General features: G+C 44.6%; 1 protein-coding gene across 5 annotated transcripts; it reads left to right on the plus strand.

Annotated features, from left to right (window-relative positions):
• The first annotated feature begins 25989 nt into the window (after positions 1 to 25989).
• pfkpa (phosphofructokinase, platelet a) lies at positions 25990 to 51226 on the plus strand. Of its 5 annotated transcripts, XM_080489391.1 has the most exons (23): positions 26008 to 26246; positions 30253 to 30326; positions 31016 to 31093; positions 31768 to 31957; positions 32067 to 32232; positions 33516 to 33560; positions 33672 to 33780; positions 33944 to 34039; positions 35059 to 35151; positions 37908 to 38033; positions 38623 to 38687; positions 40220 to 40289; positions 40815 to 40961; positions 42015 to 42085; positions 42642 to 42729; positions 44077 to 44229; positions 45526 to 45678; positions 46994 to 47158; positions 47899 to 47960; positions 48043 to 48154; positions 48295 to 48394; positions 49119 to 49224; positions 50431 to 51226. In XM_080489391.1, the coding sequence occupies exons 1-23, from the start codon at positions 26153 to 26155 to the stop codon at positions 50585 to 50587; spliced, it is 2520 nt and encodes an 839-aa protein (XP_080345517.1). In that variant the 5' UTR covers positions 26008 to 26152; the 3' UTR covers positions 50588 to 51226. The 5 variants fall into 5 exon arrangements, with proteins under 5 accessions (XP_080345513.1, XP_080345517.1, XP_080345515.1 ...); XM_080489387.1 differs by lacking the exon at positions 44077 to 44229 and having other exon boundaries at positions 25990 to 26246; XM_080489389.1 differs by lacking the exon at positions 45526 to 45678.
• The last annotated feature ends 20863 nt before the right edge of the window (positions 51227 to 72089 follow it).

A 72089-nucleotide genomic window follows, 5' to 3' on the forward strand; every position in this document is an offset into this window, starting at 1 on the left:
TCTTGTATTGTTTTGTTTTTGCGTGCTTATACACTGTTACAGCTAAATTGTAAGAGAGGGCCCAGTGATATCTGACCTGTGTCGGTGTGTCGTGAGGCAGCGAAAAAAACTGACCGGCACTTTGCTCGAAATACTATGGTAGTTTGTGTCATTTAGTGTTTTAATTAGGCCTCACGGGTGGAGCCGCTGCCCTCACAAACAGAAGGAGCTAATTAATGCTAAAGCGAGTTAATGCTAAAAGTTTTATCGAACGTTATTTCATGTCAGAAGTCATAATTTCATGCGGAGTGAAACCTTAAACTTAACTTATGCTGACTGATGTTGATGAGTCAAGGCGAGCGGTCGCGGCGGTCGGTGTGTGTGTGAGTGTGTGTGTGTGTGTGTGTGTATGGTGTCGTGGTGGCTGCAGCCAGACTTTGACTTCTGGTTCAAGGTTAATGCCTGTTGGCTCACCTCTGGACACACACAGCTGTGATTGATGCATGCTCAGTCGCCATGCCCGGGGGATTAGCACTACCCGAGTAACAGCGGCGTTTACATCCACTGACCTCTTGCATCACCTTCCCGCTCCGCCATGGATTACTGTCACAACCGTTGTTGTCCGCGTTCCTTGTCTGCTTTTGTTTTTCCATCCAGAATACTGATTTTTCTTTTCTCTTTTTAAGAAGATGAAGGAGATTTATCAGGGATTTGACTCCGTGAGAGCTGCGAACCGGAGATTGTTTTTAAGGACAAAAACATACCAAAAATGTGCGTCATTCTCCTTTAAACTGATGGAAACTCAACAATCCTGGTCACAAGTTCACCAACTCGATCTATTAAGGAAAACATGTTGACACCATGCACTCCCCTCACCTTATTCCACGTGTTAAAAGTAAGGCGGATCCCGAGGCGGTGGACGCGCCGCGTGTGTGTGCGTTGCACCACCATCGAGAGTCGATCAAAGGCCATCTGGTCAGGCCCGGAACCAGCTCCGCCCGAGGCGAGCTGCACAAGCAAGTCGTTTATAAGTGTCGCGGGTGGTCCCCCGCGTCCTCAAACACTGTAATGAGTAATGAGGACCGGCCCGCGGAGGATCCGTCTTCCAGCCGGGGGCCGCGAAACGCAAGGACGCCAAAATTCAGCGGCAGGTAGCAGTTTGATAATGTGTGAATATGACCAGCAGGCTACGCATTAATGGACACGCTGACCTTCATTTATGTGATTTATAGGGCATGTCCCCGCGGTCGTTTCTTATTTTATTGACAGTGAAAATGTAATATGAGAGTAATCAGCTGCGGCATTGCACTGAGATCAGAGTTTATCTCTGCAACTTTCAGCGAGATTTTTCGAATAACTCATATTTTGGAGAAAAGCAACTCGTGAGAAAGACTTTTTCTTTGCATTCAGTGTGTAAAAACAAACTATACTTTTAAAGGTCCAATATTATACAGGTATATTAACAATTTCACAGAGTCACACAGCTCATGCGAAGTTTACTTCTCCAAATCCAGCCTTGGTCCTGAATTTCAATCAATCTAAAAGTCCCTCTTGAGAGTTCTACTGAGAACAGGCTGCTTCCGTGTCTGTACCTTTAAATGCTAATGAGCTGTGTCTGTCCATGCTGACTCCACATGCTAATGTTTATGGTGGATTCATCACTACGGCAATTAGAAACGCTGAATTTCAACCGTGAAAAAGAGTGAAACCCACACGGTAAAGTACCTGTTACACTGCCTCTGCTCGAATACACCCACAATGCAAATAGTTCATAATCTAATCACATGGCAGCAACTCCATGGATTTAGACATGTAGGCATGGTGACGATGACCTGCTGAAGTTCAACCTCAGCCTGGGAATGATGAAGAAATGTGATTTTGAGTGACTTTGAACATTTAAACAGGTATGGTTGTTTGGTCTGAGTGTCTGAGAAGCTGCTGATCTTCTGGGACTTTCACATCGTTTTCAGAGAATTGTCCGTAAAAAAGGGAAGAATATCCAATGAGCAGCAGTTTTCCGGGACTTTGTTGATGCCAGAGCTGAGAGGAGAATGGACAGACGGGTTGGAGATGATGGAAAAGTCGACATGAACCATGGTTTTCGGCAGCGAGTCGTCCAGCCGTCATTTGGACGGTCAATGATCGTGAAAGACGGCCAATGAAATAGCGGATGGGTTGCTGAAAGCCGTCTAAAATATGTAATATGTAGTGTCCATCACAACTTGTCACCGTCGATTTTTATCTAAATCCATCTTTTTTTTGGCCGTAATATAGCCAATTGTTGGCTCGAGTGCACACCTCGCAACTCACTTCCAGTTCTGTATTACGCTCAGTAACGAGCAACGCGATTGGTCAATTGATACCATGTGGTCTATACCTTTTGAAAGGCAGCCTCTGATTGGTTCATAATCCTCTGACTCGTCCTGGTTCAAATGCTGAAGCAGAGAGGACGAATTTCCTTTCCGAGATACTGAGGAATTCTGTCTGCAGAATCCACACAGGTGGTTTTAATTCTACGGCCACGTGATCTATTTTTTCATCTTCATAATGTTGACACGTTTTGATATCTGTACATCTTTCACGTATTGACAACATTTTGGACACCCAGACTTTTTTGGATGGACACCCAAAGCACCAATTTCTGCCTACAACCATGACACGAACTCAAATAACCAGTGGTTCTCACCTGCATGGTGACGAAGAGCATCGCTGAGCTTTCCAAATGGGGTGAAGCTTGAAGCTGATGAAGACCACACCGAGTGTCCCTGCTGTCTGAATATATATATAAACAGAAAACTGAGGCTACAGTTCACACAGCACCACCGAGACTGGACAATAGAAGGTCTAATGAGTCTCCATTCCCGTTGCCACATTGAGAATTGGGTGTAAACACCATGAAAGCTTGGATCTATTCTGCCTGTACGGGCCGGGAGCCATTTAATAATAATACTACACTTTGGGTCACGTCAGCTTCATTTTAACACCACAGTCTTCCTGAATATTGCTGCCGACCATGTTTATCCATTTATGGACACAGTGTTCCATCTTCTGATGGACATGTCCAGCAGGACAAAGCACCAGGTCATCTTTTCTTGAACTCAGTGAGCTCACCGGATTATAAAAGCCTCAACAGTCATCAGATTTCAAACCAAAAGACCGAATTTGAAATGTAGCCGTAGAATACACTAGTTTCAAATCTGCAGAAAGTACGCAATTCTTGATATTAATTTTTATCACCTGTGACACCAAAAAAGAAGGTAAAAGAGGTCCGACCTGCTACTAGCAACATGTACTTAATATGTATGTGTGGAAAGCAAAGTCTAACAAATAAACACAACAAGAAAATAAAATAATGCACAAGTTTAGTAACCGCATTTATGATATAAATGGTCACATTTATGTGTCATATTGAAGATGTTTAAATGCATTTAGTTTTTACAGTATTTAAAAACGACTTGTATTTCATATGTTGATAATCGACCCTTTTCCTTGCATCAGACCAGACAGATTAGTTGCACCAGTTTTCAATGTTTGATTGATATAAATCAACTTTTATACTAGTTGTTGTTGTTTTTGTCTGTTTCTCCTGTAACATCTGGGCATACCGTGAGCTCACAAAGTGTAAGAATGACATCATTTCATGATATATTCACTGCTTCAGGAACATGAGAGGACCTAAATATCATATACTGTCTGAGAGGTCAGAGATACAGAAGTGAATTTTACTTCCACAAGGTGAACTTGTTGACAATTTAACAGCTGCAGAAATCATCTATTTCCACTGTGGAGTTCACATTTTCAAGTTATTTCCTGCTATTTTGGAAATTCAATCATAAAATACACATCGCAAATAGAGGACGTGATTATTTTTTAGTAATTTGCACCAGGAAGCATTATTTAAAAAAAAATAAATAAAACACAAAACAAAAATGCAGAATGTTGAAAATGCACTTCTTTTTCTTTAATTTAACATATTTAAGTTTTGTAAGAACATGTTCAGTTAAAAGCACATTTAAACCATGGTGTACTTCAGAATGAACAAAGGAAAATGTTATTTAAAGATTGCTATACTCTCATTTTTAAACTCATTGCATCAATTTTACTTTGTTGGATGAATCAATAGATTAGGACTAATATTAGTCATAATGTTCTAATTAAAATCTTTGGAGGGGGGTTTATGGAATATAACAACCACCCAAACATTTTAAATGAAAACACATAAGAAACTGGACTGTACAGTGAAACTATACTATAAGCTGCAAATCACTTAATACACGTATTTAAGTTAATCAAAAATTATTGATTATATCTACTCAATAGGCAAGAAAATGGACAAAAACAACATTAATTCAAAAGATTTAAATAAGTAGAAATGTTACATTCATTTATGTTCGCAGTAATTCATTCATTTAATTATTTTGCCCATTCAGGTTAAAATTTTTTTGCAGTTAATCTCATATTTTTGACATGACGTGAATTTAGGTTCAAGTGAAAACGCATCGTTTTAGAAAAGTTTCACGTTCACACAGCAACGTTTTGAAACCCATAAAGTTAGCATGCCAGGCCACCAGTTGGCACTGTTGGCTGTTTTTGTAATGAAAACCCACACACACATGCGCAGAGAACAATACTCTATAAACATTCACAATGAGAGTACACATACATTTGTATGGACAGACAACCAGGTGTTTCGATAACTCTCTAATCTAAATCTATTATTATTATTTTTTTAACGGGTTCCAGAGGGCAGAAATTTGAAAACGCTGTCTCGGATGATGCACATTTGCTGAATAGGACGATGTCATCGCCCTTCCTCTTGATCCGATAAAACCCGCGACCCTCTCCGTGACACCAACAATGGTGGACGTTCTGCAGAAGCCACCGATGCTATTTGGTTTAATACGATGATGTCAAATTGATCGATTTCTCCATTTTTGGTGCATTTCTGTGGCGGCGTCACAGCGCCACCTATAGGCCTGGCATGTGCATTACACCATTTTGAGTCATTTTCATGGTGTCGCGTGGACACAGATGTTTCCTGGGACAGGAAACTTTTTCAGAACATCAGGGAGAAACGAGATGGCTTTTTCTCGTGTGGACAGGGCCTGGCATTACAGCGCTGACTCGGCGAGAGGTGCAGCTCGCCGCATGTACTCGTTTTGTTTGTTTCATTACCTTAACGCCACAAAATCACACGCAACGCAGTTTTAAACGTGTGAGAGACAGTAACCCGGCGTGACATCCTGCGAATATTCCGCGCCAAGCTTTTTGCAAGTTGGAAACTTTCCGAATAAAGTGGCGGCAGAAACAGCAGAAAAAGAAAGAAGAAAAAAAACACAATGAATGAACTTACAAAGAGAAAAAGGTGCCAATTAATAGAAGCTGAGGGAAAAAAGAGGTCACGGAGCCACCCACACTGCGAGTGACGGCGGATCTCAGAGCAGAAACAACCGCCGCGTCCTCGGCTGCTCCGCTCCCGACACGTGGCGGGGGGGAATAAAAAGAGAGAAGGGAATACAACTCCTTCGCGACAAAACCACTGCTGTGACAGTGTGAGGAAAGTTCTGCAGCACAGACCCGAGTGGAGTATATAACCGGAGCGAGTGTCCTTCCCTCCTCTCCCACTCTGCTATATCTGAGGGGGCTAAAGACTGCTGTCCCTGGCTAATAATTGCTGACACACCAAAGCCAACATAGCCCAGCGAGCCTTTAATAGTTTTCATTTTTCTTCCTTACAGGATGGCCTCTAAGGTGCCATCATGAATGATCAGCACGCAGCCGCCACTGCAGCTCCCTGTGCAGGCTGCAGCACACACACACACACACACACACACACACACACACACACACACACACACACACACACACACACACACACACACACACACACACAGCCCTCCTTTTCCCTCTGATCCTATAGCCATTGCAGGCTTCTCCTCTCAGCTCTCCGGCCATTACTCCCTCTGTGTCTTCCTCACCTCACCTCTCATCTCCGGCCCGTACAGACAATTTATATAAAAGATTCCCCTGCCCACACCTTTCATCACGGGGCCTATTTTCATCACAGAGCCTATTTCACAACATTAAGGCTCTCCCTCCTCTTACCAAAAAACCATCAAAACATTAAATCATAAACTATTTGCGGGGTGCGATTTATCAGGTCTCGGCGGGGGGGAGGGAGGGGAGCTTTCCTGCCCGAACATCGAGAGCACGGCGGTGCTGCCGCGCGACGCCGACCCGAAATTCGGACTCTTGAAATCGTGGCGGCGCCTGTGAGGCGATTGTGGACTCTCTCGTGTTGGAGCTTGCGCGTCATTAGCGGAGCGGCACGCGTGAGCGGAGCGCGGAGGGTGGTTGTTCCCACTCTTTCTGCAGGTAGGGGGCGATGCGGAGGCCTCCTGACGATCAAACGGGTGTTACTCCAACTCCACTGTTGTTTGCATCGTCACCAGCAGATGAAACAACCGTTTAATGCACTTTTTAAATTCTCACTATTCACTCTGATGACACCGTTTTCTGTTGCAGAAGACAAAAAAAAAAAGAAGAAGATTTCTTTGGTTTTAATCTCTTCTGGCCCAACGAGGCCAAAACAACAATCCCGTTGGAGTCAGACAAACAGAAGACGCTTCACGTTGTGACTTTTCCATCATGAGCAGTCGCAGACTAAAAAACCAATCATGGATCATCCAGGATATAAAACGTGACCTGGAGTATAAAAAACAAACAAACACTTTATTCATTAGCGTTGCTCTTCTGTCGTCACTCTAATCAAAAAGAAAAAAAAAAAAAAAGTTGCCCGCTTGCAGCGCCGAAAACCTCGATCGTGTTCTGATACTTCGCGATCGCTATCAATCAAACTGTCAGCCGCGCCAACCCTTTGATTGTTTATGATGACAATTTGCATCTTGTTTGTCATGATTGCTCTGCATCAACATTCCCAACAACCCGTCCCTGAGCTCCGTCGCTGACATGCTGCCCCAACCCCGACGCTCCATCCCTCCCATCAGCCCCGGCTCCTGCTTCGCCGCTCGGTGCTTCCTGATCCGGTACTGTTGCCGCTCTCGGCTGGTCTGCTCGCGCTCGGGGGGGTTTTCATGCTGTCACACCAAGAGGTGGTGGTGGTGGTGGTGGGGGGAGGGGGGGGTAAAATGCCAATGTTGTTTAGCACTGGATGTTTGTTGTGTTTGTTGTCGGTAGACTTTATATCCGACTGGCCACAAAAGGATGTTGTGTAAATAAGAGACAACACTGATGTTTGCTTCGGGGGATGATGTGTCAGAATCCTTCTCGCCTCGTCGTGAGATACTGTACGTAACTGCTGGTGTCACAGCTTCAAAATAACCAGAGTGGCGGCACGCGAAGCTTCTCGGCCTTTGTTGTCTGTCTGGTGAGCCACACTGGGGACTGTGCTCCGTCTGGATCTTCCATAATTGCTCGGCTGCAGCTCTACGTCACTCCACAGTCTCGCGTCTCGCAGAGTAAGCGGGGCGTTTCAGGCCAGGGCGCACACTCCGCCGTGATTGATCACTCTGCTTATAATTTCCTAATTTCCAATCCACATGGGGGACTTGACTGGAAGTGGCCATTTTTCCTGAGCACCGACCAGCTTCCTTTTATTTCCGTGCAGGGCTAAATGGGAAGAATCTTCCAGGCCATTAAGCAGACTTTCAGCGTCGTAAAAGTTTGGTGGCAGAGTCTCTCTCTCTCCCTCTCTCTCTCTCTCTCTCAGCAGCAGCAGCAGCAGCAGCATGGAACAGTCTGTTTGATCTGCAGGCTGCGGGTTAATAGAAATCAGCCTGCTCATCAGCAATAGTGGATTGAACTTAACCACCCACCTCCGCCCTGTCAATTCAGATTTGGAAAAAACCCACTAACACTGGCCGCAGTCTCATTTCCCTCTGTCAGGTAATCAGTAGCTCCCTATAATCCCTTTCGGGGGCACATTTACGATGACCTCTCCTCGGTTGCAGAGCCGGGGCGGGAAGCCGGGTTTTAGGGAAACACCAGCCAGGTGCTGCAAGAACCCCTGAAAGCCCGGAGGGGTAGAAGACGTGCTGCGACGCTAATGTACAGATATTAGCCGACCATAATCACTCTCACTTTAGAAAACCCAATGAGGTGTCTAATTAAACAAGTGCAGCAGTTTCTATATATGAAGGCAGGTGGAGCCAGATCCATTTTTACCGCTTTAATTCCTCCACTTTAGAAGTTCTTTTCCCTCTTCTCTGTGTGTGTGTGTGTGTGTGTGTGTGTGTGTGTGTGTGTGTGTGTGTGTGTGTGTGTGTGTGTGTGTGTGTGTGTGTGTGTGTGTGTGTGTGTGTGTGTGTGTGTGTGTGTGTGCTTTTAAGGTGTCACAGTTACTTCGTTTCATGGCTTAACTGGAATCCAACTACGCCCATCAGTTCCTTTGTTTTATTCAGGAGAGAGGCTCATAGTGGAAGTCGACCTCTGGCAAATATAAATAAACTGTACGCAAATGTGAAACGTTCCAGTCAAGAATTCATCATTGATGAGAGACTATGAGCTTCAACTCTTGACTCGTCTAAGAACGGCTTCTTTTGTTGTTGATCCAGAGAACCAGGGGTGCAGATCGGGGTGGAAAGTTGCAGCGGAAGCAAAAATCAGTTGTCGAGGGGGATGCCTTTTCCTAAATAGGAGGTTTTTTCTGTCCGGATTTGTGAGGAAACATGACGTGAATAAGTCAATGAACTATAAAAATATTAATTGTTTTATTAGAACACAGAACTTGTATTATCAAAATAGGCTTCAGCTTTGAAAATGGCCGCAGAATATAGAAATAAAACAAAATGTCAACTTGCAATCATCTAAGCATGCTGCTGTGAACGTTGACAAATGATGAGACAAATGACTCCACGCTATATTAATTGCTGGACTCACTTTCATTGCTTTTCGAGCGTGCTCAGAGCCACTGAAAACACAACTTTTTGAAAACGGCTCCCAAGGTTGAACTTTTTGAAAACGCTCGGGCTCCGTTTTTGTGATGTTTTTCCAAATGATGCTTCAATCTGTTTCCGTGAGCAACGGGTGGAACGTGCAGGAATATCTGAGTCTATCTTCCCGGCATTGATTAAAAAGACGTCTTTTTGTCGATTCTGAATTCCGGTGTTATTTTTCGGGAGATGTAAGACCCAACTATCACACGTAACCAAAAACCAAAAAGGCAGCGCATTTGTTTTTGTACCTACGCCTCTCCTGCTCCTTTCAAGACTTTTCAATCACGCTTTGTGCTCCCAAACTCCGACTGAACTCGGGCGCCTTTCTAAGCACCGGTTGGATCTTCTACTTTCCTTTGTGAGATTAAACGCAAATCTGATGTCAGTCATTTGCCCCCCCCCATCCCCCACCCCCCCCCCCCCCGAATCGGATTTAGCAGCGCAGAGCCACGCTGCAGCTTTCTTCCTCGTTCCAAACAGGGACACGGCAGCCGAGGCAGATATGAGCAAACTTTTCAGACACTGTCTTGTCTGTGCCGTCAATTTATCTGGAAGCCGAGCGGCTCGCCGTGTCTCCCCCCACCCACCCACCCCATCCGACTGGTCAATCAATCACACGGGAGAGCGTGAAGCCCCAGATTATCAGCTTCAAACCTGCTGTAATGTCTTGGTTGATGGAGCGACGCCGGTTCGTTCAGGCTGCAGAGAAAGAAAGTGGGTAAAAAAAACAACAACAGACTAAACAAAGGGGGGATTTGATGATTAGCTCAGTTACTGACCTTAATACTATTAAATGATTAATTGAAATAAATGGAGAGATTATTTTTGATGGGGGGGGTGGCGGGGGGATGCTGTGTGTATGTTTGCATGTTAAAATCAGGTGTTGATTACAGACCTGGCTGCTGATTGAGAGACTTCAATCAGGAGACTAAATACATCTCCATAAGCAGTCAGGTGAGGGAACTTTCAATCATCATTTAATCATTAATTAATAGTGATGAGGGCGAGAAGCGAGGACGCCGAAATCTGCTTTAGACACTGGAAGAAAGGACAGCGTTTGCTTAGCTGTGTGAACTTGTGAAAATAACAGAAGAAGGTGGGATCAATTACTCAGAGAAGTTCTTGGCAGCGTTGCCAGGTGGGAAATATAATATCATGGTATCAGACACTTAAAATGATCCTATATTTAGAGAAATTATCATATATTGGTCATTAATGAAACAACAATTTGACTGTTGCAATAGTCAAAAAAGACTATAATATGTAATGTCACATTTATTTTCAAAATCAAAATCCATCCACCAGTTTTTGAGTTGTCTTGTTAACTAACCAACCAACCAACTAGGTAAACAACAAACCAGCAAGCAAGCAAGCAACAAAACAAACAACCACGCAACCAACTGTGCAACCATACGGGCAACAAACCAACCAGGCAACCCACCAACAAACTAATAAACCACCTACTCGGGCAAACAACCAACCTCCCTTCATTAGCCTTATTTTGTTGTAAAACTAACTCATTCAATCTCAGTTCAGGCAACAGCAAGTTTCACATGACAAATAGTAGTTTTATATTTTTTCAGAATTTCTTGCATGGCCGAAATGAAAACAAAACAAAAACCAAACAAACCACAGGCGGCTGTTAGACCACAAGCCACGGTTTGGATTCCTCTGTCCCATTTTTAAAGCTTATTTCATTACGTTACACCCACAACTAATTAATTTAAGAAAAAATATTTATTATCATTATTATTAGTTTGACCCTGCAATTGGTGGTGGTGCGACTGCAGCCACAGGATCACAACATGGTCAGGATATCATACATTTAAACACTTTAGGTTTATTAATTGTTTTTCATACGGGGACACATTATCATATTAACACAACAGTTGTCCTCCACCTGGTCTGGCTGTGTTTGTTGGAGGCGGGTGGAGTAGATCTGGGCTGGTCTTAGTTCTTGGTTTTGATCAATTACTGACTTAAGAACTATAAAAAGGTTTATGAGTGAAACGACCACATTGAAAGTAACACCAAGTACATACAGTAACCAAGCTGGTGCTTTTATTTGCGTATGAGAGAACATTTACTTTGAAGGGAATGGAAAGCACAGTTTCCACCTCTGGTCTTTTCTGATTCATCACCTTTCCTTCGCTCTCGGGTGTTTCAGACCAGCCGTGGAAGAGAAAGACTGAAGGGAGGGCTGCTTTCTCAGAGGTGAGGTAACACCTTGTAATTGCGTTCCTGCACAATGGAAGCAATTAATAATTCAAAACCGGGATGTTTCATTCACTCCGACCAGAGTAAAGCTCCCTGACAGCAACAGGTCTGCTGGGACACAAAAGAAATCTGGAAAGGGGATGATAGTGAGCAAGGCCGTTTAAAAAAAGGCTTCAATTAAACTCGGTTACACGCTGGAAATTCTTCTTGCCGAACTTTGTCTTTAGCTTCATTTCACAGTTTTTCCACTGATATTCACACGTCGCATCAATGTACCGGCACTTTTCTTTTTATTTAAAAGAAGCTACACATCAAATGATGTTTACAGGTACGTGTTTCTAGAGGAAATTCAACTTCAGACAACTTTGGGGTTTGCTGCTTGGTTAGTTGGTTTATTAGTTGCTTGGTTGCTTAGTTGTCGCTTGGTTGCCTAGTTGACTGCCGAGTTGGTTTGTTGGTTTGTTGTTCTCCTAATTGATTGCCTAGTCAGTTGCTGGTTGGTTGTTTGCCTGGTTAGTTGCTTGCTTGGTTGTTGCTTGGTTGCATGGTTGGTTTGTTGCTCGGTTGGTGCTCTGTTGGTTGCTTGGTTGTTTGCCTTGCTGGTTTGTTGTTTATCTGGTCGGTTGGTTGGTTGGTTGTTGCTTGCTTGCTTGCTTGGTTTTTGCTTGATTGCTTGGTTGGTTGCGCTGTTGGTTGCTTGGTTGTTTGCCTTGCTGGTTTGTTGTTTACCTGGTTGGTTGGTTGCTTGCTTGGTTTTTGCTCGGTTGGTTGGTTGGTTGGTTGCCTAGTTGACTGCCTAGTTGGATGATTGGTTTGTTGTTTTCCTAAATGATTGCCTTGTCAGTTGCTGGTTGGTTGTTTGCCTGGTTAGTTGGTTGGTTGGTCGCTTGGTTGTCGCTTGGTTGCATGGTTGGTTTGTTGCTCAGTTGGTTGCTCAGGTGCTTGCTTTCTGATTTGTTGTTTACCTGGTTGGTTGGTCGGTTGGTTGGTTGGTTGGTTGATTGGTTGGTTGCCTGGTTGGTTTTAGCTCACATTTGGGAGATCACAATCCGTCCTCCACCGTTGCGCTGTGAAAGGAATCACGACGCCACTGATTGCACACGGTTATTTCTGGGCCGATCCGACATGCCCGCGATTTGTTTACGTAGGGATGTTCCCTGGATGTTCTCTGAAATGTCACTTGAAAACAATAAGAAATGACCTCCATGTAAGCCTGCGCTATTTGTTTGCAGGAGCCGAGGCAGCAGATGGTTTAATGTAGGCAGAAGTGAAAGAGGCTTAGTTCCAACCCCCATGAAGCACACGAGTATCGCTGCAGTATTGATAAATGTTCCCTGTGTTTTCTGGGTCACTGTGGAAAAACCCAAAGCAGATGGTTATAGATGCCGTTTTTTTAATATTCTCTGAGCTGGATTGCGTTTTAGGAAATGAAGTTAACCCTTTGCGAAGAAGCCGTTCGCGGATGAGACTCCTACTAAGATCAGAGCTTTAAGATTTTCGGAGTCGCCAGTGAGCAGCTGTGGAAAGCAGCTTCACTAATTGCAAGAGAGGTGAGTGGATTCTACAGAAATGATGGGCGGCCTGGTTGTGTGTGTGTGTGTGTGTGTGTGTGTGTGTGTGTGTGTGTGTGTGTGTGTGTGTGTGTGTGTGTGTGTGTGTGTGTGTGTGTGTGTGTGTGTGTGTGTGTGTGAGTGGCATGTTGTGGGGAGGCCGACAGGAACACCAGGTGCTGACAAGCAGAAGAACTGTGATTGTTCCAGAAGCTTCTCCGACGAGAAGTCACGGCAGATGCCGGCGATGACAGAGCGGTCCTGGAGCGCCGTGACAGGCTTCAGCGCGCGTCAGGACCCAGATGCAGCACACAGCACCCGACGTGGCGTCTGCAAGCTGTGCTGCTCAGCGCCACGCAAGCACAAATCTGTGCTCGTCCACCCAGCACACTCCTCAAACTGTTTCCACTCACAGACGTATCACGGAGAGGCTGTTTTGTAGGGGAAATGAGTCCTAGAAACAGAGAAAATAGTAGAAAAGGATCAAATTAGCCTTTTTTTTTTTTTTCTTTGCTCTGAACATACAAACATCCTGTTTGCTGCCTGTACGCTGTAAAGCATTGACAAGCTGGCTGGATTTGAAATAAATTGTTGGCCTCGATATCTTTAACTCTCGTTTGTTAGTAAATAAAGCTGCTTTTTTTTCTATAACTATCTTCCTCACTGGATTAACTTTAAAGTCATCATTTGCTTCACAGCAAATAGTACATTTTTTTGGGAAAGTCCAGATTTCCTTTTGTGTGCTTTACTTCATTACATCCATCACATGCAGCCGTCACTTCCTCCATCCTCCCTTTTGCTACTTTCATCACAATGTGCATCCCTGCATTCCCTTTACAGGAAGTTAACGTGAAAAAAAATGTTGTTTTAACCTATTTTTGAGTCTAAATTTTGCCTTTATAAAGCCCGTTCACTTTTTTTTTTTAGGATGAATTTGTCTCCTGAGTTCAACACAGAAATCCAAGTCCAGGCAACACTTCTAGACAAACAAACAAACAAACAAACAGTTGAAATCACTAAAGACGTAAAAATGTCAATTTCTTTATTATCAAGTTTTCCCTTTATGTATTTATTTATTTAATGTTTTCAGAAAGGGCCCATTAAAGTAATAGATCAATACACTAAAAGTCAAATATATTTCAGAGCTATTTCTATTCTTTCTACAATTAATTTCTGATAGTTTCAACGTGTGGGTTGTATGCACATGTGAAACACACGCACACACACACACACACACACACACACACACACACACACACACACACACACACACACACACACACACACACACACACACACGGCATCTAAAAAAATGAATACAATGGAAAAGATTTTTAAAAATAGAATTTTTTCCTTTTACACACAACTTTAACTAAGACCTTGAAACGTGGTAAGTTAAGAAAATATAACACTGTAAAACAATATCTTAAAATATTACACACATTGAATTAGGTTCGTGATTTTCACAGTTAAAATACGAGTATAAAAATAACTGAAAAAAATACAAACTTTATGTTGAATATACATTTTATGAGATGTACCTGTCATTATTATTATTGTAATACAGTATGAGAGATTACAATTCAGCTTTATACTGTAGATAGGGAAACTAAAAACTAAAAAAGTACAGATGCTTAAACCGTCTAAGTGCCTCAAAATAACCTGATAAAGTTCTTAAAAGCCAGCACAGAAGTATAAAATAATGTTTTGTATCGTTTTATGCAGAAAATAAGATTAAAACGAATCAAAAGCTTCTGTTAATTTTAGCGAGTCTGTACTCCCCTCTAGTGGTTAACCAGCATCATTGCAGTCACACAGACAAAAGCGTTTAAAGGTACCTCAAACCTGTTTTATTATGTTTCTTCCCTCCACGCATTCCTCTCATACCAACATTATATGTTTATCATAAACAAACCGCCATGAAATCGGCTTTTCTTGCTTGCAAAATGGGAACCTTTAGATTATTTCCCCCGCTAAATACGTCCAATACGGAATTCCTAGTAGAGATTTCTGAGTTTCTGCTTTCATCTGAGGCAAAGAAGTGGAGGCTCCATCCAGCGCCAGGCTGCTCTCTGCCCATTATCATGTCCTAATAGCTTGCTCAATGGTGCGGCGGGTTCTGCGGGTTCACCGGTCAACCAAGACACACGCCATTAGCCCGAGCAAACGTCGCCTTGCAATGCTACACAAAGCATACCTTATTTGTATCACATTAGCTCTGCGATGTGGCATGGCATATTACATCAACAGCGGCCATTCATCAAGCAATTCCGGACGCTGATTTGCTTCACTACCAATGGCGGCGGCGGCGGCGGCGGCACTGCCACCGTCAGCCATCTTCACTTCTCTCCTCCACTCCTGCACGAGAAGCTGCGGCGGCAAATAAATTAAACATGTGTCATTGAGCATGCTAAATGGCTTGCAACACATAATCATCTAAATAATTATGAGGCTGCCATTAAAGTGAGCTAGATGGATGGCGGCGCGTGAGGCGTTATGGAAAAACTGGAGGTAATGGTGCAGGATTTGATACGGGAGAGAAGTGGGATGAAAAAAAAATAAAATAAAAAAATGGAGGAAATGTTGTTTTTTTTTTCCCTTTCTCTGTTTGTGTGATTCCTTCAGTCTTTTCTTTCTCGCTGTTAAAGACTCAAAAGTGCCACGGGACAATGGGGTGATTAGCCCAATCAGAAAAAGAAGTGAGGGATTGTGGGTAGGCTGTGGCGCCGCTTGCATCCGTCTTTTTGTCCTCCCACATTTCATTAATCAGCAACCTGAGCCCCCCCCCCCCCCCCCAAAAAAAATCAGCTCGGCAGATTGGCAGCTCGCTCATTTGTTCCCACGTGGCAATCAGAGGGGGGAAAAGAAATCAGTTCACAACCTTCGTGGCATCACCTGACATCATAATCCGACTCTTTGTGTTCCCTTTTGTCAATTTTCTCATCATTTCTTCCGCCGCTTTGTGATATGCCGCCGCAAATATACTGCCCCCCCCCCCATGCGACCCCTATTAACCTTTTTCTACCTATGCAGGAAACAATGATCCTCAATTCAAGCTTATTTCTAATAATCCATGCATTAAATACCGCTCGTACGTGTGTGTGTGTGTGTGTGTGTGTGTGTGTGTGTGTGTGTGTGTGTGTGTGTGTGTGTGTGTGTGTGTGTGTGTGTGTGTGTGTGTGTGTGTGTGTGTGTGTGTGTTTCTTGTGTCTTGAGAGAGTCGGCCATTAGGCTTGTGAGTACAATACTTTAATGAGTCTTGTGGACCGGCCTAAATGATGCAGCACGTCACCAGACACGGACGACAAGCACAATAATATTCTCTCCGTTTGTGCTTTTACACGTCATTACCTCACAATGTCCGTCCGGTGTGTGTGTGTGTGTGTGTGTGTGTGTGTGTGTGTGTGTGTGTGTGTGTGTGTGTGTGTGTGTGTGTGTGTGTGTGTGTGTGTGTGTGTGTGTGTGTGTGTGTGTGTGTGTGTGTGCGTGCGTGCGCTTTACATGATCCTGCACTGAAGACGATTGCAGGAACAAACCAGAAGCAAACTGTGTGAGGAGACGCGAACGCGACCAGCGTCCGCTTGAGCGTTCGCCACTTCGTCTTTGTTTGGGTCTTAATGCGGCAGCACACAAGCAATCCGTGCGTGACCGCTTTATATAGGACGCAATAACTTTTATTTATCTGCGGCCTAATTTATTTTTAGTGTTTCCAGATTTTAGGTTCCATTAAACCCCAGTGAAATTATATAATGCGTCACATTAGGTTCACAACACACAGTCTGGTACACAATGTAAGAGGCACCGGAGATCAATGGGTTCGACTGAAGGCTTTAGGAAGTCATCTGAAAGATCTGAAACAGTAGATTTCCATACGTCAAAGGTTGCTGGTTGGTTGCTAGGTTGGTTTTTTTGTTGGTGTTTTAGGTTTGGTTTGTTTGGTAGTTGGTTAACTTATTGGTTTGTTGGTTGTTTTTAATGTCCGGGTTTTTTGTCTGGTTCATTGGGTTGGCTGGCTGGCTGGCTGGCTGGCTGGCTGGCTGGCTGGCTGGCTGGCTGGCTGGCTGGCTGGCTGGCTGGCTGGTTGGTTGGTTGGTTGGTTGGTTGGTTGGTTGGTTGGTTGGTTGGTTGGTTGGCTGGCTGGCTGGCTGGCTGGCTGGCTGGCTGGCTGGCTGGCTGGCTGGCTGGCTGGCTGGCTGGCTGGCTGGCTGGCTGGCTGGTTGGTTGGTTGGTTGGTTGGTTGGTTGGTTGGTTGGTTGGTTGGTTGGCTGGCTGGCTGGCTGGCTGGCTGGCTGGCTGGCTGGCTGGCTGGCTGGCTGGCTGGCTGGTTGGTTGGTTGGTTGGTTGGTTGGTTGGTTGGCTGGCTGGCTGGCTGGCTGGCTGGCTGGCTGGCTGGCTGGTTGGTTGGTTGGTTGGCTGGTTAATTTAAACTTACATCTACTCAAAACAAGATTGGACTCCCTGAGCCACAGTGAGGATACAATACGATTTATATATCAGCAGCCTAATTTATCTTTACTGTTCCCATATTTGAGATTCCATTAAATCCCAGTAGCATTACTGACGGTGTCATACGAGGTGGAGGCTCCCAGCATAAGGTGGGACAGCTCAGTTCGTTCAGAGGGTGGGACTGAAGGCTTCACCTGCTCTGACGTTGGCAAAATCCGATTTCCGCATGTCACAGAATGTCAAAATGATACAGCGATTGGTCGGCTGGTTGGTTTTCTAAAACTTGCTTTCACAATAACTCCCTGCCTTAAAATGTTGTGTAGCATGCCAAGCTAACTTCAGAATCTTAAAAAGGTTTGCAGACGTGTTGGAGTTCCTGAAACTCAGAAAGGTCAAGTTGATAAAATCGACTGACAAACAAGTTATTTTTCAAGACACGCGGAAGAAAACTACACAGTTTAAAATGACTTTTTAAATCACCAAACCTGCCTTTATCAGCAAAATATAAAAAGTGAAGTCATCTTATGTTAACATCTTTTATATTTACCCATTATTATATATACTTATTATGCAAAGTCCTTTGCTAACTTACATGTCCTTTCAAGCAGAGTGTACCGTATGGTGCCTTGGCTTGGCTCATAGATTGAATATTATTTTGTTTCATCACTTATTGTCATGTCTTTGGCAACTTATGATCTATTAGTCATGTTGTTACGTCAGCCTTGTGTCGTGGCTAATTAGCCGACTTCTTCAGCCGGAGATAGCGATTCCAAAAAGCATTTTTCCGCGTCATAAACTCCTCACAATTCACCACGCAGACGGCTATTAACAGGAACATACAAGAACCAGACAACAGCAATATTGGAAGTCTTTCTTTTAACCCCGATTACTTTTTTTTCTTCTTTTTTTTAATGGCTACTTTTTTAAAGATGAAGTTGGGATTGAGGTTAAAGTCAAGGAAATGAGTAGACCTGTGTGAATACTGCAAATAAATGAGGTAGATTTTTCTAAATGGGTTTTACTCTGACTGATGTTTTGTATGAGTTTGTTTCGTACTTCGCAGCTTCTGGGATGGACGAAGATTGAGCGCCGTCCCTTTGGGTCACTGCATCTACTAAACCCATACACACACACACACACACACACACACACACACACACACACACACACACACACACACACACACACACACACACACACACACACACACACACACACACACACACACACACACACACACACACACACACACGCACAAAAGAGGTCCAATCTAAATGACAACCTGCAGCCAATAAGCAAACAAATCAATGTGAGCCTGTATTGCAGAAACCGGTCCAAAATTGGCACATTGGATTTCCCCCGGGGATCCAAGCAGCAATGAGCGAGGCAATAAGGGACGAAGTCTGCGGTGTAAAATTACAAGCAGGAAATGTAATTTGACAGGGAGTGAGCTCTCCTTAAGCGGCAGATGTTCCACTGGGATGGGGAGATGGGTGTCATGAGTGACCTCTGCTGGGAGGGGAGGGGGACAATCGGCCTCGGACTGAGTCCCGCGTTCAGGTTACATAACACATTAATAAACATTTTAATTCAAAATTATAATGTAAAGTGACCTTCACGATTCTTAATCATTATTTTTAGACGGACCACTGTGATTAGGATGAGCTCGCCAGGCCACATTTTGGAAACATATTTTTTCTTTTGTGGAAATCAGAGTTGTGCCAATTAATGCCAAAAATATTGATGCATCCAACACCGCCATGTCTGCTTTCGCCTCACAGCGAGAAGACCCGAGCTCAAATACCGGCCAGGGACTTTTTGTGTGGAATTTGCCTATTTTCCTCAGGATACTTTACCATGTGGGCGGATGTGGGAATCGAACCTGCCACCGTCCGATTGAGAGAAACAAAATAACTCCAACTCACTGTCCGAATTGAACGCGTTCATAATGACTACTACTCAAGTCAATTTGTCCTCCTCATTAACGTAACTTCCATAATTCTCCTTGATCTTTGGCTGTGTGGTGGTGAGGATGGAATGTTTGCAGTTGCTTCCGAAAATAACTCACATGACCCACCACACTACTGAAAAGGTTCTGACTTATAGTCTGGGAATTACGGTAAAGTGCTGCAATAATTCCACAGGTTGTTGTAAAGCAACTACCATATTTCACAGTATATAAGTCATACTTGTCAAAAATAAATAATAATAAAGCGCCACGAAGAGGAAAAACTCATCCGGCTATAACTGCAGTGTTGATAATCCTGATCCAGCAGCGTTTGTTCCTCTTTCTTTTCTTCATCACGGAAACAGCTCCTCTGCTTTGCTCTGCAACTTTCTCACACTATCCCAACAGTTTCTTCTCCTCTGTTTCTGCTTTCATTTTTAGCTGAAATTCGACCGTGTGTTTTTTTTTATTTTATTTTCCACATTTTGCCCGTTAGGCTCAAATACAGAAGTGATGGAGGTTTTCCTGAGGTACTGTCGCAGTGTTCTGTCGCCCTGCCTACAGTGACACCTGGGAGGTTTATAAGTCACTTCTGAATATATTTTACAACACCGCCCAGGCAATTAAATAAAAGTACATACAGTTAAATACTTGATACGTAGATATAGATATTGTGTTAGCCCATCATCAACTTACACAGTTGTGTTGTTGTTTTTTAATCAGATTTTGGGCTGAAAAAACCCAGAAAGCGTATCAAATAACCAACATGAACACTTTTTAAGAGGTCTGATTGAAGGTTCAAGCTCCTACAGCAGAACAGTTGTTCAAACTACATCTTGATCGAACTGAAAACTTCTTGTTGTTGTAAAGACGCACTTTCTCGCTCGCTACTTCCAGGAAGTAAATAACACGTCTGCACATAAGAGGTGCTGTGCTTTACAAGTTCCGTACAGAACAAACAAGAAGAAAAATAAGGAGTAAGAAGTGCAAAGCCCAGAGGAACGACACTTCAGAGCAGAAACATCTCAGCAGTGGCTGCTTAGCAACACCGATGGAGACTTGAAGGAAAGGTTTTTGCTGCCATATAGAGAGACTTTTTTGGAAGCAGCTTTTTCTCTTTGTCTTCTTCTTCTTCTTCCTCACGCCTGCAGCAGCTCGACCGAGGGCGTTCATTTCCCTCCAATTCAGTTTATTCAGCCATTCTCCTCTCGTCAGCTATCATTTCCATTACATGCTTGCAGGGTGAAGTTAACAGAGTGTAACAGAGCCACTGAGTTGCCTTTCAAATGCACACATTCTTCTTTTTTTTTTTTTTTTACCGTACCGGTACTGTCTGCCAGTCACAGAAACTCCTTCTTATTTTTTACATTTTTTAATTTTAAAGCTGTTTGCATGCTTACACAAGAGAGGTAATTGAGGCGTTTCTCACACCTTTCAAAGTGATCAGTTTAATTGGAAGCTGGGAAACAGCCCGTCACGCGGCGCTTCCACGTTGGGCTGGAACCCGTGCCGTGTTGCAGGCAGCCGCGCTTTAAGTCGCATTCATTTGTCACCTTTTTCCTCGCGTTCACGTGTCACACTCGACACGGCCCCCCGACAGCTCTCCGAGGCCACGTGTTCACCCAGCTGAAGGCAAAAAAAAAAAGAAAAAAAGAAAAAAGAAGTGATGAGAGCAGATAAGAGACATTTGAAGAGGAGCTTCCAGCTGGCGGCTTCGCCGCTGCAGCTTCTTCTCAGCAGCCACGTGGAGCGAGACGCCTGAGGCCAGCCGGGCCGCGCTCATGTGAAGCAAGCAGCAATTCCTGTCCCAAACGCGATCAAGAGCAACTCCCATTTGGGCTGTTTCTGTGACTCAGAGTTATTTGAGTTATTAATATCTCCTTCTTTTCTTTTGCCATTTACACGAGGAACAGATCACATTAAAATGACATTAATGAATCATTTCTATTCGGGAGCGTCCCAGAGAATCCGTGCGAAATGTCCCATTTAAACACTTTTATTAATAACAGAGCTGTTGATCAAAATTGGTCAGCGCTGGAGGAAACCTTTCTCAAAACAATCATAAATAAAATTCCACTCCACTAATTCTTCCTCCTCCTGAGTTTATCAGCACGTAACTGGAGATTTACTGCCACCAAGTGTCCATGTAGACAAACTAACTCGAGACGCTCATTTTATTATATAAGTACACGACAGTTACAATAAATACATTAATAAATAGTAGTAGTTGTTTTTGGCGCTGAAGGTCTGGAAGGATGATCGGTATGCAGCAGAGTATAAAACACGGTGTCCCAGAAGGGTCAACGCAACTGAAACACCCACAATGGAACCGTGCGGCAGTCTAAAGAACAGGCTTTGTTTCGGGGGGGACAATATTTTCTGACGGATTATTTTGACTATGGGAGCGTTTTTAATGAAACATAGGATGATTGCGATTAATGTTTTTTTCATCAATCAGCAATATTGGTCATTTTGTTGGAATTTGTCAGAAAATGATTCTCAGAATAGAATAGAATCACTTAATTAATGCCAGAGGGAAATTCCTTTAATAATCTAGATGTTTATAAGAGTTCTGGTTCACGTGTGCAGTAAAGTGTTAACTCCAAATAATTTGTCGAGTTAAACTAATTTAATTATACCACACATTTCCATCTATTCAGATTGAGTAGATTGAGTCTCTTTTAATCAGATTATCTGAACAACATGTACTACAACGAACCATTGAACACAGAAAAACTCAGTATGCTCGTATTAATTAAACATTTCTGATTTGCAAATTGAACAACTGCCTGAGTGGATTGTTTTGAGTATTTGCGATCGTCCTCCTTGTGTTATTTACATTTTCACATCCAGAGTATTTCTTGCTAAAAACAGTAAGTTTTATATATTTGAAGAGGCTGCTAATAGTATCAATACATCTACCTGTGGTCAGTTCTGACTTTTTCTTGTAAACATGCCAGTTGTCAGCTCCTAAGACAAAGACACTCAGCTAAGATGACAATATTCAAATAAAGTGAGATTACTTTACTGGTCTGTGGGATTGAAACCCAGGTCTCACTAACTCCCAGTCTTCTGGTGATGATGAGAGGGACTGAGATTATTTCTTTTTATTTGTAGAAATATGTCTGTGTGGTCTTCGATCAAACCAGTTCCTGTCTCAGACTTCACAATGAACGCTTGTACTACAGGATGTTTACGTCTATGTCTCTGATATTGATCCTTTAAGGTGGCTGGATGATCCCGACTTAATGTTAAAACTCACTAACTTATGTCACATTTGTTATTCCCATTTCATCAGCTATACGTTTTGTTTTTTCCACTTGTAGTTTGAGCTTGAAGCCACCGGATGGAGACACATTTTTAGCCCTCATTTACTCCATGTTGCTTGGGAATTGCAAGAAGTGGACGTGACTCTTCAGTATGATGAAGGAAACACCAGCAGGGGTCAGTGGCTGCCTCAGAGAGTCTCGGCACTGAGTGGACAGGAAGTTACGGCCTTGAGGTGAAGGACTTCAGACCCCAGTGGAAGGAGCACTTCCTGTTCTCAAAGTGAGAGGTTACAGCCTCTTTTGAATGAACAAGGCTATGTCTAAATGCAACATTCAGCAGTTCGAATAGTGAAAAAGTATCTGGTGCAGCGAAGGTCAAACTTCATGTGCCAACAGGGGGGACTGATTAAAAAATAAATAAATCATTGACAATGATTCTTACATTGTGATAATGTATTGTGATGTGCAGTAGGTGGTGAGGGTGGCAGAGTGCATCATAAAAGAATGATCTTCTATAAGACGTGTACGCTGTAATTTAAAATCCCCCTCTGACCATGGGGGTCTTCTACCCGCTGCACTTTTCAGAACATAAACGGAAAAGTTCAGAAACCAACCTTGACTCATCACCACCTACTACAATGATATATACAGTGGGGCAAAAAAGTATTTAGTCAGCCACCGATTGTGCAAGTTCTCCCACTTAAAATGATGACAGAGGTCTGTAATTTTCATCATAGGTGCACTTCAACTGTGAGAGACAGAATGTGAAAAAAAAAATCCAGGAATTCACATTGTAGGATTTTTAAGTAATTTATTCGTAAATTATGGTGGAAAATAAGTATTTGGTCAATAACAAAAATTCAACTAAATACTTTGTAATATAACCTTTGTTGGCAATAACAGAGGTCAAACGATTACTATAGGTCTTTACCAGGTTTGCACACACAGTAGCTGGTATTTTGGCCCATTCCTCCATGCAGATCTTCTCGAGAGCAGAGATGTTTTGGGGCTGTCGCCGAGCAACACGGACTTTCAACTCCCTCCACAGATTTTCTATGGGGTTGAGGTCTGGAGACTGGCTAGGCCACTCCAGGACTTTCAAATGCTTCTTACGGAGCCACTCCTTCGTTGCCCGGCGGTGTGTTTGGGATCATTGTCATGCTGGAAGACCCAGCCACGTTTCATCTTCAAAGCTCTCACTGATGGAAGGAGGTTTTGGCTCAAAATCTCACGATACATGGCCCCATTCATTCTTTCCTTAACACGGATCAGTCGTCCTGTCCCCTTAGCAGAAAAACAGCCCCAAAGCATGATGTTTCCACCCCCATGCTTCGCAGTAGGTATGGTGTTCTTGGGATGCAACTCAGTATTCTTCTTCCTCCAAACACGACGAGTTGTGTTTATACCAAAAAGTTCTATTTTGGTTTCATCTGACCACATGACATTCTCCCAATCCTCTGCTGTATCATCCATGTGCTCTCTGGCAAACTTCAGACGGGCCTGGACATGCACTGGCTTAAGCAGGGGGACACGTCTGGCACTGCAGGATTTGATTCCCTGTCGGCGTAGTGTGTTACTGATGGTAACCTTTGTTACTTTGGTCCCAGCTCTCTGCAGGTCATTCACCAGGTCCCCCCGTGTGGTTCTGGGATTTTTGCTCACCGTTCTCATGATCATTTTGACCCCACGGGATGAGGTCTTGCGTGGAGCCCCAGATCGAGGGAGATTATCAGTGGTCTTGTATGTCTTCCATTTTCTGATAATTGCTCCCACAGTTGATTTTTTCACACCAAGCTGCTTGCCTATTGTAGATTCACTCTTCCCAGTCTGGTGCAGGTCTACAATCCTTTTCCTGGTGTCCTTCGACAGCTCTTTGGTCTTGGCCATAGTGGAGTTTGGAGTCTGACTGTTTGAGGTTGTGGACAGGCGTCTTTTATACAGATAACCAGTTCAAACAGGAGCCATTAATACAGGTAACAAGTGGAGGACAGAAGAGCTTCTTAAAGAAGAAGTTACAGGTCTGTGAGAGCCAGAGATCTTTCTTGTTTGAAGTGACCAAATACTTATTTTCTACCATAATTTACAAATAAATTCTTTAAAATTCCTACAATGTGAATTCCTGGATTTTTTTTTCACATTCTGTCTCTCACAGTTGAAGTGTACCTATGATGAAAATTACAGACCTCTGTCATCATTTTAAGTGGGAGAACTTGCACAATCGGTGGCTGACTAAATACTTTTTTGCCCCACTGTATAATGTCCTGCCAGCTGTGTAGCTATTCTATTAGTGTATTCTGTTCTATACGACAGAAATATTCCAGTTACGAGCTACCAACAAACACAATGATGTGCAAATGTGATTTTAGTGTGTCTGAATTTCAAAGGTGATATCATCAATATTTAAGAAAAACATGGATGTATAGTGATCGTGTAGCTCGTTTTCAGTTTATATTAAGTTCAATACTTAACAATTTCCTTCGAAACTGACAGGATGTGGTTCCATTAACCCTCGATGCAGTCTCCTGGGGTGTGTTCGGGGTATTTCCCCATGTCTGCAATGTTCATGTTTCTCTTTATTCTTTTCAAGCCACCAGAACTCACGAAGACTTAAAAAACATATTTAGTCATATTCAGCCAGAGTGAGAATAGTTTACAGCTGTAACAGTAACACATTTCTACTTGGTGGTGGTGTACATGTAACTACCGAGATGAGAGCGATCATAACGGTCAATCTCTAAAAATATCAGAAAAGATAAAGGAAGAACTACAAGTTTATATATGGCTGTTTCTAAATAACTATTATTTACATTTCATATAGGACAGATATAACTTATTTCAAATATGAATATGTTTTGAATACAAACCAAAAAATTCTAATTAATTCAATTTAAAGAGAAAAAACATTTCCTCCATGTACCATTAGATGAAGTTTACTCACAGTTGGAGAATCAAGGCCCAGCAGGTGGGAACAAAAGCACTTTAAAACAGTCTAGTTATCTTTAAGATATGAATTCTGCAGAATTCTGACCTTTAACCTTGTAATACTTATGTATAACAACTTTTTTCACTGTTAATATAAAATGATATATTATAAAATGTGTAATAATGAGCTTTAACTGTGCACCTGTGTTGTAATAATTCAAATTCTTAAATTATGTTTACAAAACATATTGTTCGGCAGGAGATTTTTCTGGGGAAGGGGGTAACTGGCCCTGTTTGCACCCACCTTATTTCACCCCATTAATTAAACCAGGGGTATCAAACGTAATCCTTGGAACCTGGTTATTTTCAAATTATATAAGAGTTTTGTTATGTGGGTCTATTCAAGCTTCAGAAATTAATTGACCTTCCAATGCTAACAGTACATATATTTCTGTCAGTATGTATATTTTTTTTAAAAACCCCAAAAACGACAAATGTTGATACTCCATATTTAAGCCTAATTTATACTCAATACGCAGAGGCTCTGCGTCGGCACGCAAGGTTTCTGCGTCGACGCGACGTGCACAGTGAGAGTTAAATAGATTAACCCGCCTATCATTAAATCTACTTACATTTGATTGGCTTAGAATCGAACGACAGATCCCATACTGTGTTCTGATTGGCTCTCGCCGACGTCAATCACTCTCCCTATGCAGATCAGTGCGGAAAGGGGAGAAGTGGAGAGAGAACAGGGAGGGGGCGTACGATAGTTGCCCTTCATCACTTCGGCACCTTGATTAAAGCCTCGAGCCTCCCTCTCTTTTTGGTTTTTTAATCGAGCTGCTGTGGGATATTAGCTGTGGAAAGATGGCGCAGCCGGACACGAAGAAGATATTCTTTGAGAACCTGTCGGGAGCGGGGAAAGCCATCGCGGTGCTCACGAGCGGAGGAGATGCTCAAGGTAAAAAATAAAAAAAATAGAAAAATAATAACTATCCCTATATAGTTTCACGGATACAAAAGCAGCAGTTGTGTGAGTGTATTCGGGAGAAAACAACACGTCTGGAGGTGTGTGATGCTATAACGGGCGACGTTGTTGCATGTGGAGGGACGTCCGGGGACAGTTGTTCATGTTACAGTACGTTTTTTTTTTGTTTTTTTTACTGTGAGCCCGCCGGTTAGCATCACGTGCTAACAACGTGCTAACCCATCGATCTGGTGGCATCTCAGCCGCGACACATGTCAAGGTCGAACCCGGCTGCAAGGCGTCCTGCTGACACAAGACGGGCCGTGCTGCATCCTGCACGGTCGGCTTGGTGTCTGCGCGTCGCAGCCCAGAGGAGGCTGGAGGTTGTTGTGCGCTGCAGCCGAAGCCCACCGCCTGCATCCTGTGTACGTGATGAGCCGCATACAAGCTCCCAGGCAGCGTCACGGAGGAAACCCTGGTCACGTGCTCACCGGCTCGTCTGCAGATTTGAGAGGAAGGTTCATGAAACACTCCCACTCGCATGCCACCGCACACCGCTGCGTTTCACTGTTAACTCAATGAAATGATTATTTTTTTATTTTTTTTTATCGCATTAGGAATCAGATTATAATCTCAATCCTGAACCGTTTTGTCCAATTTCAGCACCGAATCTACAACATTTTAATCCAGATATCTGATCTTGAGACAAATTAAACTCATGTTAAAGAATGTTTGAATCTATCTAAAGTTAAATGTTAAGACTGACCCCGAATTAGGGTTAAACATGTAGAGATGCAGTAGTTGTTTCATGTTTGGCTTCTGTGTAATGTTCACGTTAATCAGTGATGGTGAATGGGCTAATCTGGGTGGGTTTCAATGGAAATAGGTTGTAAACCATCTGCTGGTTACCTCCGCCAAGGAGGTTATAAAATTTGTCCGTCTGTTAATGAGATATTTCAAAAACTAAGGAGTGGATCTTCGTGAAAGTTGTATTTTGATTAAAGGAAGACCGCATTAACAGACATCAGCAGCTCTTGTTTTAGTGATGGGTAGGTTATAAAACCAAACCTGCTAACCAATGCACAACATTGTCATCCAGGCTATAATATGGAAAAATGTATTTATGGAAGATTCTGTGTTTTGTGATAGCCGTGGTTTCCTGACACATAGCGCCACATGTCAGTGTTCTTAAGCTTCATTGAAAAAGTCCTACAGGAGGCAAATGTCTGCCCCTCTCTGATCCTGGAGGAATGACTCCTATCTTTGGCTGTTTGAAATGACAACTCGCCGAGGGAAAACGCCGGGCTGGCCTCACAGCGAGCCAGTGCGGCTGCAGCATGCATGACAGGAGCTGATCGCCAGTGTCAGAAGGCATTGTGTGTCCTCGGCCTCGGCCTCTCGTTCCATTCTGCAGGAGAAAGTGTCAGTCATGCAGAACGAGGGCCAGCTCGTCTGCTCGGCTGATGACTTCTGAATCCCTCCATGAGAAACCACTGCGTGCGACCATCTCTCCTGCCCTCCGATGTGCCGATTCAGTCTCATCTCTCGTTGGCGTGCGGCTGAACCAGGCTGCTTGTTTCTGGTTATGTAACCAGATAACAAGGGCATGGGGTGCACAACACAGGATAATATTGTTCCTCTCGTTTTGTGGTTCACGTTGAAGAAAACAAATTTTCTGTCTTTCCTTGCTGTTTCGTTCTTGTCTTGATGGCCTAAACCTTTGTGTTGCCTAGTAACCGCTCTGCATGGTTGGCATCAGAGCCGTACTGTTCATTAGAGAAACCCAGTCTTTTCCTCCGTTGTTCAGATCTCTCCCAGTTGGCCAAGATCCTGTCAGCCTGCTGTGGGTGAAGCCTTATCTTTCATCCCCTCTGTGGGTGTTAAAGCCAACCTGACATTGACATTCAAGGCACAGAGCAAAGTCTCACCGGTTTCTAAGTTCACTATAGGAATGAGTGAGAGGCTGGCAGAGCCGGCTGGGAAACCTGTTGACCAAAAATGGCAGTGCTGTGTGGATAAGAGGAGGGTGAAAAAAAAAAAAAAAATCTTGGCTTAAATAACAGACAGAGAAACAGTATAAACACACAGACCGTAGGAAGGATTCGGTGAATTTTAGCTGCTACGGCTCATTTTAAAAAGTCAGTCCCGCTGAAAAGCCGCAGGAAATAACTTTTAGCTTCAAGTGTGTTCAGTCTAAGATCACATTAAAAGTTTGTTTGAACCAGTTGTCAATTCCAGCTTTTTCTTGTTTTCTTTAAAATGAAACGTTGCAAGTAAATAACAATTGCAGAACATGTCAGTTTTCTGATGGGAACACTTTTTGGAGGAGTGGTACGATATTGTGACCAGGTATGAGACGACAGGACTGAAAGCTTTTGTGTGCGTTTCTTATAAATTGTTAATCATGTACAAATTAAACCTGGTTACTTGGCAACGTTTCAAGTGAGAAGGAATCATTTTTGGGGTCTTGTTTCAGAAAAGTTTCATGTTTACACAGCAACATTTTTGAAAAGTGTCTGATTGCAGTGAAACAGCAGACGCATTGAAAACAATGTAGTTTTCATGTTGGACCGCTCGTTGGTGGGCTGTGGTGCGCATGTGCAGTTGTGGTGTTTCGGAAAAGTTGCCTTTCCCCCGTTTCTATGGAGCCGGAGCATTTTCGAAAAGTTCCAGCTTGGGATCTGTTTTTCAAAAAGTTGCGTTTTCAGTGGCTCCGAGCACCATTGAATAAATGGACACCAAAATTGCAACGAAATGGTCATTTCAATGCAAACCTAACATTTTCCAAGTTCTCCTCCTCTCTTTTGATGATTCCTTCGTTCACCATTATCTTTGTACTGAAATGGAACCGAAAATGTAGTTGTTGGAGTACATTCCCTCGGGTTTTCTTGTTTCTGGATGCTCCTGTAAAATGGTGTCAAATGCCTGTTGACTCATCCTGAGCTGAACCGGGTTTGGAGTGAGGATGTTGCATCCATTAGTGGGTGATATATTGGCTTTTTTTTTGGTTTCTGAAAAAGCCAATCAAGTCTGCAACATAACTCTTCCATTACCGGATTTACTGGAAATCTGCAAATGCACAATGAAATCCCGTCCTCACTTCACATTTATTTCATAAAGCAGTTTTTTCTAGTTTGTCACAGCCGTCATTTCCTGAGATACTCACACAAAGTGTAAACAGAGGGAGAACGAAGCCGTGTGAGAGCCTTTCAGGTGAGGATTTCAGCTTCGCTGGAGCTGAACACACTCAGGCCCCGTTACACGGCGGTGAATTGCAGCGACTGTCCGCACAGCTCTATGAAAATGATTTTTTTTTTTTCTTTTTTAAATAGTCAAAAGAAACACAAGTCGGTAAAACACAACATTTTCATGTTGTTGCATTTTAGGTGTCAGTTTCCGTGACAATGGTGCTTGGAGCCACTGAAAACGAAACTTTTATAAAACACTACGATTCTGTCTCCGTGGAAATACAGGAAAAGGCAACTTTTCTGAAACACTGTGACTGCGCATGCGCACCACGGCTGTAGTAAATGTTTATTCTGCACATGGTCAGTATGTGGACAGTAATAACAATGTTTTGCCCCAGAGTGTCATGACTCTGAGTCCATATTCTCCCTTGACTTGGTAGATTTATAGTTGACAGTCACCGTAGTAACAATCCAACTTGGTTGTCCGTCTGTGTACTCTGTGTACTCTGTGTGCACTGTTAATGTTTATAGCATATTTTTAACTGCTGCATGTGTGGTTTCATTACTCGTGGACTGACAAACTACATTGATTTCAGCGTTTCTGTGGAAATGACCCCAGTTTTCAAATCGTTGTCGTGTAAACGTGAAACTTTTCCGAAACAAGAACGATGCGTTTCCACTTGAAATGTTGTCGCGTAAACTTCCCTCCCTGAAGCCATATAGTTTTACCCTGCATGTCACCACGGAGATGTACTGCACCACCGTTTGTCTCACAATCATGATCCAAATCCAAACTGTCCTTTCTTTTCCAGGGATGAACGCCGCTGTCCGTGCCGTGGTTCGAATGGGTTTATACGTCGGCGCAAAAGTTTATTTCATCCGTGAGGTGAGCTCAAACTCTCCTGCCCCTTAGTTTTTCTTTTTCCTGCGATTATCCATCTTCAAGCAAACATTGGTGAACAGACGCCAAACTCGAAGGCTTGCAGCATTGACGGCTGGTAATTTGACACCAGCCTCACGAACCTGCCGACATCAGCTCAACAGCCTTCGCCTCCAAATATTTACTGAATCATGCAGTTAACGAACAAGCAATGGCACCTTCGACTCCAAGTATGGAGGCTCCGATGTTTGTTTTCATGTAGCAGATGTCGGAGGAGCTCTGCGTGCTCATCCTGTGATCCCACCACATCTGTGTGTGTGTGTGTGTGTGTGTGTGTGTGTGTGTGTGTGTGTGTGTGTGTGTGTGTGTGTGTGTGTGTGTGTGTGTGTGTGTGTGTGTGTGTGTGTGTGTGTGTGTGTGTGTGTGTGTGTGTGTGTGTGTGTGTGTGTGTGTGTGTGTGTGTGTGTGTGTGTGTGTGTGTGTGTGTGTTACATAAGTGACTGGAGGCTTTAGCAGATACTTCATATGTGACCCTCCCCAGGAACATTTCAGTGTCACAGTTGATATTAGGTCGAAGTTATCACCCACGACGTGGTGCTGTCTCACTCCAGCCTGATGCTGTTTGGAATGTTGGTTTGCTGAGCCGCTGCCTACATGTACTAAGAAGTTTACTGTTTGTATTTGTTTTGAATCAGGGATATCAAGGTATGGTGGACGGAGGGGAGAACATTAAGGAAGCCACATGGGAAAGTGTCTCCAGCATGCTACAAGTGGTGAGGCACTGTCACAAGCACCATTATGCTCGTTCTTACACAATTACTCAGGCTGATTTATTGTCCCGCTGCATGGACTCTTTCTCTTGTGATTTAAACGTTCGGATTGGATGCAAATGGAGGAAAGTTTGTCTTGTAACTTTACACTGTGACTTTAATTCTGTACATGCAAGCTCATTACAGTCACTTTTTATACAAACAATCTTTTAAAAAAAAATTCGTTTTTATAAAGAAGAGGTTTTGTATGTCAAAGAGTTTAGTAATGTGATTACAGAATCACACAGGAGACGTACTTCTGTATATTTGGATAGTTTTTTGTTTTAGCATCACTTTTCTGGACTAACTTAGTGACTAAATTCAGTTCAGAGTCCACTTGTTTGTATGTTTTAGGTGTTTTGTTTGTTTGTTTTTCTTTTTTTTTCAAATTGCAGGAAGAGGAAGTTGTGAATTTACAGTGTTTGGGTTTACATTCAGCTGTTCAGAACAAGCGGGTCATGTGAAATTCAAAACGAGGCTGTTTTGTGGTTTAAGACGTCGACCCCGAACATCCCAGCACAGTGTGTGTGTTCCTCAGCAGGAGACCCCAACGCCGTGCTGAGCCCACAAAGTTGTAATAATACCGGAGGGAGCTACACGGTCATGTTTTTTTGTTTTTTTTAACTGGTTGTGTCCAGGGCGGGACCGTTATCGGCAGCGCCCGCTGCAAAGAGTTTCGCTCTCACGAGGGCCGCCTGAAGGCCGCCCACAACCTGGTGCAACGCGGCATCACCAACCTGTGTGTGATCGGGGGAGACGGCAGCCTGACGGGGGCGAACCTCTTCAGGGAGGAGTGGAGCGGCCTGCTGAATGAGCTGGTGGAGCAAGGTAACACCAAACACTTTCCCTGAATCGGCAGCTCCCATTGCCGCTCTGTATTGCTGCAACATACAGCCGCACGCGCCAGTTCCACCCCCGATGCTCCCGATGCTTGCAGGTGCGATCGAAGCCGAGTCCGTCCAGAAGTACTCGGCGCTCCACATCGTGGGCATGGTCGGCTCCATCGATAACGACTTCTGTGGAACCGACATGACAATCGGCACCGACTCCGCTCTGCACAGAATCATCGAGGTGGTGGACGCAATCATGACAACTGCACAGAGGTAAAGAGCGTCAAACATTAGTGTCCCTCAACGTGACGGGGTGATGAAATCCAGGTGGTGGAACGTCCACTGATGCCCCGTTTAAACGACACGGTTTCAACTGAAAACGCAGCTTTTCTGCCTTTTTGTTTCGGAAATGTTTCGTGTTTACAAGGCAACATTTTGAAAACTATGTAGTTAGTATTCCAGGACACTAGTGGGTGCTGTTGTGTGTTTTGTTTTTTGTTATGAAATCACACACATGCAACAGAGGACAACACGCTATAAACAGTAACAGTGGAAGAACACAGACATTCATGTGGACAGTTGGATTGTTATTCCAGGTGACTCAACTATAAAACTGCCAAGTCCCAGGAGAATATGGACTGGAAGGCATGACACTATGGAGGCCGCCATTGTTGTTATTGTCCACCTACTCGTGCATGTGCAGAAGAAGAATTTACAACAGCCGTGGGGCGCCAATGCAGCTGCAGCATTACAGAAAAGTCAGACCGTTTACAAACAGTAACGTTTTCCTTCATTTCCATGGAATTCGAGCATTTTAGAAAAGTGGCGCGTTTCCACGGAGACGGACTCAAAGCGTTTTCTAAAAGTTCCACATTTGGAGCCGTTTTCAAAAAGTTGCATTTTCAGTGGTTCCGAGCTCCAGGGATACTCAAAACACAACAAAAGTTTTCCATTTTCACTTGAAAACGTTGCCGCCTCAACGAGGCCTCGCTGTACTAAACGGCATATTTCACCATGTGCATGCATGTGGATGTTTGTGTTGTGGCGCATGTTTAATTAGATGTTCGTGTGTCAGTAATAACCTGTAAATGTCTCCATCTTCACCTCCTCTTAGGCTCTTCTTTGTACTTGTCATGCTGCCAGCTTTTTATTTAGTTTTTTATGAATCTTCTGCACTGTGCCACCTTGGCTGTACAACATTCATAACCCTCTGGAGAACTCCCACATAACAGGAACCGTATAGGGCCTGGATTTCCTGTGACTCTCGACCGAGGGCAGAGAAAATCCAGAGTTGCAGGATGGGATCAGTTTGCACACATACGTATCTAAGTACGTTCCAATAAATCTCATTATGCACACAAAACCCGACATGCACACACATTTCATTTTGCTGCTGTAATATCTCCAGGCGTCCTGCTCCGACGGTAAACACGTTTGTTTAGAGTGTAATTTTACTCCATAGTACAAGTGCTGGTAAACGAGGACGCGTCATGTTACAATTTTCTGTTAAAGCTGCACTCAAATGAAGTCCTACGCCATGTTGTCTTGCCTTTCAGCCACCAGAGGACATTCGTGTTGGAGGTCATGGGAAGACACTGCGGGTAAGAACGTATTAACGTTAACTACATACGGATTCCTCGGGCTGACAGAGAAGAGAGTGTTATCATCCTGATGTGTGTGTGTCTGTGTGTGTGTGTGTGTGTAAATTTCAGCTACCTGGCCTTGGTGAGCGCTCTGGCCTGCGGTGCCGACTGGGTGCTGATCCCTGAAATGCCTCCGGAGGACGGCTGGGAGGACAAGATGTGTCAGAAACTGTCTGCGGTAACACACTCAACGTTTGCCCGCGAAATTGTTCCAGTTGTTTCATGCTGTGTGATGTTAAACTTCACCTGACAGCGGCGGTCTCTCCGCCCTACGTGAGGTGTCCGGTTTCGGTCTCCTGATGTCTCCTTGTGTTGTTTCATGCCACCGTCCTGTGATTCAGACCCGCTCCAGGGGCACAAGGCTCAACATAATCATAGTTGCAGAAGGAGCCATTGACAGGCACGGGAAGCCTATAACCTCTAGTTATGTCAAGGATGTAAGTATCTGGATGTGAGAAGAAAGGGGAAGCCAGAAGCAAGGAGGCCTGACGTGATGGAAGCCAGCCCAGCCCCACCCCACCCCACCCCCCTACCCGAGCCGCGGCCCAGACATTACGCTCTAATCCCGCAATCGTCAATTGTTGATAATAAAAGCAGCGCGCTGCTGATTATAAAGTGTAAACAGACTCGGGTCCCGGGCTGTCGCCGCCGCTCGCGTCACCGCCCCTCCCTGTGCTTCTGAAAGCTCACGTCACAGCCACGGTCTGAGTGTTTCTGTCATGTTGTGTCTCCACCACGCCCCTCTCCGTAGAACCGAGCAGGGATGAAAAGGCTGAATGTCATAATTGTAGCCGAGGGGGCGATTGATCGTAACAACAAAGTCATTACCACTGACTATGTAAAGGATGTAAGTACACGGCTCCTGTACGACCTCTCCCACTGTTACCGCTGCCCTGGTGTGGCTTTTGACTCTGTGCTGTGTTTCTGGAATGCTCTTTCAGGCACACTGGCTAGTTTGGAAAGACAGCTTCTCACCACACTGAAGTGACTCCTGCTCACTCAACCTCACATGCAGACATTTGTTTAAAAAAAACAACCAAAAAAACAAATGTCGTTTCTGTTAAAGTGCGCTGCACATAGTTTCACTTACACGGGGGATTATCGGCTGACTTCCTACTAACTGTTCAACCTCACTTGGAGAGTGTTTGGTTTCCTTTTTTTTTTTTTCCGGGGGAGGTGTATTCTGTTTCATTCAGCAGCCCCTGCCTGAGGTCCTACTGAGAGTCTCCCCACTAACATGACTGAAAACTTAGAATGGCTTGCTTGTGCTTTGCTGTTTCCCCTTTTTCTTCAGCTTGTATATTGTGTGTGTGTGAGTGTGTGCGTGTGTGTGTGTGTGTGTGGTGTATCCGTTAAGCCGTCTTGTGCGTCGGATGAACCTGTATATTTACAGATCGATTCAGATCAGTAGTTTTCCTGTCAGTTCTGCTAAATCCTGTGTGATTTAACTTTCTAGCTTGTAGTGAAATGCTTGGGCTTCGACACTCGAGTGACAATCCTGGGACACGTGCAGAGAGGAGGGACCCCGTCTGCTTTCGACCGCATCCTGGTAGGTCCACCGCCGAGATCCAGAACCGAGCCAGCTCTGTGGTTTCTCCCCGATTTTATTAACTGAAGAGTTTGTCTTTAGGAAAGCCTGCCAAAGCATTACAGTGAAGACTAATTCCCCTCTCGCAGGAGTCTCCACAGTCCTAACACATTCCTCTTGAGTGGGCCAGACTGGTGAAAAAGTGCTATGATAACCTTTAAATTCAAACTTCAAAGTAAGGGCGGGCGATTTGGCCATAAAAAACTAAATCTATGATATTTTGATTTCGATTTTCTTTCCTCAATGCACTTAAACATGACTGCAGACATCAAAGTGCAACTTTATTGCTGTGATTGTCCACAGAGTTAAAATACGTATAAATAAGTAAGTAACAAAAAAGTTAAATTAGAATAATAAAGAAAATGACTACAATTTCAACATAAAACCCATTTTAATGACATTATCTGGTGCCAAATACAGTGAAATATAAAAAACAACAACTTCTCCTGCTGTTGCATTATGGGTGTTTTTACAAACAGCATGGCTTCGAGGAAAACAAACAAATTCTTCACTTCTTCTTTATGTTCACCTTTGTTTTGGTCATTTTCCTGAGTATGGGGCCACTTATCAGCTCTGAGTCTCAATCTAACAATCTGTTATCGGTGTGTTAATGTGGAAGTCCTGAAAGCTGCTGGCTGATATTCTACACCAGACCGAGAGTTAATGTTTCCTTTTAATCTTCCAAAAGAACTCTGGAAACACAGAAACCAACCAACTGTGACGCCGAATATCTGAAGCGCTTCCTTCTTTCCCTCAGATCTTTCTTATCATGTGGGAAATAGTCACATTTGGTGCCACTTTGTGTCATTCGTTTCATCCACGGATGTGAACAGATCTTAAAGACATCAGGACCATTATCTTTTCTGAGTTAAACCATGAAAATGAAAGAATGTGGTTTCATTTTGGGTTGTTGGTTCATAAACTCAACATGCTGTATTTAATTCTCATTTTTCATATGGAAATCAGGGAAAAGGGAAAATTAACAACACGGCATGTATACTTAAAAGAAAAAAAAAAACACATTTTGTGCCACGTTTATTTAGATAAACAACAGAATGGTTCAATCTGAGGTGATACTAGTATTCAATGATTATTAACAGGCATCTTGTTCAGACGCCCGATTGGGTTGCAAACTTTGCAAAACTTTTGAGGACAATTGTTCCAGTTTACACTAAACTAAGAGACTCTGCTGATTAACGTGACGGCGCTGTCGCTTCACAAAATGTCAGCCACACACACACACACACACACACACACACACACACACACACACACACACACACACACACACACACACACACACACACACACACACACACACACACACACACACACACAACACTGGGTGTGTTTACCAAACAAAGTCGTGCTCATTTCATCGTGAATCATTTTCATTTGTTAGATTCGACTTTTAAAGATTCACGTTTCTGTCTTTGCGTCCACACGGTGGCTTGGATCAGATCAACACGGTTGTACTGTTTATAGTATTAATCATATTGTCCGGTCTCGCTCTCAGACGGAGCACATTTTATTACTCACGCGTCAGCACGATGACAATAAAACTCTTATCTGACATGATAAGACGCCGTGCGAGTCGTGAGGCTGAAGAGCACCGTCGGGACGCACATAACATTGTAAAGCTGCAGCACTTAAACTCTCAGCTAAACCGCGCCGGCGGAGGACTCTAGTTTTCCTGAACCAAATTCATGCCTAACTTTGATATGTTCACACATTTAAGCCGCCGTTTCCTCTTTGTTATTTTCAAGAGACGCGGCCCGGCTGCCCAGAACGTTGCCTCTGTAATCCTGTGGCGTCTGAGGAGCCTCAGTTTTTAGGTTAAGCACATTAACAGATTTGCCGCTTAGCACGTGGAACAGCGCGTCACTGCGGCACTCTGAGAAACAAAGACGTTAAACACAACCGGGGGAAACTAAAATATCAGGAGGGAGTAATGAAATATAAGACGTGAATCCAGAAAGCTTTGAGGAACGGAAGAATAAAGTGATAACTAACTAAACAGGAGCTCTTTTCTAATGCCATTTTAGATCATTAAAAAGCCTTGAAATAATCTTAATTTATAGATTTAATATATAAAAACATACAGGGGAGAAGCCTGAAAGTTTATATTTTCAGTGAAACCTTTTGACCATCAGGCCAGAGGACTTGCAGCTTGGAACACGGCCACAGCGATAAACTGGATCTCATGGATTTTATTGCGACTTAAAATTTTGGTGTAATTCATTAATAATTGTGATTAAAGTGTGGAAAAAGTGAACGGCTGCAGCAGAAGTGGAGGTTAAAACTCCGTTTTAGGACGTCACTTATTGTGAGTAAATCGAATTTAAATGATTTATTAATCGCAGAGAGAAATTCTTTAAATTGGGATTTTAATGCAAAAACCACAAGACTCAAATTTCAAACTATATACTGGGGCAGGGGTGTCAAACATAAGGCCCGCGGACCAAAACCGGCCCTCGAGAGGCTCCGGTCCAGTCCCACCAAACCACCAATTTCATCCATCCAGCGCCAGAGGAGAAATACTTCATATTACTTGTCGACCTTGAGACAGAGTGTGTGTTTGTGCACTGGGAGAGTTTCATTATGGTTCATCCTCTCACACTTCTTTGAAGAAACATTTAAGAATCGCGGATGTCGTGGCAATCAGCATCTTTTTCTGGTTTTGAAAAAGTCATGGAAGTGTGTGTGTGTGTGTACAGGCCAGCCGTATGGGCGTGGAGGCCGTCCTCGCCCTGCTGGAGACCACAGCCAACACTCCGGCCTGCGTCGTCTCCCTGAGCGGCAACCAGTCGGTGCGCCTCCCTCTGATGGAGTGTGTGCAGATGGTGAGTGCTGCAACTCGTGCTGGAAACCATCCAGGACCACTGCGCGTACACACACACACACACACACACACACACACACACACACACACACACACACACACACACACACACACACACACACACACACACACACACACACACACACACACACACACACACACACACACACACACACGAATGTGTAAAATGCAGATTGAACCCAGCTAATGATGACAAACAGCACACAGGCAATTGGCCTTGGAGAGGCACTAATGTCCACGAGAGAGTTGTATTGTTTGAGAGGCAGTCCAGACTGGTTAATGATCATCTGAAGCGTCGGTGAAGGCTGCCAATACCATGATGTAAGAGGAGTCCCATCGCCATGGAAACAAAGTACAAAGGAGCTCTGTCCTTGCCTGTGGGAAGATCTCGAATATTTCCAAGGCAGCCGGTGATATCACGACTCCGTCTTCACTCCATCCCGCCACAGCTGACAGATTGTTCTCACAATAAAACCCGTTCACTCGCCGCAGTACCTTCGTGAATGACACAGCTTTATGACGTTTCTCTGTAAATACAGCATGAGTAATTTGTAACTTGTTGTCGTTAGACTCAAGAGGTGCAGAAGGCCATGGACCAGAAATGCTTTGAGGAAGCGGTGAAGCTCCGTGGCAGGTACGAGCTCAGTTTCGTAGGGAAGTAGATCACTGTGCTACTTCAGTTTACACCCTCTCGGTTACAGGCAGTACTCACATTAATAAAATCTGACTCTTCACTCTTGTTTTAAAGATTCCACAGTAGTAAATATGAAGGAATGAGATGTTTTGTTCACCTGTACCACCACCTGCCACCACGTTCAGCAGGTTTCAAAGTCACTTTTGTGCTTCAGTAGCATCGTTCATCTTTTTTTAGTTTGCTGTTTCAAGAGTTAAGCTCTATTTGATGTAGGAATATAAATCCCTGTTGATGGAGTGAACTAATTGTTGAAAGACTTTGGGAAAATTTAGCAAATCCTGAAGGTTTTTAGCTCCAAAACCCGACAATCTTATGTGTCTGACCTCATTTCAAGTAGTGGATAGCGGTCCTTCAACAACTACATCAAGTAAATACTATCAAACAAAACATTAAAAGAAATATTCCCCGAGTTAGTCTGGATCTAAAGTATTGGGATCTTGTCATAGAAATTAAAGGATAAGCACCAATAAGCCCAAGATCGTTCAAAATGGTGTATTTTTATAGAAACCCTGTGCTCCTTTTAGGAACAGTGGGGTTAATGAAGTATAAATAAGCTCCGAGCTTCAGCCTCTTCCTTTTCTTGGTTGTTTGAAATGAACAGTATTTTGTTGTACTGCGGTTATTTTGTTACTTTGTAGTTTTATGTGTTGAAGAATAAAGGAAAAATAAACCGTTCAAGTCGGTGGTTGAATTAGAAAGGATGACGAGGACTATATAAAAAGAAAACGCAACAAAACAAGACGCTGATCCACTGCAGGTGGTCAGTGTGGATTTCACATGTCACAGATATTTCAGTATTTGGAATCAATTACTTCTCTTTACTTAAGATTTTCGTTTACTTCCCAATATCTAATTTCACATAAATCGAAGTACAATCCACACCATCTAATCTACTTTTCTGCAAACATTTAGATCTAATATTCAAACCTTTCCATCTGATTTTGTTCTTAGGAAATCCTCCTTTTGTTTCCAAACTATTCACTCAAAGTATAATTTTCACTGATTCAGTTTGTTTGCAGGTAAACCGGATCTAAAGTCTGTTATGGATGATGCAAATCAAAGCAGTTAGAAGTTGATAAAAGTACTTTGACATGAGTACTTAATTCAACTGCAGTAATTTTACATATAATTGTGTTTGATTGCATCAATGTAAAAGTAATTTTCCTTGAGTCAAATATTCATCACTGCTCGTTTTGCTGTTCGTACTGTGACTTATTAGTTTTTATTCCTCGTCTAAGTGGCTTTTTTTTTCTGTCTCTGGAGGAATACTGTCAAAAAGCTTCTTAGCTCACGTGAGAAAAAAGCTTCAGTTGGCAGATCCTTGATCTTTTATCAAAAAAAAAAAACCAAAAACAAAAGCACTTTATTTTCCCGTATATCAGAAGTTGCACCTTCTCCAGTTTTGTTAACGCTTCCCTTTTGGTCTCCAGTGTGTCGATGCCGAAGTGACCCCCTCCACTGTTTGATTGCAGGAGCTTTGAAAACAACCTGAAGACGTACAAGCTGCTGGCTCACCGCAAACCCGAGTCCGAGCTGCCGGTCGTAAGTTATCTCCTTGACGGCGACGCTGCCGTCGTCTTTGTTTAGTCACCCTGAACTCCGGACCGTTCGGCGGTCGTGATGCCAACACAGATCACACACTGATTATAGATCCCCGCCGGACCTGTGGTTCGAAATAAACAGGTGCATCACAGTGGCAATCATGATTACTAAGCAGCAGCGACCAATAAGGCCGCAGTGGTTTCACCTTATTTACCTGCGATCATCTGGAGCCCAGGTGCTTCAGGGTTGATCTGCCAAACGCTGATATCACATGACACCTACCAACCTACTCCTCCAACCTCCCCTCCACTGAGTGATGACCTGTTCAACCCGGCCAGGAGAGGCTGCACAGCAGGCACCTCGCTCGCCTCAGGTTACACCCCCCCTCATACACACACACACACACACACCTTTAGTAATGACCTCTATAACCCCCGGCATGTCGCCGAGAGCCCGCCAGCAAAAAGAAATTGCTCCACGTTGTGGAATTGATTAAGCAGCTCTGTGTGATTTATCTTCCATCAGAGCAACTTCAACGTGGCCGTGTTGAACGTGGGAGCGCCTGCGGCGGGCATGAACGCCGCCGTCCGGTCAGCCGTCAGGGTGGGCATCTCCGAGGGCCACAAGATGTTCGCGGTCAGCGACGGGTTCGAGGGCTTCTACAAAGGACAGGTGAGCTTAATTGGCAAACTGCAGCAGAGGAAACCTATTTATTCACACTGGCTTTTAATACTCAGTAATATGGTGACATTTTATTTTATTTTGATTTATTCTATTTCAATAGATTTAATTAAATGTTGTTTTATTCTATTGTTGATATCCTGTATGTGTCTTTACTCTTGTTCTCTTTTAATTCCTTTGTTCATACATGCCACTGTTATATATATATATACTCAGTATACCCTCTTCACTCACTCTCCATGTGGGAAATTAAAACAAACCTTCACAATCGCGTCTCATCTGAACTCGATGCATTAATAACACGATCCAGCAGATGGCAGCAGAACATGCTCCCAAACGCTGAAGTATTGAAGGAGATTTCTCTGAGAGCTCCTTCTCATCGTATCAAGGAGTAAAACACAAAAGTTTCGAATGCAGAATGAAAGCAGCTCCACCAGTGCGATCTTTAACCGAGCCTGTTGTGACCTGTAATCAGAGACTTTCCCTTTTCTCCTTTTCATGACCGGTGGAACTGGTTTCACGCCTTTGCCTTTGTCCTCGTCTGACCTTTTCCCAGTTAGAAAAAATGGAATCCACCTCGGTCCAGGTTTTGGATCACTGCTCGGTGCTCAAAAGGAGCCATCGGTCCATTTATCTTCATCAGAATGTCTCGGGTATCGGCGGTTAGTGAAACACCTCCGTGTGAGATCCGGTCGGCCTGAAATCAGACTGTGCCAACTGACCCCGAGAAGATTAGAGCGGAGGGAGTAATGGATTTCTGTAACTCAGAGCTCGAGGGGGCTGCACACCTCGCTGTGTTCTCACCGGAGGAGCGAGTCCACTTTATATAAAAAAGACTGTCGGGCAGATTAACTCCGCTTTGCCCAGCGTCTGCAGCGAAGCCTCAGGAGGATGTGGCAGGGAAATGTTGAATCACCAGCGAGTCGGAGGCGAGCACATGCAAATTAAGTGTTTTGTTGAGACCCTCGACTTCCGCTCCAGTCCAACAGAGATCATGAAATGTGGTGATTTTCTTTAATTAAAAAGCGGTTGTCTTCTTTTCAGATTAAGGAGATTAAATGGGCAGATGTTGGCGGCTGGACGGGACAAGGTGGCTCCCTGTTGGGGACCAAAAGGTAAATAAAGGATCATTATATTCTATAATGTTACATTAACCCTTCGGGCTCTGAAGGTCTTTCTTTTTTACCTTCATGTTTCACTATTTAATGCTGTTGGACTTGAATGTTTGGTGTCTTTATTGTCAGCACAACCTCACGTATTATTTATTCATTTTGACATACTGGACCAAATATAATAATATATGTTTAGAGACAAGAGCATGCTTCTTTTCTAAGTTTCACAACTTGGAAAACGTATTCAATTAGTTGATTTCACAAACCAATGCACACAATTCTAAAAATAACTTGCATACAGTCGTATCGTCACACTTTTCATGTTTTACTATTTAAAGCCGTTACCACTTGAATGTTTGGTATCTTTTTTCCCAGCACAACCTCACCTACGTGATTCTAGAATGATTTATTCATTTGGACATTAAACATACGAACCCTAAAATTGCAGTAATAATACAAAATACGAGCGGGTGAAGTATAGATTTCTATATTGGCAGCCCCCAAAAACAGTTCCAAGTTGGATGTAATCTCACCCTCGTTTGTATTTTCCCTCCCCCAGAACGCTTCCTGCGAAGCACGTTGACAAAATTGCCGAGCAGATGCGAAAGCACAATATAAATGCACTGCTTGTGATCGGTGGATTCGAGGTACGTTTCCATCTCTCCTCGCTCCTCTCTGAGCATGTCACACTTTTGCTAATGACTTCTTCTTAACTTGTAGACGTTGATAAATACTCACACAGCTACGAAATAACTCTGTACGCCCGTATTATTCACGTAAATGTGACAATATGCAGTGTTGATCTTTTTCCATTAGCCTTATCCCGTTACATATCAGCACACCAACTGTATGGTTTCATCCATGGTTGTATTCATACTCATGCTTTAAAGACTAAAACTGAAACAGTAGAGCAACAATTGGAAGCATTGAGGGGATTTAGTACAGCCTCTTTAAAATAGATGGCTTTGAATTATTTAAAAGGTCCTATATTCTCATTTATTCTTTGTTTTAAAGTCTACAGGCCGTAAAGACTCACTTAGATTCTCAAAACACTCAGGAAGGTGAAAGCATTTCCCTCTGGGATTAATAAAGTCAGGCTACCAGATAAACCGTGGAAAGGGAAACGTGTAGCTTTAGCATGTTAATGTCAATTATTAATGTGTTCATAAATTAGAGGTCCAGACAAATTAAAAATGGAAGTAATAAGGACAACTTAAAGCTTTCCCAGTAGAGATGCACCGATCCCAGTATGAGGCCGAGTCGCTCAGTCGAAAATACAAGATTAAAGTTCAACTCATTTAAAGACCTTTAAACGTGAGAAACATGATGAGTCAGGATTCGTGAAAAGACAATGCATCGTTTGTATTATTCTCCTCTTCTCATTGTCAGAGCTCTGTCCGAGAGACGCTTTGAATAATATTGTTGACTGAATGAATTGTGAAAGGATCGGCACATCAGATTTTAAAAAAACAGTGTATTGACACCAATATAACTCAGACACTGAAATAATTATTATTATTATTTAATTTTTTTTTTACTCGTTTTACACAGAAATACTTTCAAACTTTACGACAAAAGGCATAGAAATGTCAAATATTGGACCTTTTAAATAAAAAGTGGCCACCGGTAAATAAAATCAAACCATTAGTACGATTCGATTTGGAAACCAGGAACATCTTCTTCTTTCCAGCCATTTCACGCACTCCCACTTAGACGCTCACCAGCTTCGTTTTTGGTTTTTTTACCTGTGACGTATGCAAGAAAATGAGTTTTCCTCCGGATGTGTGCGACGTGTGTGGAGTGGTACCTGTCTGTTTCGCTGCTGTCCGTTGTGATAGACCTGGCTCCTCCCCTTGGCACCCTTTCACTTTATGTCTTTCACCTTCTCTTGTTGGCAAGTAGCACCAATCCACCTTTGAATAGACAGACTTTAGAGATGGACCTGTCCGAACCCCCCCCCCACAGACTCTAAAGCCCTTGGCTCTGCCCTGCAGGCCTTCCTGTCACTGCTGGAATTGTTAACGGCTCGCGGGAAATATGACGAGTTCTGTGTGCCCATGGTCATGGTCCCAGCCACTGTCTCCAACAATGTGCCGGGCTCAGACCTCAGCATTGGCGCCGACACGGCTCTGAACGCCATCACTACTGTAAGTGATGGGGCCTGCTGGCGAGAATAGACGGGACGCCGCACGAACACACAAACGCCGACCCGCCGTGCGAGCAGGTCGGCCAATCCACACCAGAGGGAAGAAGGAGCCGCACACTCGGACCCCGTTTACGCGACAACGGTTTCAAGTGAAAACGGAAAGAACATTCCGTTTACACGACGGTAGTCGGAGCCACTGAAAATTTGGAAAGTGGCTCTCAAGGTGGAGCTTTCTGTAAATGCTCCGTCTCCGTGGAAACGGCAGAAAATTCAGTTCAATTCAACTTTATTTATATAACCACCAAACATAGTCAACATAGCAACTTTTCTGAAACGCTGCCGCTGCGCATGCTCAGTAGTCGCTAACTACTTAGGTTTCAGCGTTTCTGCCGTTTCCGTTTAAACAGACTTTGTTTTCAAAACTCAAATCCTTTCTAAAGCAAAAACGATGCATTTTCACTTGAAACGTTGTCGTGTGAACGGGGGCCTCAGTCTTTTCACCAGTCTGACTGGGGATAATTTGGGAGAAATTCTATTTGCGACGGCGACATACCGTCAACCCCGTCTGGCACCGAGCTTCATTCAAACCTTAGAAAATCAGTCCAGACAGCCTGAGTCACACCTGCACTGCCAGACCTGACTGGTAAAGTAGCGCCGGTCCGTTCCCCGCCAGGTAAGTAATCCAGTGACAACATGGAGGCATGCTGTGAGGTGCACAAGTGTCGTCTGCCGCCATGTTTGCTCTGCCTGCCCTCCCCTTCTCCCGACTTCGTGTGTTTGTGCACCCCCCCCCCACACACACACACACACACACACACACACATTTCATCCAGAGTGGTTTACAGCATGCGGGTGTTGCTTTGTGGTGTACTTAATGATACACTGACGGCCTGCAGGAGGCGACAAACAGAGCCTGTCCATCATCATCATCTTCTTCACCTCCTCCTGATCTCAGTCAGAGGTGCTTGTCCCACCTGCCACAGCAGACATGGCTGCCGTGTCACTGCACTGAGCTCGCAGAGCCTTTCCTTCAGTTCTTCTTCTCTGCTCCACGTGCCTCTTTGCTTTCTTCTCCTCCTCCTCCTCCTCCTCCTCCACTCATACTCCCATCCACCCATCCTCTCTGCCAAAGGGAAGCCACAGCCGCTATCACACGGAAAGAGCCGGAATGGCAGGATACGCTCATGCCCGCCGAGAGAGAGAGTCACGCCGCGTCTCCCTCTCTCTCTCTCTCGGCGGCAGCCCCTCCCCCTTTTCACTGTGGCTCTAACGCCTTCTCTCCATACTGCCGCTTCAGGCGTTAGAGTGTCTGCTGCAGCTGTATGACGCTCGCGCTACCTTTGAGGAGTTTTGCATCCCGATGTGTATGCTGCCTGCCACCATAAGTAACAATGTACCGGGCACAGATCTAAGTATCGGGGCAGACACGGCCCTCAATGCCATCGTGGAGGTAAGGCAGTCGAACCGCCGCCATCTGTTTGTGTTTAGGATGCTTGTACTGAAAGGATGAAAATGACACATGATGTTCAGTGTTAATCGATATATGTGAAGAGTTTTTAAAAAAAACAAAAAAACAATGTCCTGTTTTGTAATGCCGCTTTGGCGCAATCATAGACGAGAAGGTGACCTCACACGGAGCACCAATACCGCCACATGAAGTCAAATATAATTGGTTTTACATCCCCGATCCATTTGGTACAATTCCTGTAAATGTTTTCTTTTTCTACTTTGAGGGAAAAGTTTATATTTTTCCCCACATAACATAAATCTCAGCCACAATGTCAATCCACTCATTTATGGTGGCTGGTTCTATTTTTAAACCACTTCCTCGTAATGCACTTCTTACTGGCTGCCAGTAGTACAGCTAGAAGTAGTTTCTTTTGTCTTTGTTGTGTAAAACAATAAATCTCCCAAATTCATTGGTGTAAATATCCCATTTAAATTTCAAACTAAGACTTTTTTAGTTGTTTTTTTTTAAGTGTTTGGGGATCTCTTTTCACTAAGGATTACCGTATTACCTGGACTCAGCTGGAATTTGACCTCAGGCCACTCAAACTCTAAACTTTACCAATAAGTTAGCAATAATAGTAGGAATTACTACGAGTTCCATTTTTGCAGAAACTTGTTCATGATAATGTGAAATAAAACAAGATTTGAAGGGTGTAGGGATAACCATCATTTAGTTTCATTTTAGTTAAGTGTCCAGGAATCGATTTGAATGTTGCTAAAAACAGATTAGTTATTGTGTTAAAAACAAACCTGATACACTTAAGTTAAGTCAAAGTGACTGAGCCACTATTTCTGGTTCATTAAGTCGCTGATTAAAACCACATCAAATGATCCTCTCTGTCTGTAAAACACGGAGGGATGAAACACAAGATCGGTACGAAACTATATATGTTAAAAAAAACAACAAAAAAAACCACGTCCAAAATGTTCACATTGGATTTCTTAATAGTTTCGCCATTCGATGTGCTCCGTCATCCTTTGCAGAACTCCAGTCTGTCTGGTGAAAAAACAGCATTTAGACTGAATCTGACTTGCCTGTTTTGCACTCCACTAAAGTGGCATGTCGTCGTTTCTCCAGTTGTAATGTCTCGTGTTAACAGTATGTGACCGCGCGCAGTTTTTGCTGGCTCGGCACTTTAATGTTTTTTTTTTTTAACGCGAGCTCAGTATGTGGGACACGAACACAGTTGAATCATTCAGCTGGTGTTCGACCCGCCGCGGTGACCCTGACTCTGTCAGCCTTTCGCTCCCGTCAGACATGCGACCGCATCAAGCAGTCGGCCAGCGGGACCAAGAGGCGCGTCTTCATCATCGAGACCATGGGGGGCTACTGTGGCTACCTGGCCACGGTGGGGGGTCTGGCCGCAGGGGCCGACGCCGCCTACATCTACGAGGAGTCTTTTGACATCAGAGATCTGCAGGTAGCACAAACGCAGCATCACATTTTCGGTCCTGTGACGTCTTTTATTTTGGACCCGAAGAGACAGATTGAACTCCACAATTATACATTTATGTATTACATTTTATATTTTTTTATACATTCCTTTTGGGGTTTTTTTCTGCCTAATTTTGTATTATGGTCCTGGAAGGTTGATACTAAAAATAAACCCAGTGCCAAACAGCAAGAACAGTAGGACATCATCTCTGATAACAAGAATAATAAACACATAAGAACAGAATAATTAAATAAAATGGCAGGAATAATGAAAATAATAATATAACCAGCATATAGGCAAGAATATGCAGCCTGTGTTTCAAACTCAAACACACAGATATTCATCTGCGCAGCTTTACTTATGTGTCCACCCGGTCATGTAATCCATGTCCTGACCTCTTACCCAAAACTTAATCCTCACTGCACGGCCGTGTTTACATGACAACAATTCAACGTGAGTCATCTGGAGATCTTTGGAGAAAATACACATTTACTTCTCGAATTGTCTCTTTATTTTTACTTTACATGTTGTATCGTAATATAATGAGAAATAAAGTAGGGAAATATGTCATTGAAGCTTTTTAATGAACTTAAAGAAACAGAATAGTTTTTCTCTGACCAGAGAAGTGACAGAATTTATGCTCATATTTTCTTCCACCTTTAACAAAACAAAACAGTGCCACCTGGTGGTCAACACCTGACACATGTATTTTCTTCTTCTAACAGGCCAACGTTGAACATCTGACAGAGAAAATGAAGACCAGCATTCAGAGAGGACTGGTCCTCAGGTAACGTCTCTCTCCAGCTGCACGCGGAGGTCGTGTCTCCGGCCGTCGGCGTTTGTGCCGTAAACTCTGCGTCTGTGTGTAGGAACGAGAACTCCAACGAGAACTACACCACAGACTTCATCTACCAGCTGTACACCGAGGAAGGGAAGGGAGTGTTTGACTGCAGGAAGAACGTGCTGGGTCACATGCAGCAGGTAATCCCAGGCCCCTCCTCCGCCCGCAGGACGATTTAACACACTCAATATCATAAATATGCACGTTCCCGCCTCCTGTGGTGGATTTCGGGTTCGTGTGTCGTGAGATGAAACTGTGAAGATGGTTCCTTTTTGAATAGGGAGGAGCGCCGTCTCCTTTCGATCGTAACTTCGGGACCAAGATCTCGGCCAAGGCCATGCAGTGGATCTCCAAGAAGCTGGTAGAGACGTTCAGACAAGGTGAGGTTCATGTCACCCCCCCCCCACCCCCCCCTCCCGCGTGCCCGTTAGCGGGCTGCCGTGTGGTAGTGGGTGTTCCCTCCCTACAGAGGCGTGGTGGTCGTGAAGCAGATCTGTCATGGAGTCACTGCGGCCGACATTTTGGTGCTGGAGTCGCCTCCCCCTCAGAGGAAATGAATCATTGATCACTCTTAGCCATCAGCGTAACCGTTAAAAGAGGGTTTTTACTTCACACTTGGGGTGATAGTAATACAAGTTTGTAGCCTTCAGACACGTGCAGTGTTTGTTTCAATGAAAGTGAAAACTCCTCTTTTGTGTTTTATGTCTTATTTCTCTTACACTTGGATGACTTAAGACGAAGGTAATCCTTTTTATTCCTTCCATGCTGGCTCCATGACCATCTCCATCCCTATGATTTAGCTCCATTTCCCCGTGTGTCTCCGTCACTGCCGTTTCATGTCCTCGACACACACAGGCTCATGTGGGCCTGCCGTCCATTGTGCATGAGGAGTTCACCACATGCGCCTGTGCGTCCGCAGCGCTTCGTGTAGCTTTGAGTTGCTTCGTAGCAGTGTGTGTATCGTCCTCACCCCCTCCGCGACATCCTCACCCATCATCATCATCATCATCCTCTCTCAAATACACACACACACACCCTCCGTTTGTCATCTGTGTGTGTCTGGAGGTGTTTCCTCCTCTGACTGCCGCGTCGTTTCCCCATCAGGCCGAGTGTTCGCTAACTCGGAGGACACCTGCTGCCTGCTGGGCATGCGCCGCCGGGCGCTCATCTTCCAGCCCGTCGTGAGTCTCAAGGACGAGACCGACTTTATGTACGTTTCCTAAACACTCGAATCGAATCTCACAGACTTTTAGCAACAATGCAGCCTGATTCTGAATGTCATTTTTAATTTCTACAGCATGTCGATACGAGACGAATGGAAAACTGGTTGAGTTCCTATAAAACAGACGTGTCAAACACGTTTTAGTTCAGGGGCCACATACGATCCATCATCATCTTAAGTGAGCCGTATTGGTAACGTAGTGCCATAATAACCTGTAAATTTATCCGTTAAAGTTTTTCTTTGTTGTGGCCATGAGTATATGTGATGAAAAATGTCTATATGTTGACAAAACCAAATGTTTACTTCAGAAAATGACTACAATCTCAACATATAGCTTATTTTAATAAAAATAAAATACTGTGAAACGTTGGAGAAAAAAAACAACTTCTCGAGCATGATGCTTATTTGTACAAACTCACGGTGACAAGCTCGGCTCTGAGGCCAGTTTGGTAGCAACGAGGCAGCGATGTGAAGAAACTAACATTTCAAATTAGAAACATTAAAGAATATCATAGTACGTAATGCGATAGTGATGAACACAGCGTGCAGTAGCAGCACATGAGCGTCTCGGAAGAAGGCTTTAATTTACTCCAGTTATTATTTTCCGTTTAAGGTTTAAAAAGTTATGACGCACAGTTAAAGTAAAATACACAAATTTGATCTGTACCGTGTGAACGGTGGTAATGTAGAAAAGTTTGGCCATGTTTTATTTTCTCACCACAAAATCTATACGTGAGGTTTCAGTTTCAGACTGTTCACAGTACAAACCTGGTATAGAAGGTAGAAAAGCTACGAAACAAAGAGAAATGTTTTTGTTTTTTCTTTGATTCAGACATATTTAAGTGTTTTCCACGTATATCAATGAAGAAAATGCTCAGATTACATCCTGAACATGACAACAGTCCAGCACACATTCACACTAATGAGCGAGTTAAGAGTCATCAAATAACTTCACAAATTGTTCAGATCATGCAGAACATTTTTTTATTTTATCATTTAAAACTCTCTTATCATAATATTAGTTGCCAACCAGATCTTAATCAGATCTTCTATTTCCCCGAGATCCAGATGCCGTCTGATCGTTTTTCTCCTTCTCAGCCGTTCGATGTCTGGCTGCGGTGGAACATTTGTGATTAAACGGAACATGTTGGCACAGACTGAAGGGTTTTCTGAGTGTTTCTCATGCGTCTCCAGTCACAGGATCCCCAAGGAGCAGTGGTGGCTGAAGCTCCGTCCTCTGATGAAGATCCTGGCCAAGTACAAGACGAGCTACGACGTCTCCGACTCCGGGCAGCTGGAGCACGTCGTGCACAACCGGCCCAAAGAGTCGGACGCCTCGGTAGCCATGTAACCCGGCACGCCGCCGCCGCCGCCTCCTCCTCCTCCGTGTGTAAGGGCAGTCCGTGTGTTGTAAAGAACTCCAGTAACAACGCGTCAGTGCGGCCACACGCCTCCTTCATTCCCCGTCGTCTCGTCCTCGGTGTCTCTCCGTTCACAATCGGTTTCCCGCACACACACACACACACACACACACACACACACACACCGCTGTCCTGCCACGCATCTGTGTGTCCACGTCGTTAATGTACGTTTTTAGCATTCTGCCGTTTATTTTTGAAATTGCACTTTCCCCCCCCGTGTGCGGATGCTTTCGACGGGCCGGGATCGCGGCGCAGCCCAGACGCAGCCGAGACGCCGGATCCGCAGTCAAACCCAGTCCGTGTCTGCCGAGAACAAGTGTTCAGCGTATTTATGTGAGACTGATGCAATACAAGGTTCTCCTCTCCTGCTGCTAGTCGAGGGAACTGCGTCCCGCGCTCTACACTGAAACTAATATTTATCTTTTTAACATTGTTTATTTTTTGCTTGTAAACATGGATATATTATTAACTTGTCGGCAGTGCTGTCTGTCATATTGCACCAAGTTAGACGTGTACGAGAATCATGTTTCCCACCAAATAAACTCCCACTCGAGAGGTGTACCCCATCAATTATTGTCAGTGGATTATTTATTCATGTTGCCCTGAAACATGTCGTTTAATCCCCCCCCCCCCTCCCCCATCCGCGTGGCTTGAAAATCAAGCACATTTCTTCTTTTTTTTTCCCCCCAACACATAACGTCACACTTATCCTTCCAGACTTTAATTGGAAACTGAATGAAATATTCAAACCTGCGTCATCGTGGCTATGGATTTTTCCTCGATCCTAAATGCATTTCTCCGGGGTTTAACGTTGCACTGAATGACCCTCTGATGGGTGAATAGATCACTGAAGTTGCTGATTGGACACAAACGGCGAGGCCCGGCGAGTCAAGGGTCGCTGGCACCTGTTTAAAGTGTAAACGTTCGCTGTTCCAAGGTCAAACTAGTGAGTCCAAAGAGACGGACGCTGCTGAAAAGACCAGAGTGAAAAACTGAACTTTAGAAAGACTCGACAGCACACAGAGACACAAAGTCGCTACAAAGAGACGGGAAGCAGAGAATCGGACGGGCCAGAAGTGAAAACGCTTTTTGGGTTTTTGGTTTCAGAAGGGTTTAGCGTTTCCACGGCAACGTTTGTAAAATGATTCCTATTTACATGGATATGCAGAAATGGTGAAAACAATATAATAGCGATGAAACTATACACACAGAGATCAATACGCTATAAACGTTACGAGTGGGAGTACATGGAACAACAAAGTTATTCTGGGTGTCCGTCAACTATAAAACTACTGCGGCTGTTGTTCATATGTGCAGGGTAATTGCGTTTTCAGTGTCTCCGAGCACCGCCGCCGGCGTGTCAACGGACCCCCGAGACGCTCCAAAAGTTAACCCACTTACACTGTCGCGTCAAACAGAAGCCTTATACACAGACAGAAGAGACAACGAGACACAGCCGCTACAATCAGGGACAGAACTGATCAAAAAAAACAACTAAAAGACATCAAACCCAGACGAGAGAAACTCTCTTGTCATTGTGTCTACTCCCCAGCAGAGGGCGGCAGAGCTCCGTCTCATTTGCTCCCTCTCCCGGTTCATCGAGTCCACGGTGACACGGATTCCCTCCCATCAGTCGCTGTCCACTTGTCCTCCTCGCACTCTCCCTTATTACTGAAGCAGATTAGCTGTGCGAGGCCTTGTGTGTTTGTGTCTGCGCAGCCATAATTAGGAATTAATCTTATCATTTAAAAGGAAATGTCAATTTCCCAGGGGTGCATTAATTGTGTATACATGTAATTGGGCTTCTTTTTCCCGCCTAAATGGATCTTTTTCTTCTCTTTTCCCCGCAAATATATTACACACGTATACGGCCGGCGCGGTTCGCCAACGCGAGATGTAATTTGAAGTAAAAGCTACCTGAATCACCTTTACTCTCCACGGACACTCCTGGAATAATTATCATCCTTAACTTAAACCGGCGCGGTTAATTCGTGTTCGCACCCACGATGTAAAAGTAGCCCGGTGTCCCTCCACTGTAAATTTCCTCCCCGGACCGCGGCGGGGGCGAGCGGCTCATTGTGGAGGCATTTTCATGTAGCCAGCGACTTTTACTCCAAGCATGAAATTAGAAAATTCAATAATTTGGGTTGATTTAAGAATGCAGGAGGGAGACCGCGGGGTCACACGCGCATAGGTAATCAATACTAATTACCATTTCATTTCTCCACCCAACCCCCCCCACCCCACCCCACACACACACACACACACTTTCTTCTCCTCCGCATTGTGAGTCTGATCTCACTGGGCTGATTAAAGGTTGCAAATGAAGGGTCCTCACTCCCCGATTCTCATCAGAGGCCGGGTCCGCACGCCCGCTAACTTTGTCTTCATTTAATTCTACGTTGTCTTCCGACAAGGCTCCAATTATAAGCTCGCAGTGAATCTCCAAACTAGCCGGCTCACATTGACCTTTTTTAGATTAAAAGCGCGTTCTGCGGCTCCCCGCCGGAGTCCCCCCCCCCCCCCCCCCCCCCCCCCCCCCCCGCACTCCAATTCCACTCCTAATGAACCGCAGTGGTTGGAATTTCTCGTGCTGTAATAACTAGTAAAGAGCAGGCGGCGCCAGGATAGATCACTATAAAGGTGGCGTGATAACAATAGCAACGAGAGGCAATAAATCCACGCTGGCCGACATTGAAAAAGCAATATTTCTTCCCCCCCCCTCCCCCCCTTTTTTCTTTTTCAAATGAGTCACATATTTGACATTCAGGATGAATATTTATGAATAAATAAATCCATGCAAGAAATAAACGAGCCCATGATGCATTCACCGGGAGATGTGGAACGCTTGGAACGGCGAGAAGTTATGGATTTTTGATGGGCGAGCTGCAAGCTGGAGAGAGTGTGTCTGCAGGACCCGGGGATGAGGGATTTGGTCCCGCTCTTGCCTTTTTTTAAATTTTTAAAACAAGGCCAGCGAGTCGCGCGACCAGTTTAGGGGCTTCGCACAATCCGCCGGGGCCGAGCGCCGGAAAGGCTCATCTGAGAATCTCCTTCTTGACAATTAAGACGCCCACGGAGGCATGGAAAGCTCTCAATTCCATTAGCCTCTGTGCTGTTTCACTCTGTCTGTCCACTGAGCCCGAACTTACTTATTATAGTGCGAGTCTGCCATATTTTGTTAAGGGGGGGGTGGGGGTGGGGGGGGTGGCGGGGGGGATGGCGATTAGAGAAATCTACATGAAAAGCCAATTTCCACTTGTCTTTTCTCCCGCTCACTCTCACACTTCACCGGGATCAGACAGATCTAAAGAATGGCGCCCGGGTGCTAATGAAATTCGCTCTGCATCATTTCAGATGTTAATCTTCACACGGAAGTGACTCGTGTCTTTATTTACTCGTTTCTGGGTGACAAATGGTCCGAATTGGCAAAAGAGGGGGATAAAAAGAGAGATTCATCTGTACTGGTGTTAAGGAGCAGCTCCCCCCCACCCCTCCCCCTCCTGATCCTCCACCGCCAACGCCACCACGGCAGAACCAAAGCTGTGGAGCAGTCAGCTTCCCGAAACCGCAGCTTCCACTTTGATGTATTGAAGTTAATATCTTCCTGACATTTCTCAGGACAGATTTTCATCACTGGATTCGTCTGTACTTTTGGGGCCCGTGTGATAAATGAGTCGGGACATTCATTTTCCTCCGCTCTCGTCGCTCCTCGTCGGGAGGACGGAGACCCGCCGAGCTCTGCCCGGGGAACGCCGGAATAGACGGGCGGCATTAGTGGAAGTGACGTTAATTTGACAGAGCGCTCGCCAACATGTGAAGTCACTCGCAGTTCATAAGAATAATATCGGCTCGGCATTAACATGCGCGGCTGTCTGCCGCACCAGATGCCGAGGCGTTTTGGAAGAGCGGGTGCTGCAAGCCTGTCTTTCTGGGCCACGAGGAGATCGCGGCTCCGGCGTGCACGCCAACGAGAAAAACCTCATTCTTAGCGTGTATGTGTGTGTGTGTGTGTGTTGTGTGTGTGTGTGTGTTGTTGTGATGGTGCTGTGAACTCCTCTCCGCAGCCATGGACACCATCCGGCAGCATTCTCAAAATAGCTCCGAGCAGCCAGACGGCGTTAAAGAGAAGACTTTAGGGAGCAGGTTGAGGCATAAAACCTGTTCATCACTGCAGAGCAGATATAGCTTTGTCGACGTGATGAACTGCTGGCATGCCCTTGAGCAACGCGCACACACACACACACACACACACACAAGTGTAGCCAGTGGAAAAGCTGAAGGCTATTTAGTCCCGGCCATTAACACTAATCAAAAACCACTTTACCTGATAAGAACTCCAGGGGTCGTCCACCAGCCAGCGGCAGCAACATCCCTCTTTGCTAATATTGACTGGGCTTAAACAAGGTGCCACTGCAGGAACCATGGAGGTGATGAAGAGATGTGGGCGAGGGGGGCTAATTCATAGGGAAGCGAATCGGCGGCAACCCCAAAGGATTAGTCTGTGGGACACGTCCGACCCCCCCCCCCCCCCCCATGCGCCCAACTGGTAAGAAAACCCAACAGAGAGTGGAGAGATTCATTCACCAACACACTGAGCCTAAACAGAAACACGCACACGGTCCTGTATGGATCGTCCATTGACCGCCTCTCATGGCAACGGAACTTTTTCCGTTTTTACTTGAAAACGTTGTCAACAAGGGGCCAAACGGTGTCTCGCAATGTCCAAATCCGTCCGAACACAAAGATCCCATTTTAGCAATCCCAAGACGGAGCTCAAAAGGGCTTCGCGCTTTTCTCGCACAAACCAAAGCGTCCCAAGAAGAAGGACGTCCAGCTGCCCGATCCAAGATCAACCTTCAGCGTCTCGAGAGGAGGATTCAACCATCAACCCTTCATGGTGCTCTGCTGGAACGCGGGACAAAACCCAAGGCAGGCTCACTGAAAGTTGATATTCTCCCAGTGAAGAACTACTGTTTTTTGACATTTCTTCGGTTAAAAAGGTTCAAATGTTTCATCAAGAAACCCTCAAAATGCCTTAAAGGCTCGTTAGAACCTTTCCGGTGGCGCTTGTTGCAGCGATCTTTGACCTTAAGCACACACAGATCTATCGTTGTAATACTACATCCGTCAGCGTGGAGCTTAATCATTAACACAGATCAGGATTCAACTTGTATCACAGTCAGACACGTAATGAAGCACCTGGATTTATTCATTCCAGTCGAAGCTTTTGGAAGGACGAGTTTGAAACCGAAACGGGTCACTTTTCTCCTCAAATCAGGACTTTTTAGTGTTTGTGTGTCACGTTATGGTCCAATTCTATAAAAGCCTTTGCCTCCAGTTTAGCACTCAGTGGGTTGATATATAAAAAAAACCAAACATGATGCTGCGAACAAAGACGTATGGAATCTGATCTGCTGACGGGACTCGGGTTAAAAACACTATATTGATTTAGTGCGTTCCACCAGATGCTTCTGTTATTGTCGTCATTCCGACAGCGGTCCCGCTGCGGTACGCTTCAAACTGTAACTCCGTGGCGTCACGTTCGATTTTGTGTCTCGGCACTCCGTCCGATCGCCGTTTGGAGAACAGAAGCAAACAAACGTGGAATCCATGGCGTTTCTCGCGACTTGTTAAAAAAACGATAATTAGGAAAACACCCAAAACAATTTGCGCGTCCAATTTATCACATCTGATGCAGGATCTCTGTGAATCAGTCTAGACAAAAAAAAAAAAGTTGTGCAGCGACGTGTTTCGGCTCAGGGGTTCGGTGGGGGACGTGGGGGGGACGTGGGGGGATGGCCATGTTGCAGAACGACACCGAGGAGCCGCAGTGTCCTACTGCAGATTTCCGTTGCTTCATACATGCATAATTCAATTGAATATTTTCCCATTTAGCAGCTGTAAATATTCATGAGTGATATGAGCTCAGGGCAAAACTTTACCCAAAAAAAAAAAAAAAACTTGGGGTGAAAACTCACTTCCTGCGATGCGTGTTTTCACAACTGGTTTTTTTTCCCCCTCAATATGGCGCCATGGCCGCATCTCACATTACGCCATCATGTAATAATGAATTCACGGCTTGACACAAAGGTGCACGAAGCATATTTGAGAATTCAAAAGAGAGAGAGAGAGGAGGGGGTGGAAGAAAGGAAAAAAAGAGAGGGAGAGAGAGAGAGAGAGAGAGAGAACATTCCCAAAATTAATTTTCATCTCCTGGGTTCATGCATATTTAATAGAGAGCGCCTGAATATCATAGGGTAACACTCGCCCGGCGTGCACGCCGAGGCCCGGCCGCGGCGCAGGAGGAAAATAAACGGCCCTGATCGTTGTCATGTGCAATAACTCTCTGCAGAGCCGCCAAGCAAAATAGCCAGAAACGCTTTGATGAAGGCGGGCAGGAGAGGAGGAAATGGAGTGAGACAGAGAGAAGCTGTAGCAGAGGTTAAACACTGCTGGAGTGATGGTCCCTTCGGAAGCCGCTGCTGTCTTTGTATTGAGGAGGGGAGGGAGGGGGGGGGGGGGTCTCGGAGCAAGGCAGCATGGGATACGTATGTCTGATGACTGAGTGACAGTAGTTGACAAGCCCGGCATCTCAAGAGGGTCTAGAGCCTCTCCCACCCCCCAAACCCCCCCCCCCCCGGTCTTCTTTCTATGAGTAAACATGTGGCGGGATGCTAGCGTAGCGTAGCATAGCACACTTCAGTAAGAACCCATCGCAGTCTCCTCTTCTCCTACGTTGGATTTACCTGTTCCAAAGTCTCATCCGGCATTCGGCTCACGATGCAATCCCCCCCCCCCCCCCAAAAAATGAGGCATGAAACAGCGTCGTCATGCTGAACAGAATTTTAATTACAGACCCCTCTCCTCCCTTTTTCCCCGCGTGTGCGCTCCCAATTGGTCTGGAATAACAGCGGAGAGGAGGAGGAGGAGGTGGAGGAGGAGGAGGAGGAGGAGGAGGAGGAGGAGGAGGAGGAGGAGGAGGAGGAGGATCTGAGAGGGAGACTCGTATCAGAGCGACATTAGTCGACACGTCCAGAGACTGAAGCACTGAAGAAGCTCCTCTGAAGCTAAAGACCGACGCTGATCTGAATAAACTCCCTCCCTCACATCTTCCCCTTTTCCTTCCCTCTTGCCCCCCCCCCCCCCCCCCAAGAGCCCCACCAACTCATCTCTGCACCCCCGGAGCTCCGATGTCTTTTATTTCCCAGCCCGCCAAATTGAGTCGTAAAGACTTTGTGGAAGTAACGACGGGAGGCGGCGGCGTTCCGTTCCGCTCACGTTTCCTTTCCCGGCGGTCCCAGGTGGGCCGTTTGTCCACCCACTTAAAAGACGTGACACGTTAGTGGGAGCGGAGGACGATATTCACGCCGACCGACGACGAGAGCTCAACGAGCACGTGGATACAGAAACATGAAAAATGTATTCGAAACCCTTTAAGACCCAAAACTCTTAAGACTTTTCATGAATTTAAATCTGCCCGGAGCCGCAAAACTTGCTTAACTTAACGACTCTTAAAGTTATAACTTGAAAGTTTTACCTTTCAGTTATGAGCCACTTTTCGTTCAGGATGTTTGCATTAAGTTAGCTGTTTTAGTCGTTTCCTACTTTTTTTTAATGGGGCGTTTGTCTAATATTGTCTACCTATCTAATTTTTTCTAATGATTTAGGCAGTTTTTGCTGTGTCAGTCAATCTGTTTTATCTGCTTCAGCCATTTTGACTCCAAGATATTTTGTCTTTTTACCTTTTCAGTTTTATCCAAATTTGCTCTTTTAGCCCTTTTCAGCTGTTTGTAAGTCATTTTTAGCATTTTAGCTATAGTTCCATGGTTGGGGGGGGGGGGGGCTCTTTTAGGCCCGGCGTGAGAAAACTCACCATAAATCCCGGTTAGGACGAGAGCAGATCAATCTTTCATATTCTGTCTCGCACCGTTTACTCATTAACCATTTCAGCATTGATCGCCATTCCTGTGGCAGTTAACCCGTGTTTAACAAAGGCAGTAAAACGGAGGAGGGAGGGGCGTTGAATTCAGTCAGGGGCAATACAATTCATTAGGTGTAATTTGGCCGGTGTGTACCTCATAAATCACCCTGAGCTGGGCGGTGGCTCCGCGGCTCCGGCGAGGCTCAGGCACAATAATGTAACCCTATCTGCGAAATCCTCTTAGTCGCCCCAAACCCGCCGCCGTTCTCACGCTGGAGCGCGGCGAAGGTGCGAAGACAGACGGCGTGACTTATACCCTTTTAACGCGCATGAAAGTGGATGAAGATCTTTCACGCGGGCGCCGATGTAAATAACGGACTTACATTAAATGTGATGTTTGGCGGGAATGGGGGGAGTGGGAGGGGGTAGTGGGTGGGGGGTTGACGGGGGAGTGAAGTGGACTGCTTCCGTTCAAATGGTTCCCCTCATGGACTGGTGGAGCGTGCTGCGTGAAGGCCGATGTCCAGACTCTCCTGGGATTAAGTCACCGCTCTCTTGCCTCTGTGTGTGTGTGTGTGTGTGTGTGTGTGTGTGTGTGTGTGTGTGTGTGTGTGTGTGTGTCCATCACGTCACAGATCTTCACACTTCCGCTTCCCGTCGACCACAAATGAAGTCTTGACGCTCGTGATGGTCATGACAAAGAGGTTTCCACGTGCATTAAGCCAATAAAAACCCTTGAAAATAGAGCCGAGATCTGTCAGTGTGTGGACACACATGTGTGTCCTGGTGGATGGTAGAGCACGCACAGACACACACACACACACACACACACACACACACACACACACACACACACACACACACACACACACACACACACACACACACACACACACACACAGTCAGGTAACCCGCACTTTCATCTCCTTCAGGACTCGTCCATGTGTGAAGGATGGACACGCTCAGCCGGCTGCTGGTAAAAGCTTTACGTGCCGGCGGTGTCACTGCGGATCCGTCGCCGCTCGTCTGCACCGAGCCAAATGGACGAGTGACAGCCCCCCCCCCCCCCCCCCCCCCGAACGGGCGGGAGAGTCTCCGAGCTAAAACGTCGCCCGCCCGCCTCAATCAGAACATTTTAGCTTTCTGTGGGGAGAAAAAAAACAACAAAAAAACAAACCTAAAATTAATTTGTCGTTTTACAGCTGATCACGAGTGTAACTCACAATTTAATGATGAAATCCCGCAGTCAGCGCCGCTAACGCTAGCTACATTAGCTTGGCATGTTATGAACGCAGTCGTTCCGAGCTTAACAGATATATAGCGCTAGCATTTCTATAAAAAGTCGCAAAAACTGTCTCCCAAACCAAAGAAAATCACAACAGTTCAGTTCAGACGTCTGAGAAAATCCATCTTTAAGTTCTGATATTTAGAAAAACAACTTGCAGCACTTGTTAAATTAAGCCCGTTCACATGCAGACTAATAATCCGATTGTTACCAGATTATTCAAGAGAAGAACAATCTTTTACCAGACGACATCCTCGTTTTCTTCTCAACACTTCAACGTCTTCTTATTTACATTTCTCTTTTAAATCTTTATTGTTTTTGTGTCAAATTACCAAACGGCTCCGGCCGGCGCCTCGAGCGGCTATAAGCTGACGTGTCAATTTCAGCAGGAGACGCTTCCTGAAAGACGACGCAGTTTACCGTCACGGTAACCTACTGTACGTTCAATGGCCTCGTCACTTATCCTACAGGAACTTCACCAGAGATCTCTTTCCAGGATAGGCTCAATTACGCATTAAACAAACAAACAGAAGCCCTCCTCTCTCTCCTCCGGACCTCCACGACGGATTGGTTAAGCAGATTTATGCGACACCTACAAAGCCTTGAAATACAGAAAAGAGACTGTCGCCTCACAAAGCATCTATTGGTCCCTTGGAGACAGGTCCTATGGTTTTTCATCAGATCAGTGTGTGAATGGGCTTTTTATTCTTGCAAGAAGAACAGGGGACACACACACACACACACACACACACACACACACACACACACACACACACACACACACACACACGTTATCTGCAAGGAGAAAACAGAGTATCATCCTGAACTCGAGGAACACGATTCAAAGGAGCTTGTAATATTTTCGGCACTTCAAAATCTTTGATTTAATCTAGGAGTAACTCTTTTTATCCTGCGTTTCCATGGAAACGAGTGAAGTTGGGGGAGAATGGGCTGATAAGGGGGCAGGAAGGAAGGGAGGAGGAGGAGGAGTTTCATTTAGGAATTGAGGAGACGGGGATGAAGGGATGAGGATTAGCTGTCACAGTGAAGAAAAGGTGTCCGTCCTCTCTCTCTCTCTGCTTTACCCCCCTCCCCTCTCCCCCCTCCCCCCTCCTCCATCACCTCCATGTCCTTGACAAGTCGGCTCACAAAGGTATTTATCGGCCTCCATTCCATTAATTACCATCCAATTAGCTGCTCCCACAGTGGATTCGCCGCAAACACTGCGCGGTGTCAAGTCGCTTCACTTGGTGAGTTCTGACACCTTCATGTTCGCCGGCTCTCTCCTCCACCTCCGCCGTGACGGAGCGCCCCGAACCCCCCCCCCCCCCCCAAAACAAAGAATCCCTCAGCGTGTGCTGATGCGTCCATTAAAACCCGCATTCATCCACCTCCCTCGCTTGTGCTCCAGACGGGCATTCAGACGATTTGTCACTGAAATAGCTATTTTGGCTAATTGGCAAGGCGGCTTATAGCGTTTGTGCATTTGATGTTTCTGGCCGGACGTCTTTCATGTCAGCGATAGGCGCTTATTAATGCGCGGCCCCTTTCACTCTTCATTCAAAAGCCTCTGAGGAGGGGGAAAAAAAGTTGAGGATGACTTTCTGCAGAGGAGGGGTGATGGGGATGGGGGGGGGGGTGTTGCTTGACAGACCCGGATCCGGCCCGGGCTAATTGCTTTGCTGTGAGAGCGGCGCGGCCCACCGGGCTGAGGGCAAGGACGCACATGTGGCATCGCCGACTTGTTAGCGAGGAATTAGCACGCGCTCCTGCAGCCGGCGGCCGTCACACGAGCCCGCCGCACTCGGAGGGTGGGGTGGGTTGGGGGCTCTCGCCTTTGACAAGTGCAAAGCAAACACGGCATTTTTTCTTTTTTTTCCCCCCTTTGGCCCGTGCAGCGGCGTACAAACACACACTCCAAACGCGCAAACTCATTAAGCCTATAGCCAGAAACTAAATACCCCAGGAGCTTTTTATCCCTGTGCTTTGCATTCATAACAAATCAAATCCTACTTTCTCATAACGAGACTCCCCCCCCCCCCCCCCGCACTCTGGAATCTTAACCCCCATAAAAAAAAAAAACGCCCGTCCTCGCGGGGAACAGGCGTGTTTTCTGGATGAATGCAGACAGTAAGCATGTTAATGTGTGTACAGGCGGGGTCCAAGAGGATGATGGGTGTGTGTGTGTGTGTGTGTGTGTGTGTGTGTGTGTGTGTGTGTGTGTGTGTGTGTGTGTGTGTGTGTGTGTGTGTGTGTGTGTGTGTGTGTCCGGGCTTGAGAGGCTGAGTCTGCAGTGCATCATCCCACACACACCAAGCACAGCGCCTGGGGTTGTTGATGAGTTCTTTAGCCATGCAGTGTGGACGGACTCCCCCCCCCACTTGGACTGGAAGTATGCTGACAGAGCAGCTACTGAGATGGACACACACACACACACACACACACACACACACACACACACACACACACACACACACACACACACACACACACACACACACACACACACACACACACAGTTTTCGTCTTTGATCAGATGGGCGTAGTACAGAATGTGACTTCAGGACAAATGAGATGTTGATGTGTAAGGTGATTACATGTGGGTGTGTGTGTGTGTCAGAATGTGTGTGTGGGTGTGTGCGTGTAAGAATGTGTGTGTGTGTGTGTGTGTGCCAATCAACTTTCATTCACGTTCAGGTCACAGAAAAGTCACTTAGGATAATCTCCCTGCTCTATAACGCTACAGCAAAATGCTTTGTTCATTTAAAATGGATGTTTTGTGTGAAATGATCAGACTTGAAATACGATACGAGCTTCATTGGCACGCCGCAGAGGATCCCAAGTTCGAGTCTGCTCTGCGCCATTCCAGCTTTGGTTTCCTCAGTCTGAAAACATCCACCCATTTACAACCCACATTTAAAATAAAGCGCTATAGAAGATGTATGGTTTAAAGTATATTTGACATTAATGTTTCCAAGCTGGCGGCTATGAGTTCAATCAGGTGGGCTGCCTTTGAGCAAGGATTATATCCCCCAATACGAGTCTGCAGCCGCGCTCGAGGACTAAATGTCAACGTGAGCGATCGTATGTGCTCGTAAAGTGACTGAAGAGATTAAAAAGGTGGAAATGACAATGGCAGTAGAAACAAAAAGACCCCATATAGTAGGAAAGGTGTCGAAGCAGCTATAGGTGGTGCATCTAGTGCAGTTTCAAAATGTTCATATGCAACGTAAAAGCTCTGAACAAAATGCTAAAGATTGATATGAGTTCATACTAAAAGGTAAATAACTAAACAAAGCTAAAAAAAATAAAAATAAATGTGAAATATGACACGTTTAAGCTTTTCAAACGGGCAAATGAACATATTTGGTAACTTCTGTTTTCTCTTCTTATAAAATTCAAAGCTAACGATCATAAGTTACCGTATTTCCCAGACTAGAAGTCACTCTATAGAAAGTTGTTGGGCAAAAAGCTGAAATTTGTGCTTTACATTTCTCAAAATAACAATGTGTTTTTCCATTTTTGCACTTTTTACTTGAGATTACAATATGTCCATTTTCAGACAAAGCAAAAAGTCATATTTATGCCACTTTAATTATTTGTAAATATCACATCATATTGTGGGATATCGGTATCAGTTTATCCTAAAAGGGAAAAAATATAAACACCAAACTTGTCACGATGCTCCTCGAAGTTTCATTGGGCAACTAACCGAATTTTGGTAAAAGTCAAAGTTAACGATCACAAGTTACCGTAGTTCCCAGACTATAAGACGCTTTAAAAAGTTGTTTCACTGGTCAATTGCTATCAAAATATGCTGGTACATACCATATGTGACCACTACATGTCACTGTGGGACAGCAGAGAGCTGCTGCAGTACCATTGAAAAACTTCCATTACTACCGTAATTCACCTGACAGAGCAAGAAAAAAGGAATTTAAAACAAAGGCCACAAAGCAGATTTTTAAAGTAAAATCGATAATAAAAACAAAACAAAAAAAAAAAGTGCTGCAGAAGGAATTCAGAGTGTGAGAGAAACCTTTGATGGACTGGGAAAAAAAGTTATGGAATTTGACAGATGTGGCTTTTAGTCCACAATATACGGTAATTAAAGTTGTGCAGGACATTGAGGTAGAGCTTGTACAGGATGTCTTGAAACTTCTGCTTTCCGTTTCTCAGAATAACCCAAACAAGCACATCTTTTGCCCTTTTCACAACAACACTTCAGATTACAATATGCCCATTTACCCAAGGCAAAAAAGTCATTTATATATATTTACTTTAATTATTTGCAAATAACATTATAATGTGGGATACCTGAATCTGTAGCTTATCAAATGTGTACAAAGGAGTCTTTTTCTCAATTTAGAGACTTGTTAAATTCTAAATATTTTGAATATTGAGATTTTGATCATCTTTTTTGTTTAAAATCAAATCATTTGTTAGGTTTTTTTTTTTTACTGTAAAATAAACCTTGAAATTTTCTGCAGTAACAGGGCAAAACTTGCCTCAAATTAAGTCCATATATTATCGATTGATGATGAATTACTCTAATAACAGTAACCCTAACCCTAACCCACTAAGTTCAACACAACTTTATTTATATAGCACTTTAAAAGAATCAACCACAGCTGAGGCAACGTGCCGTACGAACAGATAAAAACAATGAAATCGATTCAATTACAAAAGTTCTACTTTGTTGAGTTCCTTCCCTTCTGTTCAGAAATGTTCTTTCAGAAACGGTGCAAAGAAAGTGCGGCGAACACGTCTTCTGCCGCTGCTCTCCAGCTGACTTCACTTCGGCAGATGTCTCTTGCTTGTCGGGACGAATCGCGAGGGAACACCTGCACAGCCCATCACACACACACACACACACACACACACACACACACACACACACACACACACACACACACACACACACACACACACACACACACACACACACACACACACACACACACACACACACACACACACACACACACACACACACACACACACACACACACACACACACCAGCCGTACGATTCCTCATTTTAAAGCAGAACATGTGTGGGATTTTACAGAAACCCGCGGTGCCGGGGGGGCTTCTTCCTCCTCGCCGAACGTGGAATCTTTTCATGTGCCGGATGTCTTTTGTTCAAAGTTTGCAGGTGAGAAGCTTCAAGCTTTTACTGGGTGCAAACTGCTCCCACACCTGAGAAGTTTGGAGTCGGACCGTTTCGTCTGCCTCAGTCGGCGAGGGACTGGTTATTGAAGCATGACGTACATTTTCCATACGGTCTGATCATCTTGGATGTATGTGGTCAGCATTAACGTATACCAGAGAGAAGGCAGGCAGAATGCCATAACTCAACTCCACTGCATGCTGGTCATCGGGTTTGATGGAAATCAATGAAAATCTCCTGTTCAAACATGATTTACTGTTTATCTTCATTGATGATTTGTCATCAATTAGATTTTGGGACGTTAACGGCGAACCGTTCATGAATAAAAAACCCAAAAAACTGCAAAATAAAGTTCCCATACAAAGCGGATGGGAGAGGAAAAGGAGATCAGTGTCTGTTGCCATGGTGATGCTCCCTGCTCAGTGTTTCATACATGTAGCTACATGACCTACCTAGTTAGCGTTGATATGAGCATACGGCTATAATGTTAGCGATGCCACCGAGTGTAGTTCTAGTTTAATCGTCACTTCCTCCAGAAAATTGTAATAATTGATCTTAATCTGAAGGAAACCCAACAACGTCTGCAGCGGAGCACAGCCTTTAGCATCTTGGCGGTGCCACTTCCTGCACACGGATCCGATTCGGTTCCACAAATGATCGAGGCCCGGGTCTGGTGTGCGAAAAACCTGAACGTTCACAATTCCACAAAAAACAGATTGGATGTGGTCAGAGCGGGATTAGTTCGCCTCTGCCTGCAGTGTGAACGGAGCCTCAGTCAGAATTTGACAAAAAGCCCCCGGAGACCAACATGAACCATGACGGGACAGTTTGGGACATGCACGTCAAGGGAGTTCTCTTCAAATAAAAAGCATCTCAGGGACCTTCCACATTGGGGAGGGGAGCCGAGAATTTTCCCACCTTCACGTGGTTCGGGTGGCGTTCACTTTCACTTTTGACACTTTAGACTCAAACCGCCTGGAAAATGTCACGCAACTACAACAGCTGCTCGCTTGGAGGCGCCGTCGCCTGAAACAAACACTGACCAGAGAGGAAGTAAAGAAGAAACGCAGCTCATTGGTCGGTCCGGACCGAAAGAGGAAGTCCCGCCGCTTTAGCGCGTGGTGGCTAGGCTACTTAGCTCGTGGCTAATGGGTAGCAACAAACAACGGCAGTATGTAGTCTTCAGACCAGATATCAATGAGTCTTCCTCACTACTCCACGTCTGGTCGGGAGATATTTTCCAACTTTCGAGGGGACCAGAGATCTCTTGTCGGCTGTGGGTCAAGCTACGGTACTTTAATTGACAGATTTACATTAGATATGGTGCAATAAAAGTTTTATTCAGAATTTCTTTCTTGTTACAGCGTCTATCAGAGCCTGGATTCTTCATCACTACATGCATCCGACATAAGCGGCTGACCGACCCCATCCTTATTATTTGTGGTCTGCGAGCCAGTTTACACACATTTCAACCAGATATCAATGAGAATTACTGTACGATGAAATGCATATGATGATGAAATTTACCAAATGCATCTCTGTTAATTAAAGAGCAGTATAGAGACACACAGTGAATTTTCATTTACTTAAGTAGCCATGGTTCAACACGTCTCGGAGCCGAAGGGTCTTGGTTGTGTTGACGTTTTTGTGGCCCCCTAACAGCCACTATCAGTCCTGATTTAGAGTGTGAATGTTGAACGTGTGCAAGATTGGATTACTACGAGGTTTAAGGCATCGTGAGCACAGCAAACTCAAATACTAAATGATCATGGGATATTGGTGTTTTTGCCTTTTAAGAATTCCGGCGACCATGTTTTTCAGCGTTCCTGCCGTTTCCGCGTAAACGGACATCATTTTCAGAACGTCTGTGTAAACTTGAAACCTTTATCAAACAAAAATGAGATTGTTTTTGCTTTAAACGTCGTGTAAACGAGGCTTGATCTAAAATTCTTTGTCATTTTGGACTGAATAAATTCTTTGTGAAAAGACGGAAACAAAAGGATGATTACTGATCAGAATATGTTCAAATTTAGTGACTGACTCATGTAATTCAACTATGATAGTCATAATTAATTTGGCTTGTAAAGCACATGATATGGAACCAACTATGTAGTTTTTTTAGATATTTATAATGAATAAAGGCAAAGTTATGACATTAAATGGATAAAAACAGCCATTAGTGAGAAACTACATCAAGAAACAAGGTTTTCAAAAGTAAAGCATCGTCTGAAGAGTCCACGATTAAAACCTTTTATACAGTTTCTGGACTTCCCGCTGCTTTAAGTTCGTATATCCAAGCACATTTGTTGCTGCGGACGCGGGCTTGAACTCAAAAGTACATTTGTCCGAGTCGCCTTGGTTCCAAAATAGGGCGGCGGGTCCATTAGCCATGGTTGTAGATGTAAAGCCAAGCGTGGTGGAAGGCGCGCAGAGGAAGAAACATGCTCTCAAAGGACTGATTACAGCGGTGACCTTTCATCTGATGTCTCACTAATTGAATCATGTAGTAAATAGATGATGGCGGTGGCGAGCGATGACGACAATAATGAAGAAAATGGCTTTTTTTTTTTTTTTTTTTTTTTAACTGTGGGAGTGTGGAAGAGGTAATAGTAGTAATTGCAGTTTAAATGGAGGGCGCTGTAGGAAAAGTCAAAGACACGAGGATGACATGAATAATACAAGAAGTAGCGAGATAAAACCAGAAGCCCTGAGCTTGCACTAAAATAGAACTAACCTCGCAATTATTACTGACACAGAGTGAAAATGATCATTATGGGGACCATATACAGGCCGTTAGTAATTTAGAATGAGCTACCGAGCTCAAAGGTAATAGTGCTGGAGGCGAGCGGGGCATGAATTTTTTAAAACTTTTCCTACTGTTAAAAAAAAGGAGGGAGCGAGAAAGAGAATACACCTCAAACAGGAGTCGCACACACACACAGGAGGGGAAGGTAAAGCGCGAGTCGGCTGCCATTTGATGCCGCACGGCGCCGAGAGCGAAGTGATTGACATAATCAGAATCATAATAATTGCCACGGAAATAACGCTGCCAATCAGGCAAATCATGTCGGCGCCCGGGCCAGGGTAATTGGGGAACATGGTGACTGACAGTATCGGTGGGAGCCGTCCTCGCCGACACCTGCTAAACCGCGACTGGCAGGACGAGTCGAGTCGAGTCACGCAAGGCGCTGGCGGGGGAAGGGGGGGGCGGGAACGTGGCGCCGTGCGTGACTCGACTCGGACTACCGGACTCGTGAGTCACTGCGTTGCCTCACTCATCTTGTAGGTTGTTTTTTTTGCAGGAAAATCCGTCGACTTCCAGCATTTCGCTGCATTACAAAGTCGCCAAACTCTTGTTTCAACAATCCCACATCGCTTTCATTGTTGTCGCCATCATCAAGAGAGTCATTGAGAATCCCGAGGGAAGTCAAACTTTTGGGTGATCATTTAAAAGTATACGACCCCCCACACACACACACACACACACCACCCCCCACTTCTAAAGCCCAGCTTGTTGGAAGGGACGCAGGAGCAGCTTTTAAACAAACAAATAAGTTATTGAGAAGACTCAACTGAAATAAACCAAGGCTAAACTCAAGATAATCCACCCCCCAAAAAAACCCCCAAACAAAACAAAGGAAAGTGCCTGAAAGGCCGCAGCCATCCAGGGGGGAGAGAGAGGCAGCAAGAGCCATCTTGGATTCAGCGAGCTTTAAAATGCTGAAGCAGGTGAAGCCGATCGTGAAACGAGGTGGGAGGGGCCGGCAGTCAGAGAGGCTCTGAGAGAAGAAAGCAGAAGTGCAGGGAAACACTGACCAAGACCTGTGGGCGTCGCACCTTCAGTCACTAAAGTTTAATATTGTCCTTCATTAGGATTGACCGTAACATTGTGCTTGTGTTAAAGCTCATGGTGGCGAGATGAAGCCTCATGAAGCCTCATGAAGCTTTCAATCTGAGTCATTGACATTTTGGGCTGTCAACGGTGAACCGTTTCAGAATAAATCCCCGAAAAACTGCAAAAAAAATGTCCCATATCAAGCGGATGGAGGCACCGCATGGAGGAGGTGTAAGGAGATCAGCGTCTGTTGCCATGGAGATGCTCTGCAGCTCGCAGCTAATATCTCGGTTCGCCGAGTCTCTCGAAACACTGTTGTGAGCGCATTGACTTGGGTAGCGGTTTGTCCGTGTGTTTCCGCCTGACAGGCTAGTTAGCATCGTTGTGAGCTAATGGCTAACATGCTAGCAAATGTGGCGTTGGTGAAAGTAGGCACTCTATCCAGTTCCTGCTCAAGTTTTTAAAACGAGAAAATACCCTTTCACAGGCCGCAGATGAAGCTGGGGTACGCAGAATCTGAACAGAAATCTTCAGAAACAGATTTTTTGTTTGTGGCTCTGCTATCGATGTTAACGCAGTAACCATTTTACTTCTTTCCACACGCCAAGCTGAAAATCATTTCAAGCCTGGCTTTGACTTTTCTAAAAACGCCGATGAAATTCACTCAGCTGTCCTCGAACGCGTCTCTAGAATTGCCAACATCTTGAATGACGGAGGCTTTGAACCGTCCTTGAATGCTTCTTAGACGCTGCCGCTCAACAAGCCTCCCACCATGAGAGCAGAGAAAGTTCCTCAGTGGAGCTGGAAAAACCTCATTTAATCCACCTTTTGCACATTTGGGGCTGCTGAGAGTCACAGCACCACTTTCCACCATTCCACTATTAATCGGTGACGCTTTATAATGCAAATTAGCAGCGACAGTGAGAGAATGAAGGAGTTTCTTTTTTAACATTTTTGGTGGTTCCTGTTCTGAACCTCTCATTTGCTCGACTTCCACCAAAATGTAGAGTCTGTATTTCAGTCCGTCTGTCCAAATTGAGGGTTGTCTGTGTGTAAAAGATTTTGTCAACGTGAACCTGAATCTGCAAAAGTCATTCCAAGATTGGTCGGTTCGTAATTACGTATCTGAATGTGTGAAAAAGTCGGTATTAGAACTTGCATGTAAAAAGATTTGTTAATGCGGGAAAGCAGCCTGGGAGGACGCAGAGTCTTCGACCTGCTGGAGAGATGATGGCCTCGTTTCCCCAATAATCGAATGAAGCCTCACAGTTTTTGTGTTTTTAGTTCAGAAACGTTTCGCGTTTGGAGAACAGTGTTTTCAATTCAAGCTTTTTTAAACTGTCTTTCTTCATCATTTTGGTCCACCCAGTATCGGTTGTATGAAAAAGAAATGTCTCCGCATGCGATGGCGTGGTAAATGTGCATTTATTGGATATGCACTGTTTGATTCTCTTATTCCCACACAGGAAAGTTTAGATTTTACTGTTTTATACATGGAGATGGAAATTTTTTGGATGGTTGGATGGATGGATGGATGGATGGATGGATGGATGGATGGATGGATGGATGGATGTTCACATGGAACCTTTCTCCACTTAAGTCTTCAGAGTTCTCATTGAAATATTTACTCAAATCTCCACTTTCACTGTGGATTGACGCCCTGATCGCAAGACATTCTCATTCGATCGAAGCAGAATGGAGATAAATGAAAGTAAAACCGTCGATTTAAGGCTGAGGTCTTTGTCACCTTCCGTTTTTATGAATGCCAACTGGTCAAGGTTAACGTCACTCCGGGGATGCACCGATCCACATTTCTTCACCCCCGATTCCGATCCCGACACCTGAATTGGGAGATCTCTCTCTAACAGGCTGTCAGGACACAGCATGGAATTGATTTAATAAAGACATCATGAATATATATGGCGATAATCTGCCTCTCACCACAACATCCACTTAACACCTTTTATTACTTTCTTTAACAGTTCTCAGTACAATTATTATATAAGTCTGGAGAAGAAAAAGAAAAAAAACGTTTAATGTGAGAGTGTTGGTTTGTGGAGGCGGAAAATGAAAGAACCCACGACGGAAATTCTACTTATTCTGTGAAATTAACGACGGCGATTAGTGATTGATCCTCAACACCTCTGCCGTCTGGTGCTGGAAAAGTGATTAATCTTCTTCATTTATCTAACCCTAACCCTAACCCTAACCCTAACCCTGGGACTGAGTACCGACGTCTCTACAGTTTGAGTCTCTTTAATAGGTCGAGTTGGACGTATTCAACAAAAAACCTTTAACTTCAGGTGAAACTTAGATCTTGTTTTTTGGTTTGTTGGGGTCTTTTGTTGAATTCCCTGTGAGAAGCGTTCTCTTGATTGGAGTGGCTGGTGGTTGTTGGCGCGTTCCTGCAGCTGGGAACTTGGAAAGTTTCCAGTTGGGAGCGAGTCTTTTGTTTTTGCAGCACAAACGTCTTGCCTATTTCACACCCGTGGAATCTCCTGCCACACCTGGGCTTTTCCCACGTTCCCACTTGACAGTTACCAGTTTGACAGCAAGTGGAATGTGGGATTTTCCCCCACTTCCCTGTTCCCTGTTAAACACGCCATTATAATATAGGTGAACACGGTTGTTTAAAAATCTATTCAATCTCATTCCGTTGTAAAAACGCAACTTTTCGAGAGCGCTCCGACTCCGTCTCCATAGAAACAGTGGAAAATGAAACTTCAAAAAAGAGCTCTCATTCTATCTCCATGGAAACGGGGGAAATCGCAACTTTTGTGAAACATTGCGACGGCACGTGTGCGCCGCGGCCGTAGTAAGTAGTTCTTCTGCACATGCTCAGTAGCTGGACAATCACAACAATGTTTTCCTCCAGAGTGTCATGACTCCACGTCCATATTATCCTGGGACTTGGTAGTTTTATTTTGACAGTCACCGTGTTAACTATCCGACTTGGCCCAAAAAAAAAAAAAAAAAAGCGAATAAACGACACGTTTCCACTTGAAACGTTGTGGTGTAAAAACAAGGCCTCAGACGGATTAAAAAGACTAATCAGCGTCTGAATTAGCCGGAGGTGTGAATGTGAATGTGTCTCTGTTTGCCCCGTGATGGACAGGCGACCCTCAGGGGTCGACCCCAACTCATATTCAGCTGAGATCAGCCTCGAACCCCCCCCCCCCCCACATCCACCACCACCACCACCCACCCAATCGCCTG

The sequence above is a fragment of the Lipophrys pholis genome (assembly GCF_963383615.2).
Source record: "Lipophrys pholis genome assembly, chromosome: 20".
NCBI lineage: Eukaryota > Metazoa > Chordata > Actinopteri > Blenniiformes > Blenniidae > Lipophrys > Lipophrys pholis.

What these genes read in the sequence shown, in the direction of transcription:
- pfkpa (XM_080489391.1), top strand. Translation starts at nt 26,153, where the DNA reads ATGGCGCAGCCGGACACGAAGAAGATATTCTTTGAGAACCTGTCGGGA. An exon ending in GAGCGGAGGAGATGCTCAAG is followed by an intron (nt 26,247 to 30,252) that starts GTAAAAAATAAA and finishes TTTCTTTTCCAG; the next exon opens with GGATGAACGCCGCTGTCCGT. An exon ending in TCCCTGTTGGGGACCAAAAG is followed by an intron (nt 42,086 to 42,641) that starts GTAAATAAAGGA and finishes TCCCTCCCCCAG; the next exon opens with AACGCTTCCTGCGAAGCACG.